Source organism: Rhipicephalus sanguineus, unplaced genomic scaffold, assembly GCF_013339695.2.
Source record: "Rhipicephalus sanguineus isolate Rsan-2018 unplaced genomic scaffold, BIME_Rsan_1.4 Seq4763, whole genome shotgun sequence".
Taxonomy (NCBI): Eukaryota; Metazoa; Arthropoda; class Arachnida; order Ixodida; family Ixodidae; genus Rhipicephalus; species Rhipicephalus sanguineus.
Genome location: NW_023615336.1, coordinates 1 through 59081, shown reverse-complemented (window position 1 = coordinate 59081; position 59081 = coordinate 1). Strand labels below are relative to the sequence as shown.

The following is a 59081-nucleotide window of genomic DNA, read 5'->3' as shown; positions in this document are numbered from 1 at the left end:
TCTAAGCCACATTTGTGCTTTTAATAAACTGCTCTGTAACTTGCAGTGTAATGGCATCAACTAGATAATGCTCTAAATCCACTAGGATGTAAAAAGTGTATGCAGTAATCATGATATAACAGCTGTTTGTTATTTAAAAAGTATTCAATATTTGACTTGCTTCTGGTTCTGTTTAGTTACATTTGATTTGGTCTCTGAACTTACTGCTTGAACCCTCCTAGACTCAAATTACAATAATCTACTCAGATAATTTGAAATGATAGCTAGTTCAAACAAATATCAACTCTCCAGTTTGCCCGCTACATTCTAAAAAAATATAAAAGGTGTTGAATATATATTCAAGCTTCTTGGCTTCCCAAGGCAAAGCAATCTGACCAACAGCAGCTGATAAGAAGATAAGTAAAAATATGCCTATGTCAGACACTTTACTCCAGCATGTATTATATTTTCTTAGATGAAGCAAATAATCATCGACCGTAGTAAGGTCACATGATACTTCTTGTGACCTTACTGCTCTAGTAAGGTCACAAGGTAGCTCTCAGAATACTTTGGCACCCTTGACCAACGGACAAGCATTTAAATTTTTTGGGCAAAATGAACTACCTGAAAGTCTCATTATACTAAATCTAAGTAATTATAACATACTAATTACAACAAAACCACACTAACAGCTAACAGACTATGAGCATTGATCCACAGGCTACAGTGCATTTTTTTAAAACAAAGAACCTTGAATGCGTTTAGCTATTGCATACTGTATCATAAACCACAAAAAAAAAAGGTAGTAACCTGCCGCGTTCACAAACTGACTGTTAAGTCATGATTTTTAAGGGGAGACGTGGGTCTTGAAAAAAATTTTTTTATTAGTTGGGCTAATTGAATGAAATTTAATACACTTATTCAGTTTTTTCTGCAGATTCCACATCTTCAAGTAGAATTTTATTATCTGCATTAGAACAAAAGATATGCAATTTCTGAGAGCATATTTCTTACGGCACTTTTTGACAACTTTGCTTTGTCAAACACAAGAACAAAATATGTGGCAAGCTCGTCTAGCCGATGATGCTAATTTGATTGTTTTCATTAAACTTCGAATGCAAAATAAACGGATGCAAATATGAGTGAAAAATTTTTTGCTTCATACACTTTACGATTATCGAGAATTATCATTTGGTAAACAACATTATAAGAAAATAAATAGCATCATCGGCTAGACCAGCTTTCTGGCAATCTTGCCACATACTTTGCTTTTGTGTTAGACGAAAAGAAGTTGCCGAAAATCCCCGTAAGAATTGTGCTAGAAAACGTTGTAGAACTAGCATATCTTTTGTTCTGATGCAGCTATTAAAAATCTACTCAGAGATTTCGTATCTGCAGAAAAAGCTGAATAAGTGTACTAAATTTCATTGCGTTCACCCAACTATTAAAAACACGCTTTTCAAGACCCACGTCTCCCCTTAAGAAAATAAAGAAGGAACAGTAGGGGTACTTTCAAGTGGACTACACTTAGGCTACAGAATATTATACTGTCGATCAATAGTACGGTCTTAAAAAGCTTAGCTTAGCTTTAAGTGACAACACCATCCCCAAGGAACCAACTTTCAAGAGACATCACAACACAAGTGCAACTGCCGCCTGCTCAGATTTATATGAATACTAAATAAGCACAGCTGGCTGGAATCGCCCTGCTCAACCCTGCCCAGTCCAGTGTAATCAATGAGGAAACCATCCTTAATGCTACTTTGATTAGGAGTTATGTCACTGTATGTACAGTGCTCACGGATTGAAACAGGACAATTTATGGCTAAGTAACGCACACACTTTGGTTTGCACTGTCTTCGGTTCGGGTCATATCGGCGTAATTTCAACTCGAACATGTAGATCAAAGCCAACATTATCTTTAGAGACCAGATTCGTCGCAACATGGAGTGGATATCTCGAGCAATCACGCATACCAGTCGTTATACCAAAAAATGTTATGTCGCATTTGAATCTGTGAGTACTATACACACACCAAGAACTTAACTGTCAAGCAAAAAGCAACTCACCACCATAGATATAAGCGTGCGGTTCATCTGCAGCTAGAAAGAGGGCCTCTCCAGGCTTCAGCTTTACATAGTTGAGGAAGAAGATGACAAAGCAGCCAATATCATCTGGGTAACTGTCGTGCACCTTCAGGAACACAGTGGCAAGCTCGTTAGGGATTCCCGCTGCTTCCACTGTAAGTATGATAAAAGAAGAAGAAGACAATGATAAGACATTTGTACACACCTGGCAGATAAGTAAACCAACACCTAAATGTTCAAGGAGCAGTGACACAGATCGTTGGACTTGTCAAAACTCTGCAATGTCTTCATTCCACGTAAAAGGGTGACACAAAACGAGTACAAAGAATGGGAGATGAAAGGTATATAGTAATCTGATTTTAATGTCACCCTGACAGGCCTTGTGGCAAACAGAAAAATTTGCTAACACCATGTAGCGGTAAGGTAATGTTTGATGGTGTTGAACAATAAGTAAACAAAAGTTCTGTGCATTTTTTTCCAGGCTACACTTGCAGTAGCTGGAGCTGTCTCAGAAATGAAGCGAACCAATGTATAAGGATGTCATGATGCACCAATTTCATGTGTTACCAAAGCAAAAATTGCTTCGTAGAAAGAAGTACCAACACAAATTACTTAGAACACATTCGCACTAACAAGTTCATTTTTCTAAGGTGGAGAGAGTTTGGGCCTACATTTATTGTAAAAAAGAAAGACGATTCTTTTGCTATACAAGCTTCTATCTTAAAGAACGAAATTGTTAATGCACAGTTGAAGGTGACAAAAGATAACAAAGCAGTTGGATGAATAATTTCCTTTGAGAAAAAAAGTTTGTCACAGCAAAAACACCACAATTAAATGCACTAGGTCTTTTTTAAGACCCTCTCAAGCATAATCATAAGTCGCATAAATACTTCATTTTCTTGCAATCCATGAGCCCTTAAAGGAGCACTGACACCAAATTTTAAAGTCGAGATGTGCCAATCATTCGATTGCTCGGTATGCATAGGTCTTCTTGGCCAAATTTGAATGGCGTCTGTCGCGTGGAAGTAATTTTATTTCGAGGGCAAACAGCATACAAAAGCTCAATGGAAGATTGATCACGCTGAGACATCGACACTTGTGCTACGTGTAAGGTGTGATACATTCCGCAAATACCATCCTGTGTGACGATACGCTAGTAACAGTGACGTCGCCGATCTGAGTGTATTTATTGTGGCGCCGACGCCAGGCGACGCTCTCACTCCCAGCCAGTGGCTCTCCTTGCTGTCCCGATCCGTGCTTGCAATTCATCGTGTCGCATCGACTAATTTGTCATGTGCTCCACAGCGCGAGTGTGATCAATCGGAGCGACTACGTGCCAGCATGTCGGGGAACCGCTGCGTAGTGCGGACCTGCTCGTCGAGGCGCGGAAAAAGCGGAAATTGCGTGGCGTTTCATTACACATACAATACACGCCAACACGACCACAAGCTATCAAAGTGGAGTAGCCTATAGATAAATAACATCGCTAACAAGTAACACACATGTGGCGTTAATAGTGAATGTTAGTTCGTCCGTGGACTTCCTTGCGCTGGAGTAATACCGAGTTACTGCAGCCGTAACTGTGAGAGGCCGGATAGGTGGGGCCATCTGGCGGCGCAAGGAAGAACCTGGCAAGCACAGAATTGTTATTGTAGAAACCTATCGTATTTTATTTCTCCGCTGGTGTGCATTCGCTATGCCGATATTGGGGCCATCTGGCGGCGCAAGGAAGAACCTGGCAAGCACAGAATTGTTATTGTAGAAACCTATCGTATTCTATTTCTCCGCTGGTGTGCATTCGCTATGCCGATATTCCATAGACCCCTTTGCGTATACCGGAATGCCGTGCACGCTAAAATTCTCTGATATAGCTAATTGAGACACACCAGCGAGTATGGCCCAAGCGTGCGTCCCCGGGCACCTCCTCATTGCTGCTTGGAACGGCGCCCATTTCTGAATCGCTGTTTTGCAAAGGGTCGAAGCGAAAATGATTCGATCGCAACGTCGCGTATCGCGGTGATTCTAAGTTCCAGAATGTCGTCCTCAACACAAGTCGAAACTTTTGACGGCGACGACGGCGACGCTGGTGACAAGGCATGACTGAACGTGCGCGCCTAGCAGACGAAATGTTAGCTGAGCAGCTGATCCTGACGTCACTCCTTTCTGTGGACAAGTGGTAAACTGGGGCGTGGTCTGGAGTTGACCGCGAGGGAGCGCTGCCAGCGCTAAAAAATGGCGGGCTTGCCGGCCGTTTTGAATCGTGCTAGATACCGGTGATCTAAATCAATAAAACAGATAGTTATTCGTCTCTGAGTGGCATTTTGGGTCGCGAATCGCTACTAGAGGGTCGATAACTACTCATGGATGCAAAAATCTTGACATGCGTAAATTTGATGTCAGTGCTCCTTTAAACGTCAATCAGTAATCAGTTTGTGCCTTGCATCACTTGCATTTGGCCTCCAATTGCGTGGTGCTGCATTGTGATAGAACATGGGGTCACATTTCATACCTAGCCACCTCACTTTGCATTCTTCTTATCAGACATGCTGCTGTAATCACCGATATACATTGGTAATTTGGTGACAAAAGTGATAAGAATGGAAAATGGCTTGTTACACAACACAGCACCCGGTACGTGTTTCACTAGATTTTTGCACATTCGAACAGCTGTCCCCACCGTTCTTCTCGAGTCTTTTGGCCAGTTTCTCCAGTTGAGGAAGAAACACTTTGGCCGGGGCAGTGATGACAGCCTTGAACCAGGTGTGCAACTCGGTCTTGGATGACAATGGCTGCTCTGCCAGAGGCCCGAGCACCTCCCGCAGCTCTGGCAGTCCTGCACTTCCCACACATAAAGACAGTGACTCAAAAACCATGGAACGGTGCAACTACATTTCTTCTTGAAAACTGGGCCCTGCAAAAAAACTCAAAGGGGCCCTCAACACTTTTTCAGCACGGTCACAAAATGCTGCCAATCGGTAGTTGAGGCTCCTGAGAACATGTGAGCCAAACGTTATAGCACAGTACGTGGCCTGGAACTCACAATTAATTTTCCAAGTCAGCTAGAAATCGTTCTCTCTTCTCTCAACAAATGATGCCATAAACCCAAAGTTCATGGCCATTGGCTGATTTGAGCATCGTGAGCTGCATAGTTACCATGACCGTCGCGAGATATCGCAACGTGCTCGTGCACCTGCTCGCAATCACACTGAAAGTAAGCAAACACGTTCTAAGAAAACAAAGAAAAAAAAAGTGCTCAAGGTCATGACGCGTGCTAACAAACGAACGTAGCTTCTTGCCCCTTTGTCATACCCGAAGGTCGCGGGATCGAATCCCGGCCGCGGCGGCTGCATTTTCGATGGAGGCGAAAATGTTTGAGGCTCGTGTATACTTAGATTTAGGTGCATGTGAAGAACCCCAAGTGGTTGAAATTTCCGGCGTCTCTCATAATCATATCGTGGTTTTGGGACGTTAAACCACAGATATTACTATTATGCCCATTTGTCATCCTTCAGATCACTCGCTGGTATGAAAGGAGAGAGAAAGTGCTTAAAATGTGCGACAAATCCCTGTAACTCCACTCGTACAAAATTTTTGCAGCAGTCAATACGTGAGGCAATAAACTCTTTTTATGGCTTCGATGATTACTTGGAAAAGTGTTGCAGGGCCCCTTTAAAGGGGGCCAGGACATGGTCACCCCGTATTTTATGGTTTTCGGCAAAAAATAGAAGTAGAGGATCTATTGCACACATACATATATGAAAAATGGACTGTAAACGAACACTTCAGAGCAAAATAAGCCCTAGAAGTCACCGGCTATAAACCCCGCCCACTGCCGGCAACCGCCATATTGCCATGACGTGTGTGACGTCGTGTGCTGCGTGGAGCGGAGCTGCCGTATTCTACCAAAGCTTCAGCTGCTATAAATTGTTCAATTTCAATGCCAAGCTGAAGCAAGTTGAAATAGCTCACTTGCACGTGCCGCTGAGCACAGAAGAAAATCGTTCGCCGGAATGCAGGCGCTCGCACAGCAGCTTGTTGCATCACAGCTCGCGAGTTCGCCGGTGTTGCTCATCTCTCAGGCCATTCACATTTTTATAAAAAATATTCAATTATAAATTAAGTCCACTACCAAATGTGCTAAAACTTAGCCAGCTTGTTTATAAATGCATGATGATTAACCCACATAACACAGATTATGATTGAAAATTGGGTGTCATGGGTCATGGCCCCTTCAAAGGGGCCCTGCAACACGGTCAGAAGAAAGCACTGCCGTTCTGTGGTCATGACTCCTATGGATATTCAAGCTCAATATTATTTTATTACACATCGGCTATTTTTCCAACAAGAAACTTTTTCTGCTTATTTGTGCTTGTTTTCAGACAAGTGCTCACTGGTCAGCATGGGCGTCAGCAGGAGGGTACAAAGGGGGCAGTTGCCCCCCCCCCCCTCAAGCCACACCAGCACTTGCCCCCATCCAAGCTACACCTACGCTCCCCCCACCCCCAGCAGCAATGTAACATGGGTTTGCACCCCCCAACAGGAAATCCTGCTGACGCCCACGCTGGTCAGTACAAGTTGAAGTCCTTGCTGCGCCGGTAAGTGCCGATAAATAGCACCCCAGTCCACGCATCACATGTCTTGGTTAAAGCTAATCACTGATCAGGCCTATGGTGTGTCATAGATGTCCATAAAATGTGGTGAGGAAGCAAGATAACTTGAGAAGAAATGCTTCAAGCAAGACAGCCGGTAAAGCAGTTGGGACTATCGCAATTACCTTTCAGAAGATGCGTGATTTCTTGTAGAGGGCGGAAGTTGCAGAAGGCCTCAAAGTCCGTGAGGGCAATGGCAATCTCAGGCTTGTGGTTAGAGTCTGGGTACAGGTCTGGACGTGCTTCGTGCAGCTTCTTGGCCATCACCTGCCATGGCACGACATGCATGTACAGGCCTGTAGGCGTCATTTAGCTCAAAATGTGGTGGTGCAAACATACAGTTTATTACGTATATTACCTTCTACATATGGTCTGAACCTCCAACCACAACTTTCTGGATTAACTTATAACACTGCCAAATACCCATAAACAAAAACAGCAGTAGGCTGAAAGAGAGACGAACAAATTGTACAAAATACAGCAGTAGGCGCTAGGATGGGAATTTCTTTCTGACTGCCGCTATAAACAGAGATTGATACTTTTCTAGTTGATCTACTATAATAAAACAGGAATTAATAAGGAAATTTACCTATGCAAACCTCATTACACTTCAAAGCGCCTTGATCATAGTTGCAATATCCTGGAATATTCAGCTAAGACAAACATGTATGCCAACTCATTCTTTCTTAGAAGAATTAAACAGTGGAATAGGCTAACTGAAAAGCAAGTACATTATGGGAACGAAGATGTACTTTATCCAATGTTGTAACCATTCTGCTGTAACGCCTTTGGGCGCTGCGGGGTATCTGATGATTAAAGAATAAAGGCAGAGCATGCTGCCATTACACGTATAGATGGAATGTAAACAGGAACGCATCAGAGGCCTGCCTTTACAGGAACACATGGCTGCTTGATGCCATGTTCCAAGATACACAATGTTACTGAGATGGGCCACACCTTGGTTGGATGCGCCTGTATGGACAGTGGGGCACCCACTGAGAGTACTTTGAAGAGGAATGGCAAGTGTACACCAAAGACAGCCCGAACGCTGCTGCCAAGGCATTCTGGATGCTCCGTGATGTATGAAGCTAGCGTCTTGTCAGTGCCTCGAACCTGGCTTGGACACGAAGGATGTGTTCCCATCCACAACTGCATAGCACAAGACATGCAAGTTTTTCAGACATCCGCATAAATGCACAAAGTGACAGAAAGAGAGGTTGACGGAGACAGAAAAAGTTGGCCACTACAGGCTGTCATTCACACAACTTTCGAAAAGAGGCACCATGGTACCTGACTATGGATCCGTCAGCGGGTAGCACATGGATTTGCTTAAATTTCTTCTTTCTGGTTTTAAATGGCTCTGTGACACGCATATTGATCATGAAAGTATACTATGTCGTAAATGATAATAATACGTGGCGTTCAATGGTACAAGGACAAGTAATGGCAAAACAGCACCAAGTGGTAGATGCAATGATGATGAGATGAGGTGCTTTACAGCACAAAGGCCTGAGATGGACAAATAGTACGATGAAACCGTTTGACGAGTAAAAATGGTGTGGTCAACGGGTCAACGTAACATTGCTGTAAAAGGCCTAAAACAGTAGCTGCAAAGGGTGCGAGATGTAGAGGCATTAAAATTATGACAAAGGTTACTGAGATGTGAGGCTAAGAAATACTGTAGCAAAATTATGATTTACTAAAGTGTTAATGCAGGCAGAACAACTACCTCTTCAAGACTTTGCGTTGTAAATGCATACATGCAGTATCTCACAATGATTATGCATGTTTACAGAGCTTTCATATGTTTAGAAAAGTACAGTTTCTTAGAAATATGGAAAGATAAATCATGGTAAATAACATCATGAGAATGTACGAAGTCACTAGCACATGGATTAGATAAATCCGTGTAGTATTACTCGTCATTTCCTTGATAGCTAAATGAACACAGTGTCAGGGTTCCTTCTAGTAATCCCAGCACAAAACTCGTGATGAACTGCACGAGCCTAGATTCTATAAGGAAGTTGCAGTGTACTCACCTCAGCATATGTGGTGGTTTCATCGATGGATGCCAGATGCTTACCCTCCAATGCCAGCTGTGCCACTAGGCTGGATGGGCCCCTCTTGCCCCAGTGATACTTCTGCACGTGGCAGGTCAACTCCAACACACCCGCTGCACAGATATATCAGACCCTGCCTGAAGCTATACGTTGTAAGCTGCAAATGCATCAGTGAATCAGCAAAACAGGCAGCAAACAATGTAGTGGTTGTCCAAACAAGACGGAGGTCCTTCAGGGGGAGACTTCGAATGACTGACAGCGGTCAAAGAAAGGGGGTCTCTGGTGTGAATGTTCTTAAAGGGGAGGTGTTTTTATGAAGGCATCGAAGTGACTGAAAATTAAGCTTGATTGAACACTGCGTAGAAATGAAATACTGCAGCAAACATTGGGTTACTTCATTTCAGTTTGCCAAAGCTTGCTGTCGGCAAAATTTTGCACTCAAGCTGCAAGGAAATCATGCTAGCGTGCACGACAAAAAAACAGTAAACACAATGCGTCAATGCACTCTTCCTGTTAGCGCCTTTTCCTTGTGGTCATGAACCACAAGCTGTATTTTTTCTGTTCCCACATGTACAATTAAAAAGAAAAGTAATGTCGGAAATTGCTGGTTGTTACAGGCTGCACAGTACAGTGACTACGAGGCTACATGACGCAATAATGTGATAATGAAATACACTAATCTGCAACTCTGAAATGGAGTCATTTGAAATTGCACAATAAAAAACAGAACAACACAGCACAACAATGTGTTCCTCGTGTAGACAAAGAACAGTTGGTACCCAAAAACTGGAAGAGGCTAAGCTAACGGATCATTAGAAAGGTCACTTAGTCCACTATATATACTAAGTGTATGGTTCACTGCTCTCCACGTTCGACTGTGAGATGCACATGATTATCACATTCTGCTCGTGCATGAAGTAAACCAACGAAATTATTCACGACTGCTTAATAATGTTCATCATACGACTCCTTTAGTAATAAAGCACACAATCCCTTAATGAGCGATAACATGCATGATTACAATACAAGATTACGTAAGAGTATTATCTGCATTAGTGGGAAAATGGTTTAGATATTGTGGGCGATACCATAAATGGATAATCTGGTCAGTTCTAGCTACCAGTGGAACATAAAAAAGCACCACTTGCTGCTGCAATCTCTGTTCAAGTGTGTAGCATTGTTTGTAATATTTGTGTTCATGGTTACTCCACTACAAAAATTACACCTGGCTGCATGCAGACAGTATGAATGTAAGTGACACTGAGTGCTACTTTAACGCCGCCTAGTTGTAAACACAACTCCTGTTGCATGGTGTCGTCTACCTCACGACCTCCTCTATAAACTGTCTACCTATACTGCACGGGGAGAGTATCTTTTATCGCATGATTATTTCACACGATTAAATGTTGGAGTATGATACACAACACGTACATAATTGCGGTCGGGCAATATTGTAGGACACGGAACAGTCCTGCGATTGATCGAGAAAAAATGCTGATCCCGGAAAACAGCTATTCAGGAAACGCAGACACGTTCTATCTGCATCTGAATATTTTGTGGGAATGTTGTGGATAGACTACAATTCATGAATGCTTTGGAGCCATCATGTCGTAAGCAACAGTAGGCGACGTACCTTCACTCATGCTTCCGAGAAGGTTTCGGCGTTTATTTGGTTCAGTCGACTCGCGCTACTCTTCAAACACCACGTAGCATGATTTTCGCATCGCTGAGGCAGCTGTACCACGGTGCAACCAATGTTGCAACCGCCAAGGGCGCCGCTAGCTCAAGTCAGCTGTCACGTTTACAAAACAAGTGGATCTATGCTATGGCCTGCTATGACATCTAGGCCTTCGCGCAGAGAAGTTGGCAGTGTTTCCGTAGGCTTTCCCTTTACTATTCGCAGCGCCTTCTCTGGCGAACAGCCAGTTCATTTAAAGTATAAATTCAGTCAATCGTAGCTATGGATCGTAGCCACGCGAAATAATAAAAAAATTAATAAACAGGATACAGTGGAGTAGTGGAGACTTCGGGAATTTTCGAAGGGGGGTATTGAGAGACATCTATCGGGTAGAAAGAGCAGCCACGTGATTTGAAGGACGCTTTCTTTTTTTGTTAACGCGCTTCTGTAGCTATTTTTCTCATTTCTGCCAGTCGTGGCTCTCACTGAGATTCAAGGAGTTTCCTCCGAAGGTCCTCTAAAAACGGTAAGCTCGAATTTTTCCCATTTATTCGGAGGCCGCTATCAGCTGTCAAGCACGGTGCGTGAATTTTAACAACAGGTGTACTGCATGTAGCTCGGATCACTTGGGTTCGTGGAAATCGCGGCAACTCTTTAGATTGTTACTGTGCCAAAGGGACCCGCAGTTACCGCTGCTGCTGCTAGAAACTCGAGAATTTCAGTCGTCTTTGCGGTGAGATAGTTTGTGGGAACCCGCATCTCGTCTAAATGGACTTCGGTGATAATGTTGTTACAGCGGTGATCATTGGTCCTGAGCAGCGCTGGAGACGGTCGTAGCCAATGAGCACATTTGTTATATGTCCGGTTGCTGCCATTCTTTGTTTTATTTTTGTGCGTGTGTGGTGCGGTGAGAAAAAAAAAAGTAAAATAGGACTTGGTACGGGGGCCGGTGGCTGTGAGTACGAGCGGAATTGCTACATATTTCTCGACTTTGTTCACCTTTTGGGCACGTTTTTTTGGCGACACCTTTCTTGGTGTGAGCTACCGCGCTTGTGTTTCGAAGCATTCCTTTTCCCGAACTCGAAGCTGAAACTCGATACATCATCTCAACTCGTCTCGTTCTTTGCACCGAGACGGAAAGCTTAACGCTAACTCGTGCTCTTCGTTTTCTTGGTTTCGTGGGCTCCCGCGAATTGTTAGGTAATCATGAGATACCGACCGACGAGGAAAGAGCAGCAGATGGAGGTGGGGGGCATGTCTACTTCGCTGCTTTCCACTCGCGCAGCCGTTCTCCTGCGGAGCGCCTTGGAGGCGCGCGGCTGACAGAACAGTTACCAGGCGTACTACATTACTGCTGTTAGCAGCACGCCGCTTCTATTGTGCCTTTCTGTTCGGCTTAACCACGTCCCACAAATTGTGCAAGCGCCCAATCTGTGGTCCTTGAAAAGGTGGTGCGCTCAGCACAGTTAAAAAGTCGGTTCTCTCTTTTCATCGCGCCACTTGTCGGCTTTCGATCGTTCACTTGTGTGTGTGTGTGTGTGTGTGTGTGTGTGTGTGTGTGTGTGTGTGTGTGTGTGTGTGTGTGTGTGTGTGTGTGTGTGTGTGTGTGGTATGCTAGATGCTCACGGTGTCCACGTACACTTAAATGACAGCATGTAACTGCCCACTCGGTTGTGCGAAGAGGCGTACTTTAATTATGCGTTTGGCTTCGCGCATTCCGATTATGCCCGAATCACTGTTACTGGGAGTTTTTCTCTCCCAAGGTTATGCGCGCAAACAATACGTGAGCTTAACCTGCTTCTCGGTAGCAGCGGTCAGCCTGGTAAACTATCGGGGATAAACCGCGCACCGCACTTCAGTGACACCGGGCTGTTCTCGGTCATGCACAGACCGATTTTCCGTGCCTTGAGTACTCTGACGCAGGCTAGACAGTCCACATTCGTCCTTCGACAAACCAGTAACGTCCACATCTGCTGATTGCTTCAAGCTTGCCGACAGCATGGTGTTGCCAGAGTCGCTTCACAAATCCTCGGGAAAGGACTCCCGAACAAAAATTTCTATGTTGTCTTGCTCTTGTTTCTAGCAATAAGCACTTTAATGCTCTGTAAAAGGAAGACATAATTTAGCTGTTTTGATGTAATTTAATTACCAATTGGATTGAATGGTGTACTACCTACCAATTTCTGTTATTTGACATGTGCAGTTCTGCAATCTTCCCTCGGTTATTAGTATATTCTAAATGGTAGTGTCGGCGTGTTGCCCTAGGATGCACGCAGAACTTGCAGTATGGCCATTAAAAAAAGTTTGATGGCAAGACTAGGAAGACCGTCTCCGTAGCTTTTCGAAGTTATGATTAGAATTGTTGTGTGGTGGAAAAGTAGTACCACTACCTTAACCAACTACTGCCGAATTCTGTTCTTCAAAATACAAGTAACACCATTTAAAATCTGTAGCAAACACGTAAATGCTGGCACAGCACGTATGTAGTTATTAACATAAGCAGGCACACAAGTTTGCGTTTGTCACAGACTGGAATCTCAATCCTTTCCAAATGAGAATAGAAAAAATAGAGGGGGAGGGGGTAACTGATGTATCAGGACCTAGTGCTGCCCTCTATGCTCGACATCTTTATTTTTGTCCTTCTGTATTAGATTGCAGATTTTACTACCAACATGTACTACATACACTAGCTCTTCAGAACAAAGTAAGTGCTATTGCAAAATGTCACTGTATCAGGACTGTCAAGGAGCAAATAATGTGTTTGATCTAAAGTAAGAACCATAAACACTGCACTTAAAAAGCAATCGGTCGTTGTCAAACTGTGGGCATAAGACCCCTTGCAATGGCAGTGAGACTGTTTTCTCCATTTTCATATTGGGCCTGTTGAGGTGAATCCATTATTCTTTTTTTAAAAAATGCAATAAGAAGAAACTGAGCTGAAAAACAAGCTGTTGGAAGTATTTGTATCGCTCTTTGCTCAGTAGGGCAGCATCTTGTGAAATGCAAATATTTTCCAGCAGAATAGGGTATGCAATATGATTTTTCAACCAAGGTTGAATCGCATGAAATATTGTCTTTTCTTTACTGCAGGCGACTGCAAGACATGCAGATGACGAACGTAGCGTGAATCAGTGCTCCTAGCAGAATGGACGTGGACCCACCGCCGCCCCTTGGCACGGGCTCTAACCTGAAACGTTCGTCGAGTGCGCCCATGATCAATGTCTTGGGAAACACGCCCACATTCAGGTGAGCTCTATAAACACTTCTGTCGCTACATTCCTGAGCCAATCGCTCTCGGAAGCATCCTTGCTTTTGTGCAAACTAATGTCCAGCATGAGGCCTTACTGAAGTGATGAGCTTCCTGTCAGTGCGACGAAAAACATGTGCCCTAAAGTAACAGTGAAAAAGCTGCATTTTGTTCATTTCACCCCGTTTTCTTGCATCTTTTTGGGGCCTAAATAATTTCTTGAAAGAATTTCAGAATATGGCTCCTGTAGGTTCAGAGGTTTAGCCAAAATTTGTGTACTTTGTTGCCTTCCCTTGCAAAGGAAGTTCCTTAGGGGGGGGGGGGGGCATTCGAGCCACACATAGCATGTGTGTCCCAAACTTTCCGTGCTACCAATTAGGTTTGCAGAAGTTGTGCCTTTTCCTTTCCTCAACCTCTCCTCCTCCAAACTTTCATTGTACTCATTCATCACGTACAAGTCCTGGCAAATGAAAGGGGTAATCGACAACCACTTGTTTGTAACACAAAGCCACAAGGAAATCCATACAGATTTCTCGGAAAGGAAAGCTTCTAGTTGAAGAAATAGGTTACGAAACAGGTGATTGTCACTTACCCCTTTAATAGCCCTTCCGCCAACCTTGCGGGATTCCACAGGACTCATTTGCAAGTCCCGGCAAAAGATTCTGCTTAAACGGCCAGTGTCACAATAGTGATATTATTTGTCTAATAATAATAATAATATCTGGGGTTTAACGTCCCAAAACCTGGATATGATTATGAGAGACGCCGTAGTGGAGGGCTCCGGAAATTTCGACCACCTGGGGTTCTTTAACGTGCACCTAAATCTAAGTACACAGGCCTCAAACATTTTCGCCTCCGTAGAAAATGCAGCCGCCGCGGCTGGGATTCGATCCTACGACCTTATTATTTGGCTAGTTTTGTTATCGGTAGCACAGACGAGATAAGTAATCGTACGCAAGATCAACATCGAAACTGCATTCTTTTCCGGCCTGTATCAATTTCAGCAAGCCAGCGGAGATAAGTATTTCCTTGGCTCCTGCGCGAACTTCTCTATTCCAAATTTCTTTTGCTATTATTACGTTGGAGACAGCCTTTTCTCACTGCTTAAGTGAAGTGCAATAGCCTTGTCGAGTAATTACAGCAATGTAACTTTGCTAAATGCATAAATTGCTCTACAATGGAGGCCGTCGTTCTGGACACTCAGGAGATAAATGTCTCCACACCACTATAAATTGCCAAATCTGGTGAAAAATAGCAAAAGAGAAAGAGCTACTTTGTGTGGCTAAAGGCCTGCATGTTCTAGTCTTATCACAGTTACGGGATCAAGTGTTTTTTTTTTTTTTCTTCACATGTAATACATCTGATTGGTACTTATGCAGCAGTACATTTTGCGTGAGGTATATTTTTTTTCTAGAAAACCAGTGACCACACCAAATAGCAAGCTTGGCATTCATTGTGCCTTGCACTTAGCTTTATGTCTTAGTCTAGTATTTAAAATTTTGTTTTTCGAAGTTCATTCATGTCAACTAACTTAAACAAAAGCTTGAGACAACTTGTGCGTGAATTCGCAGCAAGTGGCCTGTTTTTAGACCTACTAAATGTTTTTGTGGCTCCTATTTAGTGGTCATTGTGATGTTACCGGAAGTAGGAATCGTGCAGCTTGTCAGGTTTTCCTGTCATGAGCGGCACAACTGTTAGGGATACCATCAATCTAGGCGCAGTGCTGGCGACCCAGCAGGAAAATGCACATTTCTGACGTCACTAAAAGGAAGGTCCAGTGTGTGTCATACTGCCTGACCGTGCACACTGAGTGCGTGTGGTCACTTGGGCTTGTTGGCCTACGTTTACGGTTGTGGTGTCGATTCTGTGCAGTGTAGTTTTGGTAATGAGAGGTGTTTACATGAAGTAAGTTTTTCTTGGTGTCTCATTTGGTTACACATTTTGACAAAAAAAAGGCAGTGGGACAAATTATCACTGCCAGGCTTCAGCCGCCTTTACTGCTCAGTTCTAGTTCGTGTGTGATGCTTGTTTTTTGTAATGTTTTTGAGCACTGAAATTTAAGAAACTTTAATAGGGGGGGGCGGGTTACCCCAGAAAGACTATGTGTCGGTGATTTGCTAGGTTGTTTTTCTTTTCCTTTGTTTGTGCACCTTAAGTCCGAAGAGCGGCTTTTTATTCACGCTTTTTTTCATGACGCCTGGTTTGCTAAAGCTTTAGGAAACTACTGTACATTATATGTAGCTGTGTGATGAGGGCAAAAAAAGGTCAAACTTTCCACCTGTCGGGCATCATGTATGGACAGATGTTATGATCCTTTTAGCATAGGTGTAACTGATGTTGTTCTCTCTGTTTTCTTTGTATGTATACAACAGGGAGGCTCTCTCTCCACTGGTGCTAAGCATCCCACGAACAAGACGCTTCAGCGCAAGCTTCAGTCCCAACCACTCCCCTTCGGTAAGTCTTGACAGGACCTTGCAAGTCGCTTGTATCTGCAGCATTGGACCATTGGTCCGCTGATAAAAGAAAGCAAGTGCCTTATTTTCACAAACCTGAACAATTCACATATTACGTACCTGCATATTGGGGACCTCGAAATTCAAGAGATTTGTGAAGTACTAGCTGGGTGATTCCACGAGAGATCGAACATGCCTGTCCGGTCGCATTTTTTGTTTTGCCTGGGTTTTTTATATGTTGTGCGGGCACATTCAAAGTACACGGAACTGAAAATTTTATTTCCAAGAAACGCTCCCAGCGCGTCAAAAAAATATTTGAAGGTGGCGGCGCGTGCCTCCTGTTTTTGCTCACTGCAGATGTTTTCGGATTTCACTGGCCGAATTTAGCGCGAACTATAAATGATGAGTCGAAAATTTCTTTTGCTGGATTTAATACGCATTACTGTGAATTACATCCATGCTTTTTTTATGCCGTCCTCAAAAGAAGAAAATGTGAAAAAATGGCAAACACGGCCGAAATCAAGAAAGGGTCCTAAGTTTGAGGCGCCTTGGCGCCTTTACTATTTCAAACAGAAACTTGAAAACAGTGTCAACTATAGAAAAGAGCCTTTGCAACATTATACGGAAGATCATTTTCCTACGGGCAGCGCAAAAAAAAGAAAAAAAGTAGTTAAAGAAGCGAGTTTTTTCAAAAAAGTACATTTTCAAAAAATAAAATAAAAAATACTCCGGTCTCAATTTTGACGGCAATTTTTTATCGAAGAGCGCTTATGTCAATGAACACACGGTTTTAATATCATATGTCCTCATTTGCTTTGTTTACGAGATATAACTGGCCAAAGTGACCCTTGCTGTGAGTGCTCACTTCAGTGTGACTGATGGTTGTTAATAGCTTGCATTGTGCGTAAATCACAGTTTTCATTATTCTGCTGCAGCAAAACCTTGCTCTGGTGGCTTATCGTCACGAAAAATGTGTTCTCAGATTTTATTTGGTTCTACCGTGTGCGAAAGTGGGCTGCTGCCGCCCTCTAAAGGGTGATTCCACGACAGATCGAACATGCCTGTGCGGTCGATATTTTTGTTTTGCCTGGGTTTTTATATGTTATGTGGGCACATTCAAAGTGCACGGAACCCAAAATTTTATTTCCAAGAAATGCTCCCAGCGTGCCAAAAAAGTATTTGAAGGTGGCGGCGCAGATATCCTGTTTTTGTTCACTGCAATGTTTTGGGATTTCACGGCTGAATTTAACGCGAACTATAAACGATGTGTCGAAAATTTTCTTGTTGGTTTTAATACGCATTACAGTGAATTACATCCATGATTTTTTCCAAGTATTTCAACGAGCCTTTGCAACATTTATGCGGAAGATCGTTTTCCTACAGGCAGCGCGATATAAGAAGAAAATAGTTAAAGAAGCGAGTTTTTTTCAAAAAAGTACATTTTCAAAAAATAAAACTCAGGCCTCAATTTTGACATTTTTTTGTCGAAGAGCGCTTATGTCAGTGAAAACACCGTGTTAATATGTATGTCCTCATTTGCTTTGTTCACGAGATTTAACGGGCCAAAATTACCCTTGCTGTGTGTGCTCACTTCAGTGCGATTGATAGTTGTCATCAGCTTGCATTGCACTTAAATCTAGTTTTAATTATTTTCCTGCAGTAAAACCTTGCTCTGGTGTCTTGTCGTCAAGAAAAATGCATTCTCAAACTTTAATTGTGTCTAGCGTGTGTGGGGGTGGGCTGCTGCCGCTCTCTAAAGGCCGAACGCGTACGCAGTTTGCAGCTTACAACCTCAACTTACCCGCCAGTATTCGTTAATCAAAAGCACACGAGACACGACGAACACATGGTTTAGGTCACTTTGTCAAAACTCTCCTTGCACACAGAATCATCTGTATGCAGCGAAGGCCAACACTGTAACAGCCACAATAGGCGCGCTGTTATGCAGTTGTTTTCTCACTGCCTGCTTGCTTCCCTTAATCTGTAACTAAATACCACAATCAGCAGGCGCGCCACAATCAGCAGGCGCACAGCAAAGGTCATTGGTGGCACCAGACGGACATTACCCTTAGTTTTGACAATGAGTGCGGCCTACAAATTAAATATTACAGCCCAAAGCGCTTAGACAACCTTAGTCATAAAATGTTAAACCGTAAGCAGTTCTGGAAAGGCATTCATGACAGCTGCGCAGCTGTGAGATAATTTGTGCGGCGCCGTTCAGTATAAACGTTTCGACTTGCTATAGGTCTAGCTGTTAACTACACGCGATGCGCGCGGCCCATGGCTACGTCCGATTGTTCTGTGCCGGTTATTTACGCGTTCACAAAAAGAAGATTGCTGAGGAAAACGTTTTCGTTGCGCAAATTTTTTTTCTTTGCTCTTTTTGTTGTTGCCTACCTCCAGAAGCTACTGTCATAGGCTGAGGATCTTCGCGACACCTGCGAGGTCTGCTTGCATTGCTTTAGGCTACTCAAGGAAAACCTGTCTACATCTAACCGCGATGAGGTAGACCAGGCATTCCTTCGGGAAGAAGAAGCGATTGATATCTTGAACAGGCGCGCCCATCTTTCCTCTGATGATTGTAGGTGAGGTTGTAGGTTGCAAACTGTTTACACGTGAGCCATTTAGAGGGCGGCAGCAGCCCACTTTTGCACACGCTAGACACAAATAAAATCTGAGAACACATTTTTCTTGACGAAAAGCCACCAGAGCAAGGTTTTTCTGCAGCAGAACAAATAAAACTGCGATTTACGCACAATGCAAGCTATTAACATCCATCAGTCACACTGAAGTGAGCACTCACAGCAAGGGTCACTTTGGCCAGTTATATCTCGTAAACAAAGCAAATGAGGACATATGATATTAAAACCGTGTGTTCATTGACATAAGCGCTCTTCGATAAAAAATTGCCGTCAAAATTTAGACCGGAGTTTTTTTTATTTTATTTTTTGAAAATGTACTTTTTTGAAAAAACTCGCTTCTTTAACAATTTTTTTCTTTTTTTGCGCTGCCCGTAGGAAAATAATCTTCCGTATAAATGTTGCAAAGGCTCTTTTCTATAGTTGACACTGTTTTCAAGTTTCTGTTTGAAGTAGTAAAGGCGCCAAGGCGCCTCAAACTTAGGACCCTTTCTTGATTTCGGCTGTGTTTGCCATTTTTTCACATTTTCTTCTTTTTGAGGACGGCATAAAAAAAGCATGGATGTAATTCACAGTAATGCGTGTTAAAACCAGCAAAAGAAATTTTCGACACATCACTCATAGTTCGCGCTAAATTCGGCCGCGAAATCCGAAAACACTGCAGTAAGCAAAAACAGGAGGCACGCGCCGCCACCTTCAAATATTTTTTTGGCGCGCTGGGAGCGTTTCTTGGAAATAAAATTTTCAGTTCCGTGCACTTTGAATGTGCCCACACAACATATAAAAAACCCAGGCAAAACAAAAAATGCGACCGGACAGGCATGTTCGATCTCTCGTGGAATCACCCAGCAGTAATCAAAGCGGCGTATCGCTTTGATTACTGCTGGGCGAAACCACTGAACATTTCACGGTGTAACCATGATTGCTTCAGGAGCTTCGCCCAAGCTCTTCATCATTCACCCGTGGATATGCTGTAATTTTTTTAATGCGAAGCATTTCTTAACGAACTTCTGCGAGTTTGAGCGTATCTATCTATCTAGCCGCCTACGACTTTGTGCTCTCCTGGCCGTTTCGTTTTTTTATTCGTATTTATTGAATTTTAACGCAAGCACATGGAGGAGACAGTAAAATAAAAAAAAAGGCCGATGGCTTGATGGGTCCCAATCCCACAAAGTAAAGGAGAAAGCAATTAAGAGCAACAATTCTGAAAATGACCTATACGAAATAAAATATAGATTATGGAATGAAAATAGTAACTGTTGCAAACAGCGCATCTCAGGGCCGTAGCCAGAAATTTTTTTCGGGGGGGGTTCAACCACACTTTGTGTATGTTCGTGCGTGCGTTTGTATGTGCGCGTGTATATATACGCAAGCAAAACTGAAAAATTTCGGGGGGGGTTTGAACCCCCAAACCCCCCCCCCCCTGGCTACGTCCCTGGCGCATCTCCAATTCGGTGTCTCCCCACCATTCCATTCTGTCGATCGCTCAAGCCGTTTCTGGTCCCTTTTCTCTCTTTGTTTGGCCTGCGCTCCCGAATAAACTGTTCATTTCCCGCCAGCCGTGTCTGCTTGCAAGCGGCTGAGTAGCAATTACCAGGGGCGCCGAGGATGGGATTTACCCACGCCACCAAGACGGATCCAAAGGTCCTGCCGTCAGGCGACCCCGGACGACAGCGGCCGTCCCGCTGAAACTAAATGCAATTGCAAGCCTTACCTTCTTAAAACTGAAGCTTATTAGCGAATGCGAACAGCGTTAAGAATAAGAGCACTGCTGGTTTCGGCGTTGTCTTGCAAGGCGGTCGTGCTAACTGGAACGAGTAGCCGGCCCTCACGCGCACGAAATGGATTGACTTACAGGGAAGTCGTCCATAGCATCGATGGTAATCCAAGGAACCACGAGATAACAGAGAGCTACAAGTTCTTAAACCTCCCACAACTTTCGGCGAAACTATCAGGACGTTTCTTCTCGTTATTCGCTGAATAGCAGACAACTGCAATTGATCGACACGTCACTTGAACGTACACGTGCTTTTGCATAGCAGTTTACTGCGGCGCATGCTCCATTGCCCTGCGAAAGCAAATGTCTGCAAAAAAAAAAAAAAAAAAAACACGGTTGATCCCTCCGTCATAGGAATCGGAATAACAAGAAAGTAAAGCGTGTCCTTACAGAAGTAACTGAATGCTTATTGTACATTGATATAAGAGAGTTTGCAGAGTGTATATTGATGTCTGGCAGCTATAGTGGCGCCGTTTAACGTGTGATAGAAAGAAGAGCGTCGCGTATTGGACGCAGAACTTGGTCGCCATCCCGCGGCATGTTAAAATGTGATTGAACACCACGGCCGGACTAGAGGGAAACGCAAAGCGCGTCGTGCCGCCCCGGTAGCCCGGCCGCGAGTTTTCTTGGGGCGAGCGCGTGAGCATGGAACGCGGTGTTACAGCCAGGGCCCGTATTCTCAAAAGGCGACAATCGCAAAAGTATCGCCTTTGGTGCGCGCTGATTGGCTATTGAGCAAACCGGAAAAGATAGGGCGCCATCTGGTAATTCCGCCGACGTCAATATTGCGTCATGCTGCTCGACGGTGCTCTCGACATATTTGCAATAAACGAAGGCACCGTAACCGCCGGTTCGTGGTGAAGTCTAGCATTTCAGTGACGGAGGCGGTAGCTTCTAGTATTCAATCCTCGGTGGATGTACGCAGCATTTTTTACGCTGAAGCTTTCATCGAGCATTACCTTGGGGTGTTATATCAGCACTGCCAGCGCGTGTTTTTTCGTGATTTGAACGTCCCAGGAACATGAACCGTGCGTTGCTCGCGTGGCTTATCGTGAGCCGGCAACATGTTGAGATCTTGAGACGATGTCGCTGCGGCGGCTCGCTACAGCTGAAATCTCCGAGTACGCCGTGTTAAACTCTCAACGAAATTACGTTTCACGCAAAGTTGCATTCTTTAAATATTATACTGTGCATTAAATAATCGAACAAAAAAAACGTTGAAAGCACTTTCAACACGTCTTATACTTCATGTTGCCACAGCCAAGCCGGCCAAGCCTGGCCACTGCGTAGAAGCAGCAGCACACGCTCGAAAACGCCGCACTCGGGTTGTTCTGCTCTCGCACGGTGCGCTCACTCCTGTGTTTTGAGACATTCGTACTACCAACGGCCAGTTGCAACAATGACGTCACAGGCAAGTGCTTTTTTTTTACTTATTGAACGCATCAAATTCTACGTCACCAAACGCGATACTATCGCCTTTTGCGATCGTTTGAGAATACGGGCCCTGGGCCCGTATTCTCAAAAGGCGACAATCGCAAAAGTATCGCCTTTGGTGCGCGCTGATTGGCTATTGAGCAAACCGGAAAAGTTACGGTGCCATCTAGTAATTCCTCCGACGTCAATTTTGCGTCATGGTGCTCGACGGTGCTCTCGACGTATTTGCAATAAACGAAGGCACCGTTAACCGTCGGTTCGTGGTGAAGTCTAGCATTTCAGTGATGTAGGCGGTAGCTTCTAGTATTCAATCCTCGGTGGATATACGCAGCATTTTTTACGCTGAAGCTTTCATCGAGCATTACCGTGGGGTGTTATCAGCACTCGTTCTTTGCCAGCGCGTGTTTTTTCGTGGTTTGAACGTCCCAGCAGGAACATGAACCGTGCGTTGCTCGCGTTGCTTATCGCGAGCCGGCAACATGTTGAGATCTTGAGACGATGTCGCTGCGGCGGCACGCTACAGCTGAACTCTCCGCGTACGCCGTGTTAAATTCTCAACGAAAATACCTTTCACGCAGAGTTGCATCTTTTAAATATCATACTGTGCATTAAATAATCGAACAAAAAAACGATGAAAGCACTTTCAACACGTCTTATACTTCAAGTAGCTAGAGCCAAGCCGGCCAAGCCTGGCCACTGCGTAGAAGCAGCAACACACGCTCGAAAACGCCGCACTCGGGTTGCTCTGCGCTCGTACGGTGCGCTCACTCCTGTGTTGTGAGACATTCGTGCTACCAACGGCCAGTTGCAACAATGACGTCACAGGCAAGTGTTTTTTTTTTTACTTATTGAACGCATCAAATTCTACGTCACCAAACGCGATACTATCGCCTTTTGCGATCGTTTGAGAATACGGGCCCTGAGCGAGGCCGACGCTTTTACGACGCTTGGGCAAAGGTCGCCACCTCGCGGTGTGTTAAGGCATTGACAAAATTGAACTTCTATTGAAAACGCGCCGAATGGGACGGACGCGTAAATGCGTTGCAGGTGCTAGTCGCGGAGGCCACAGCAATGACGAATTACTTTACCTTACCACTCCCAGAGGTCAACACCACCCAGCCGACCAGGAGAGTGATAGGTATAAAAGGCGCGTTCGTAAACTCTCCAGAGTCTGTGACCGTGGCGCAGTGGATAGCGTGCCCGGCATCTGTTGTTGCGGACCGAACAATCGTGGGTTCGATGCCCGTTGAAGGTACCCTTTTTTTCTTTGCCATCTGATTGTGTATATTTTTTCGACGTCATTTCCGTGACGGAAATACGTCTCGGAAGTCTTGGTGGACCCCGTCATAAAACACTTTCGTGTTAAAAAAACATTTAGCGCTAGAAAGGCCGAAGCATTGGCATTTTCTGCCGAAGTCGCTGAAAACGAGACATAAAGGATGGCATCACATGGTGATTGAATGGATGGATTCTATGAGCGTCCCCTTATAGCGGGGCGGTAACCTCTGAGCCACCAAGCTCGAAAGAGGTATTATTGTTATTATTATTATTATTATTATTAGTAGTAGTAGTAGTAGTAGTAGTATAGTAGTAGTAGTAGTAGTAGTACTACTACTACTACTGCTACTACTACTACTACTACTACTACTACTACTACTACTACTACTACTACTACTACTACTACTATTTCACTTTGGCCTAATTCCTTGTATACCTTAATTAAATTTTTCTAACCTCTTCCCTTACAACATGATAGGTTTCAGACCACACCTATTCACTCAGGACGTTATGAAAATGCTGAAACATCACATTATAGATCAGGAGACGAAGGACATTAGGGCCATTCTCGGCCTCGATCTTGAGAAGGCCTTTGACAATGTTTCGCGCTCCCACATACTTGACTCCATCTCTCGCCTCAACCTAGGAGCCAACTTTCACAAGATCACCAGCTCGTTCCTCACGGGTAGAAGAGCCACTATCAAGCTAGGGGATCTCAAGTCTGAGTCCTACGATCTTGGTCCCTTCGGCACACCACAGGGCTTAGTCTTCTCCCCACTGCTGTTTAACATTGCCATCTGCGACCTTGCTGCCGAGCTCTCATGCCAGGAAGGCATCAAGTTCGCCATCTACGCGGATGATGGAGCGTCGGTGGCTCGGAGGGCTGCGTGGAGAGCTCCCTTCAGGCGGCCGTCGACTGTGTTGAAGCTTATATAAAGGAAATGGGTCTCAAGCTCTCGCCGTCAAAGTCCGAACTTCTTTTATATTGACCCACGAGAAGGAGACCCAAACAACAAAACTGGAAACCACTGGCTGACATCGACATTAGCCTACATACAGCTGCGGGCCAGCGGATTCCGAGGGTGGACTTCATACGTGTTCTGGGAATGATCATCGAAGCGAATGGACAGAACGGCCGCACGATCGACCGTCTGACTTCCAAGACGGAAGGTGTCATCCAAGTAATCGCTAGAATTTCCAACAGTCGGGGTGGTCTTCGAGAGGACAACCTCCTAATACTGTTCCATGCCTTTTTGATGAGCCACATAAACTATGTCGCATCCATGCACAAGTGGCAACTCCATGAGAGGACTAAATTAAACACTCTCATAAAGAAAAGCATCCAGAGAGTCCTAGGCCTTCTAATGCGCACGAGCACAGATAACCTGATGGATCTTGGAGTCCATAATACCCTTGAAGAAGTCATCGAGGCTCAGCAAACGACACAGGTCGCCAGGCTTCAGTTACATCAGCAGGGAGAAAGATTCTGATTGACACGAGACACAATCTCCTCACGCTCGAAGTACAAAATACGCATCTCACTGATACCATGATATCATGCATCAAGGTGTCTCCTCTTCCACGAAATATCCACCCACAGTACAACGTGAGCAGGCGTGTCGCTCGAGCATCCTCTATTTTAGCTCACGCTCACGCCAACTCTTCGCTTGCATGCTTTGTAGATACCGCCCAGTATGGCACTTCCGCTCACTTTGCTGTAGTATCCATAGATACTAAGGGTCAGATTCTATCCTTAGCGTCGGTTCGAACCCCTTCTTCTTACAAAGCAGAGCAGATGGCCATCGCACTCGCTCTCCTTGATCCGCAACGAACTGATATTTACACTTACTCCAGATCCGCTGCTAGGGCCTTCGCTTCTGGGTCCGTCTGCAAGGAAGCTTTTAGAATTCGCGCTCACAAGGAACTTACACACCACACAATTACTTGGTTCCCTGCTCATCTTGGCTCGAAGGTCGGGAGCCTTTCCAATGTCAACGAGCTAGCCCACTCCAAGGCGCGAGGTCTCACTTACCGCACTGGGATTTGCGCGGCTCCGACGGAGAAATCAGCCCGCAGCCTCCATTTTAGGGACATTTTGACTACTTTCAATGAGGTCACAAAACACTATCAAATGGGCCGTATAGGTCCTTCCCACACCCGCACGAAAAGTTTTCTAGGCCACAGGCAATCTCTCTTCGCCTGCTTCAGACGGGGACATACCCTAGCCTTTCCATTAACAGTCATTAATAGTCATTACTGCGACATTTCAGCACTTTGTCCGGACTGTCAAGATCGCAGTGATTTTAGACATATGCTCTGGAGGTGCCCCTCTTCACAGGGAAGGCATCAAGAATTCTCCGAAGATCAATTTTATTCTATGATAAAGAGCCCGGTTCTAGTCCTACTACAAGAACTCCAGGTTGTCCAGAAGGCCCACGACGCGGCGGTGAGGCTCGGCCTCCCCGTCCGTACGTGGGAGCGGCCCGCGATCCTCCCCCTATAAAACAGGTGTGGATTCCTTCGGGACCTAAATAAAGTTTTTATCTATCTATCTATCCAATAGAAATAACTCTCATAAATTCACAGCCCAACTTGTTAATGTTAGCCCAACAAACTAATGTTATTCTGCTCCTTACAGCAGAATAACATTAGTTTTCCCACTATTTACCTGTGTACGTTCTCCCTACTTTTACGTCACCAATCCTTCAACCGTCTTTTACTTATTTCTATTGCGGACCTTTTTTTACCTTTCCGTTGTTGTCTCTAAAACCCTAGGCTTTATGTAGGCTAGGGGCCAAACATACACCTGGGTTTATTAACATTGAATGAAAACATGCTCCGTCGTTTCCTTAGCTTTCCCACAGCAAGTACATTCTCCTTTTTTACTGAATCTCGCTTTACAACTAAGCGTTCTAAGGCAACCCGGCCTCGTTTCAGACAGTAGAGTGCTTCCCTTTAAGTTAAAGAATTTTTCCCTCCTGATTTCATATTTACCCTTTGGGTGACAGTTGACTACTGAGAGCCGGTTTTTTAAAGCGATAGCTCAACTTCTCCAGGGGAAAACCTAGAAAACGCCTCGTTGCGTGAATCTGACCTTCCAGCTCCACCAAGGTCACGCCAGCGTCTCTTAGCTACGTCAGTGCCGCGTAAAATTGTTTACACATTGTGCGCGAGATGTCGCAAAGTTCTCGCCGATGAGTTTCTCCGGATATCAGCGCGTTGGTCACGAGCTTCGTTCCACGCTCTTCGCGTGTCGGTGCAACGCCGGCCAAAGAGCTTCAGCGAAACCCTAGTCTCGCTGATAATAAGGGCGTTCACATGCGTGTGCGCAAGCAGGAACAACGTGCTGCTGCGCGTGAGACACGCTGCAGCTTAACGCCGCAGGCTTGTCGACAGGATCGCGCAGTTCGGGAGCACGAAGTTTCGTCCTTGACTGAACCAAGTCATGCAGTGAAGTTAAATCGCAGCAAACCAACGGTCTCGTCCTTGGTTTCGACAACGGTCTCGACAATCTTGGTTTAAAGAGCGTTCAACCACGGCATTTTTTCCTATTGCTGCTATCGAATAAATCTTCGCCCCTCTGGATTGCCAGCCGTATATTTGCTGGTGAGACTCCCAATTCCTTTTCTCCAATGTGGAGTCAACGCTCTACGTATACAAATACCGGAACACTTTCTTTGCCCATCTACTCTCTCGCATATTCATTAGTCTCTTTTCGAACCTAATTTTGCTCTGACCTTCTCTCGCCTCAACATCTACTCATCTCATATCGCCATTTACAGCCTTATTTGTCGTCTACCCGTGAGCGCCCAATGAAAGGCGTACAGTCCTTGCTTCGCGCGACGAGTCCTGAGTGCACATTTGACTTCATGCCCATTTAAGCCCTGGAACCACTACACTTAGCGCTATGGGATACGATATGGGATATTGCATTATTGCTCCTTCCCTTTTGCTGATCGTTGATTGGGCACGTCGTGGCTTTTTCCTGTGCCCCCATGCATCTATATTATCCTCATTTACCTGTACTCCGAGGTACTTGTATTCTCTTACCATCGGTATTTTCCGGCCCTGTATTGATACCGCGCGATCATTATGATCGCTGAATACCATCAACCCAAATCTTGTTACACTAGAAAGAGCGTATGCTTGGGCGTGTTGGTAATTCATGTTTGTTACACTAAATCCTAGTCCTAGAGTTTCACCTTCCATTCCGCATACGACATACGCTGCACACCACCTCAGCTGTCCGCAAATAAGACGATGTCGTCAGCATAAAACGAACCGGGGGCTGCTGCTCTATCAGGCCGGCCTGTTCGTGTGACAGATTAAAACCAATGTTGCTATCTTGTTGCAACCTTGTTACAGCATGTATAAGAGCGACAAAAAGAGACATCCCTGCCCTAGCTCCCTGCCTATATAAACATTCTCTTGGCTACTCATTCCTTCCCATTCTGCGCAGACTGTACGTTCTCGGCAAACCTTCCTCAAAAGCTTTATACACGCTTCGCCTATGTCAGCTTCTTCCAATATATCAAACAACATTAGGGGGTGTGGGGGTGTATATATATATATATACCCCCACACCCCCTAATGTTGTTTGATATATTGGAAGAAGCTGACATAGGCGAAACGTGTATAAAGCTTTTGAGGAAGGTTTGCCGAGAACGTACAGTCTGCGCAGAATGGGAAGGAATGAGTAGCCAAGAGAATGTTTATATAGGCAGGGAGCTAGGGCAGGGATGTCTCTTTTTGTCGCTCTTATACATGCTGTAACAAGGTTGCAACAAGATAGCAACATTGGTTTTAATCTGTCACACGAACAGGCCGGCCTGATAGAGCAGCAGCCCCCGGTTCGTTTTATGCTGACGACATCGTCTTATTTGCGGACAGCTGAGGTGGTGTGCAGCGTATGTCGTATGCGGAATGGAAGGTGAAACTCTAGGACTAGGATTTAGTGTAACAAACATGAATTACCAACACGCCCAAGCATACGCTCTTTCTAGTGTAACAAGATTTGGGTTGATGGTATTCAGGTTGATGGTGGTATGTGGGGGTGTGTATATATATATATATATAATATATATATATATATATATATATATATATATATATATATATATATATATATATATATATATATATATATATATATATATATATATATATACAGGCGCAGCGCCATCTGCTTTAACCTTGCCTGTATAGACTCTGAGATGCGCAACTGGCCAAGCAGGCTACCCACGCGCTGGTCCTCGGCTGGCTTTCCCCGTTAAAGGGACACTAAAGAGAAGCGATGAATCGGTTTAGATCGAAACATTGTGCTCTGAGAACTCTAATGTCGTTAATTTCACCATCATAGGTTTATTAATAGAGGAGAAAATCAAGTTCAAAGTTTTATTTTTAAATTTCGCGCCTAATCTACCCGCGTGGCGTCACGGATTTCAAAGTGCATGGTATTTTGGCGCCATTGGCTCAACAAAATTACGCCAAACTTGATATGTCAAGTCTATGGCCCCCTCAGAGGACAATGTGCTTCATTTTTACCAATTAGGAACTACGTAGTCCCTAGTTGGCGCCGTCAAAATATGTGACGTCACGGCGAATGGTGCGGAACAACAATGTGGCGTCGCCACCCACATTTTGTTTTTGCGCGTCTGCCCGCAGCAAGCGTGGTGTTTTTGGTATCGTGAAAGAGTAATTTACTAATATGAGAAAAATCGCTTTGCTCTTTAGTGTCCCTTTAATAGAAGTGCAGCGCCCAGCCCTGTGGCTCCACTTGGTCTGCAAACAAGCGACTGAGGCCATATGTGACCCTTGCATAGTGTCCGCAACTGGAAGGCAGGTCACAGGTCGTGCCACAGGTCTGGTCGTTTCGGGGACTGCTACGTACACTTTTCGCGCCTTCGCTGTCGAGCCTGTCGCTGTCGTGTCGCCTGACGACAGGTCCTCCGGGATCCGTCTTGGTGGCGGGGGTGAATCCTGCAATTTTGTGTCCCCTTCATGTCTTTATGTGGAAATTCATTAAATACCAATAAAAACAATTCAGCACTGATGTCGTTTATGTGTAGCGTTTGGTGTATAGTTTCTAAATCCTGCGCTAAATACAACTCCTCTACTGTGAAACCTGAAGAAGTGCATAGCGCGGGCACCCAGTGATTCCGGTTCTTGAGTTCTCACGGCTCCGTCTACCATACCGTCGACGACATCAATGTTTGAGGTAAGTATGCAGGGCTTCCCCTGTGCGAGTTCAATCTTGTTAGGAAGATTTGCAAACTCGGTGTGCGACATGCGTGCTACTTTTTGCTGTGCTTTACCAACTTCCTGCATGTTACGGCAGTTGAGATACGTGTCGTCTGCAGCGAGTTCCGTCAGGTTGTTTCCCCTTCAGATGTAGCGACGAAGGCGCCGGAGGAGAGCCGGTGGGAGGAGCAATCATTCGCTTTGCGAGGCGGTGGCGCCCTCTCTTGTGCGGCGCGGGTGTCAGGCGAATCTTTCCAAGGCGTTTTTACAGATTTTAAGTCAATTATTGCGATTAGCTCTTCGTTATTTCTGTTAATTGTATTGTAGCGAATTGTTATTGTATTGTCGTCCTGTCGAACGCCTTCCAGTGGGTCGTTCTCTTCTCTGAGAGCACGCCCCTCGTGCAGAGAGTCGGCCCCGCTTTGACTGTCGCTGCCGTGCGCCGTCGCTGAGTGCCCGTTAATAAACGTCTTGACAATTTGGTGGAGAGTGCTGTGCCCTTTAAACAACTGCGGTCCGCATTCGATGCCCTTGGAGCTTCGATCCCGTACCGTGCCTGCTACCATGACTCAAGACGCCGCCCAGCAAACGCCTCCTCTTGCACCGACGCCATGTCCGGGTGTCCCCCGCATCCGCGACCCTCCTATCTTCACCGGCGCGGATGGCACCGACGTCGAGGACTGGCTCGCGATCTACGAGCGTGTGAGCGTCCCTAATAAATGGGACGAGGCAGGCAAACTGAGCAACCTCGTTTTCTACCTCGCGGGTGTGGCAGGTCTATGGTATAACAACCACGCATCCGATTTCGCTACGTGGTCCGCTTTCAAGACCGCCATCATCGACGTCTTTGGCCGCCCTGCCGTTCGCAAGCTGCAAGCCGAACAGCGGTTACGTGAACGAGCCCAGCAGTCCGGCGAGTCTTTCACGAGCTACATTGAAGACGTGTTCGACTTGTGCAAGAAAGCCAACGCAACCATGTCTGAAGCCGACAAGATCCGGAACATCATGAAAGGCATCGACGACGATGCCTTCACCATGCTACTCGCCAAAAACCCTCGCACTGTGGCAGAGGTCATCACGCTGTGCCAAAGTTACGAGGAGCTACGCCGGCAGCGGCTGATGACGCGTCGACCTCCATCACGCGACGCCGATCTCGCTGGCTTGTCGGCCGTGTCGGACCACTCCGTCTTACTCGCCGAAATCAAGTCATTCGTCCGGGAGAAGGCCTTACTGGCCTTCTCTCACCCGCAGGATGTTGTACAGTCGTCGACCACACTGCTGCCTCCCCTACGCCGGGCTATTGAGCAGGAAATCGCGGAGGTTATGCCGGAATACCACCAGCCCCCTCCTGCGTCTGCGCCGCTCAGTTACGCCCAAGTTGCAGCCAGGCCGCCCCCAGCGCTCCCTGTGGTGCCCCCGCTAACATACGCTGGAGCCGTCACCAGGCCTCAGGCCTTCAAAGCGAGTGTGCCGGCTGCGTACGCCGACATCATCCCTACGCCCCGACTGCAGCCCACCATGCAGTCGTCATATCAGCAGCCGCCCCGTCCCTCGCGTCCTGCCACGTGGATGGGACCTAGCTCGGCAAACCGATGGCGCACTGCCGACAACCGCCCGATCTGCTTTGCGTGCGGTTGCGCCGGCCACGTAGCCCGCTATTGCAACCGCGTGCAGCCGCCTCGAGTCGGATCATCCGTCACCAACCAGTCCAGCCGCCCGTATTATGACCCGCTGCCGCCTATGTCACCGACGTCACGCCCAGGTCCATCTACCCGTCGTTCACCGTCCCCACGACGCCGCTCACTGTCACCGATGCGGCCTCGTCCGGTCGCACGAGACCAGGAAAACTAGTCGTCGCAGTCCAAGAGGCAAGGGCTGCGACGCTATCGAACAGCCAAAGCCCTCAGCAAAGCCCATCAAACGTAGTAGACGTGTTTGTAGATGGTGTGCGCACATCGGCCCTTGTAGATACTGGAGCTGCCGTTTCCGTTATGGACGCTAAATTTAGCCGACTACTACGAAAGGTGACGACGCCACTTTCCGGGCTCTCCCTCCGTACAGCCAGCGCTCACAGTATTCACCCGACAGCGGTGTGCACAGCCCGTGTCGTGATTCAGGACGCTCTGTACGCCGTCGAATTCATCATAATTTCCTCATGCTCTCACGACGTCATCCTGGGATGGGATTTTCTCGCCCGTCACGCCGCCGTAATTCGTTGCGCACCAGCCGAAATAGAGCTCTCACCATTCGCAGATTTGGCGCCGGCGGACAGTACACCGGCTGCGACCAAGGTACTCGTCAAAGACGACACCACACTTCCTGCAAACTCGTCAACGGCTGTGTCAGTCTGCTGCACTGGACTCACCGACGCCGTTGCACTCCTCTCTCCATCTGACCGCGTCTTCACTAGAAAAGGCTTGTTGGTGCCATTTGCGACCGTGCAAGTCATTCAGGGCGACACCGACATTTTTGTTACGAACCCATCCCCGTACATTGTTAGGTTGGTGCGAGGGGAATGTCTCGGCGGAGCTGAAGCCCTCGAAGACGCACAAGTTATGGACGCACCGGGTGACACGCACTGCGCCAACTCCCATTCGCTCAGTGCTGTTTCCACATCTGATTCGTCACCCGCTGATTTATTTGGTTCCTCGATTGCTGAACACCTTACGTCGGTCGAGCGTTCCCATCTTCTATGCCTGTTGGAAGAATTTCGTTCTTCGTTCGATGTAGCGCAAACTTCTCTCGGCCGCACGTCTGCTGTCACGCATCGCATCAACACTGACGCCCAACCACCACTGCGGCAACGTCCATATCGCGTGTCGCCAACAGAGCGTCGTGTAATTACCGAGCAAGTCGAAGACATGCTTCGCCGCGATGTTATTCGACCCTCAAACAGCCCGTGGGCGTCTCCTGTCGTTCTCGTTGCGAAGAAGGACGGCTCTGTGCGGTTCTGTGTGGACTACCGACGACTCAATAAGATCACCCGTAAGGACGTCTATCCCCTACCACGAATAGACGATGCCATTGACAGCCTGCAAGGAGCAGAGTTCTTTTCATCGCTCGATTTGCGCTCAGGGTACTGGCAAGTCCCCATGGCTGATGACGCTCGACCGAAGACAGCGTTTGTCACACCCGACGGCTTGTACGAATTCAACGTCATGCCGTTTGGGCTGTGCAATGCGCCTGCGACCTTTGAGCGCATGATGGATACCGTTCTGCGCAACTTGAAATGGCACACGTGCCTATGCTACCTCGACGACGTCGTCGTTTTCGCCCCGGACTTCTCAACACACCTTCAACGCCTCCGGCAGGTTTTGACGCGCTTGAGCGACGCCGGGCTACAACTGAATCTCAAGAAGTGCCGATTTGCAGCACGGCAGCTGACGATACTAGGATACGTGGTGTCCAAGGACGGCATCCTCCCAGATCCAGCCAAGCTTCGGGCCGTGACAGAGTTCCCCAAACCTACGTCCGTCAAAGAACTGCGCAGTTTCGTAGGACTATGCTCCTACTTTCGGCGCTTCATCCGAAACTTCGCGACTATCATATCACCGCTGACGAAGCTCCTTGGAAGTAACGGGCCCCTCAATTCGTGGTCGTCAGAGTGCGACGACGCTTTCGCAAAGCTCCGTCGTTTGTTGACGTCTCCTCCCATTCTACGCCACTACGACCCTACGGCCCCTACAGAGGTACACACGGACGCCAGCGGTGTTGGCCTCGGTGCTGTCCTTGCGCAGCGCAAACCTGGGTTCCCGGAATATGTTGTCGCATATGCAAGTCGTACGCTTACTAAAGCCGAGACCAACTACACCGTCACGGAGAAAGAATGCCTGGCAATCATTTGGGCCCTTACAAAGTTCCGACCTTATTTGTATGGTCGCCCGTTTGATGTCGTGACCGACCATCATGCACTGTGCTGGTTGTCGTCAATGAAGGATCCCTCAGGCCGTCTTGCCCGTTGGGCACTTCGCCTGCAAGACTACGACATCCGCGTGCTGTACCGCAACGGACGTCAGCATGCTGACGCCGACGCCCTGTCGCGCTCTCCCTTGCCTGACGACAATGCCCACAACTCAGCGTCTCACTTTGTCGTTTCTTCCATCGATATTCACACCATCGCTACCGAGCAGCGCAAGGATCAATGGATTGCCTCACTGATAGACTTGCTGACTGATCCATCGGCCGCACCATCCACTCGCTTGTTGCGTCGTCAAGCCCACCATTTCGCCGTTCGCGACGACCTGCTCCACCGACGCAATTACAACGGCGACGGCCGCCAGTGGCTACTAGTAATACCCCGCAGTCTGCGTTATGACATATGCGAGTCGTTCCACTCTGATCCGCAGTGTGCACACCCTGGGGTATCGAAAACCTACCACCGCATTCGCCAACGTTACTTTCGGCGAGGGATGTACCGCTACGTGGAAAAGTTCGTTCGCTCCTGCATCGATTGTCAGCGCCGCAAAACTTCAACGCACCTGTCGCCAGCAGGTCTGCAACCTCTACCTTGCCCTGACCGACCGTTTGGGCGCGTTGGCATCGATTTATATGGGCCACTTCCCCTGACGTCCGCTGGTAACCGCTGGGCCATCGTCGCTGTAGACCACCTCACGCGATACGCTGAAACTGCTGCCCTCCCTGCGGCTACAGCGAGCGATGTGGCCTCCTTCCTGCTCCACCGATTCATGCTGCGTCACGGTCCACCCTAGGAGCTGCTCAGTGATCGAGGCCGTGTCTTCTTGTCGGAAGTCGTCGAAGCCATTCTCAAAGAGTGCAACGTTGTTCACCGCAAAACTACTGCTTACCACCCGCAGACGAATGGCCTCACCGAACGCTTCAACCGCACGCTAGGCGACATGCTCTCGATGTACGTCGCCGCCGACCACACGAATTGGGATGTCATTCTGCCCTTCGTCACGTACGCCTACAATACCGCTCCTCAGAGCACTACTGGTTTCTCACCATTTTTCTTATTGTATGGCAGGCACCCGTCGCACACCATTGACACAATCCTTCCCTACAAGCCGGATCGATCTGAATGTGCGCCTATTTCTGCCACAGCCAGACTTGCTGAGGAGTGTCGCGAGCTCTCCAAGACCTTTACTACGAATAGCCAAGAGCGGCAGAAAAGTATTCGCGGTGACACCACCAGTTCTGCGTCCACGTTCCTTCCTGGAGCGCTCGTATGGCTCTCGGTCCCTACCACTGCACCTGGCCTTTCTTCCAAACTACTGCCCAAATACGAAGGCCCCTACCGTGTCGTCGAACGCACATCCCCGGTGAACTACCTCATCGAACCCACCGACCCATCTTTGGACATGCGCCGTCGAGGGCGCGACATTGTCAACGTGGCGCGCCTGAAGCCCTACCATGACCCGCTCATAGTGACAAGTTGCTAGGTCGCCAGGCGGCTCCCTTTTCGTAGCCGGGGAAATTGTAGCGAAGCATTCCTACTCAGTAATGGGTCGTCCTGTCGAGCGCCTTCCAGTGGGTCGTTCTCTTCTCTGAGAGCACGCCCCTCGTGCAGAGAGTCGGCCCCGCTTTGACTGTCGCTGCCGTGCGCCGTCGCTGAGTGCCCGTTAATAAACGTCTTGACAGTATTATTTTATAACCTTGTTCGTTTATTTTAACCCAGTTTCGAGCATTGCTAGCCTTGTTTTAGGCCTGTATTGACCACTTTATTTTGAGCGTGATCACGACACATGAGATATACGGATGGATGACAAGCCGGGACCATAAAGTGCTACGGCCTTAAAACATTTACTAATGCTGACCTCGCCGCCTACCGAGCGACTCCGCGTAGTGCACAGAGGTGTGCGTTTTGTGAAGTCCAGAGTCTGATGAAATCTCGTCTGGTCGGGATGAAACATAAGTGAAGACATCGATGGACGTTGACCAAGGTGAAAAAGAAGGTTGATCGGTATAACATAGGAATCAGTATAACACGAAAGTGAAACGTGTCGTCACAGAAGTAGTTGATTACTTTAGTGCATTGGTATATCAGAGCTTGTATAATGTCTATTGTTGTTTGGCAGATGTAGCGCAGCGTGCTGTGGACGCACTCACGTTGACGCCTAGTGGCACATCTCCGTACCGACGACTAACGCCCATGATCATGATTTAACCCTTGCGGTAGCTGAAGTTCTTAACATATACGTGGACACCGCATATGGTGAATCCCGCGCAAATATGGCATCAACAAGCACATAATAAACACTGATACTCGATATGCACTCCTCCAAAGCGTCGTGAAACGCGAAGAGAAACGCTACGCGTGTTGTGTCTTCCCTCTAGCCTGGCAGTTAATTCTCACAGGTCGAGCGGAGAACGCGGTGCGACAGCCAGGCGAGCGCCGGAGAGCTATTTTTCGATATGGATGGATGCTATGAGCGAGGCTTGGGCTAAAGCCACCACCTCGCGGTGTGTTAAATGAAATTACACTTCTACTGGAGACGCGCCGAGTGGGACGGTCGCAGCAACGGCGTGTTTTTTTGTTTTGTTTTTCGAGCCTGGTGGCACACATGTCACCACCCCGTTATAAAGGGCACGCTCATAGCATCCATCCATCCATTCATGCAAGAGCACTGTGAGAGGAAAGTGTGAACGCTAAAGGGCGCGTTCAAGTAGCCTCAAGTCTGCCCTTAGGCATAATAATTATTCTGAATCAATAATTATTATGCCTAAGGGCAGACTTTGAAAAAAAAAAGTAGCCCCCGTTATGTGTTTGGCGGTAGCTCAGTGGGCTAAACGCCCGCCAGCCATCGTCGCCGACCGAGAGGTCGTGGGTTCGACTCCTGTCAACGGAACTTTTTCCTAGTTTTTTTTCTTTGCCATTTTATGGCGTTCATTTTGCTGACGTATTTCCGTCACGGAAATACGTCATGAAAATCTTGGTGAACGCCGGCATAAACACTTTCGTGTTAAAAAAATTAATGTTTGAAAGCTAGTTTCGGATTCTACAGCACCCTGACATCACAACACGGTATGAGCCTCTCGTCACGTGCTCGAGCAAGATATCGTGACGATTCCACGGCCGCTCCGTTCCATGGCTCCGTCGGTGACGCACAAGCGGTCATTTTTAATGTTTTAGTACCTGATGTTATCGCAACCTGCCATACTGGTGCGTGATGTCACCGGAATTGACACTGCAGCCTGACGTTACGATAGTGTCGGTGTCAGTAGCTGCGCCATGCGAAAATCGACTTTAATGTCAACTTAAAATATCAGAATTTACTGAATTTCACACTTTCTCAGCGCTTTCTCTGTATACAAGAGATTTGTATGCATGGCAGAGTAAAGTCACTTTCGAAAATTGGTCTCAGTACCCCTTTAGCACAGCACGTAGTGGAAGAACGGTGGGGAAGGAGGGGGGGGGGAATTCAATTTAGCGGGGAAAACGCGCCCTCGTATGGAGCATGAACCAGCGTATGTGAGGTAAGGCAGGAAGGGAGTTAAATAACATGAAGAGAGTACAGTGAGAAGGAGAGCGGAGATGGATGGACCAGCTAAAGTGCATGAAACAATATATCTTTTTACACTGACAAATTATTTTTCATAACAGTGGTCTTAACTTCGCCATCCTAAGTTCATTAACAGAAGAGGAAATGAGGGCCTAAATCTCTAATTTTATATTTCGCGCCCGAACTTCGGGGCATGAATATACGCGTGACAACGGATTTCAAAGTCCGAAGTATTTAGGCTACATTGTCTGAATAAAATTTCCTGGAACTTACCATATAAAGTCTCTGTCTTCCTTAAACACAACGCAGTTCGTTTTCATGGATAAAGAATTATGAAGGCCGTATCAGAGGCCATGAAAATCTATGACGTCACGGTGTGCTAGTGCGGGAAGTTCAAGGAGGCGTCGCCTGCTGTATTTCTTTTTATTTGTATATGAAAAAGCAAAAAAACGCCAGGCCTGCGCGGAAAACACAGCACAGTCACCGCGAAAGCTGGAAGAGCGGCATTTCTAAAGCCCGTTGTAAGCTCTCTTGGGGCTACTAATACAAGTGCATTTGCAAGGTACCCACTACGCCATAAATCATAACTGTTGTGAAGTTGGGAAGCACCGACTACGCCACTATTCGTCATTTTGCGGAAAAGCAAGCGCCCGCTACACATCTGTAAGGCGTTATACGTGCACTTTGTTGATGCGGCGGCTGATGACGATGAAAATTTATGGCTGAGCCCTTTGTAAAGGGTTGGAAGTATTCACCAGCCCACTCGTTGCGCAATTGGCATTGTGTGACGCCTGGTTACAGAATTCGCGTTGTGTGACGCCTGGTTGTTATTTCGCTCTTCTACCACGCTGTATTGCATGTGTTAATTTGGTTCCTTCCCGACATGAAGCCTGCATCTTTTGGCAACGGACTTTCAAGCACCGGCACGGCTCTGTAGTAGAATACTGGGCTCCCAGGCAGAGGGCCCATGTTCGAACCCTGTTCCATCCAGGATATTTTTACTTATTTCGTTTTTTTTTTCTTCTTTCGTGCGATAATGGTTACGGACACCGGCGGCGGACATGTACGGCACCAAAAACGGCTGTTGCTGTGATCTCATAACAGCTTTCGCTGTAAAACAAAAGCATGTGTAAGTAGACTACGTTAGAAACGGCCATCCCATCAACGTGACAGTAGTATTAAAGAAACACACAAAAACAAGAAAAATTAGAACGAATAAGAGAATAATAAATTGCTTATTTATTTATTTATTTATTTATTTATTTATTTATTTATTTATTTATTTATTTATTTATTTATTTATTGTAGAGCGATGCTGTATATGGCTAAGGGATTTGTCCATTTGTCCATTCGTGTGCACGTGTATGCCACGGAAATTGGCCAAACCCCACTACTCACCACAGGTCCACTGAAAATGAAGAAGCCGTCCGCGAAAAAAAAAAAAAAACGTATTTTCCGCAGAAAATGGCCAAATCCCACTACTTACCACTGGTCTATATACTAAATACGAAGAAGGGAACACACGGTCGGCAAACACCAATTAGGATCGCGAACGCAACGCCAAGCGCATGCGGCTATAGTTAGACACGACGACGCATGTCGCCGCAAAAAGACGAATGCCGCCGGAATGGAAAATTTCATAAAGGAGCATACGCGAAATCAAAAAGGGACTTCCTGGACGGACATTTCGAATTTAGTTGCAAGGTGTACGTGTGATCGCTTATGCATGGTTCGAAATTCGGTGTCACCTCTGCATGTGCGTCGGCAGGTGGGGTGCAAAAAGGGCAATTGCTCCCTTGAAGCTACACCAGTACTTGCCCCCACCTAAGCTACACCGGCCCTCTCCCCCTTGCCAGCCGCGGTGCAACACGGGTTTGCACCCCCAAGGCAAAATCCTGCCGACACTCATGCACCTCTGTATCTTGTGTTAAAGTGTGTCGTTGGTCATACAAATTCACAGGGTGGAATAACTTCCCAGATTTCTTTTTTTCGTTTTCTGGCTTACCAAGCGTCTTCTCGCAACAAGAGTGGTGCTTTTCGTAAGGGTAGAACTAACTAACTAACTAACTAACTAACTAACTAACTAACTAACTAACTAACTAACTAACTAACTAACTAACTAACTAACTAACTAACTAACTAACTAACTAACTAACTAACTAACTAACTAACTAACTAACTAACTAACTAACTAACTAACTAACTAACATGAAAAAAAGAGGAACAACTTTATTTGGAGCAAGCAGAAAATTTGTTTTTCCCTTCGAGTTGGGGCATCTCTAAAGCGGGAACCGCCCCTCCACGCCGCGTCTGATAATCTTATTGTTTTGCCTCAAAAAGCGCTTCTACAGTGGCATAGTCAGGGGAACGGTTTGGGGGATTCCATCCCCGAATTTTTTTTTATATATTTCGTTTGTTCATATGTATGCGCACTCGCACAAACTCACCACTGCACACACGAAAGGATTCTAAACCGCGCGATATTAGTAAAACGATAACACGAAAGAAGGCACACAAAAAACAGATATATCTGTCTTTTGTGCGTTTTCTTTCGTGCTGTTCATTTCCCAATTTCGCGCAGTTTACAGTTGTTTATACAAGAATGCCCCAACTATCCCCTCAAGATGTTCTAATTAATACAAAAGAGGGAAGAACCGCACCCCTTCCCCCCGCGAAAAAAAAAAAAAGAAAATGCTGGCAACGCCCCTGCAATCAATCGACTTATTTTTGTTCGACGCTGGCGAATATGACTCATAATTGTTGGTGCAGTTTATTTTTTGCCCGGTTCACCCCCGGTGGCCATGCTTTCCTTGCCTACAGCACGTACTGCAATGAGCGTACGGAGAAGGAGACCCGCGCAACCGATGCAACGGCGCATTGCACGGCACGCGCATGGCCTGCCGTGTGTCCCACTTATCGGACGCGATCTCGCACGAGTGGTCAGGGACGCCCTTGGCGCTCGTCCTGGCGCCGCCGCCGTGCCGTCGCCGCCGCTCCACCACGGCTGCCGTGGCCACGCCGCCACTCGTCTTCGCCCCCACTTCCTTCGCATGATCGGTGATATCAGGCAGGCGTGGGGTGACGAGGATCGCTGTTGCGCGTATAGGGTTCACTGTAGCACATGCCTGCCGCGGCAAGGGCAGCGCTTCTCCTGCCCGCATGCCCACGCTATCTCCGAAGCGACACACTACTGCACGTTGTACTATACATACGTTGGGCGGTGGCCAAAGCATCCCGCATGGGTCGGTGGCTGCCTATGTGGGCGGGCGACGCCCGCTCGCGAAGTAGCGAGAGGTGGTGTGCGCTGAACCACGCGCACGGGTCTCGGCGGGTCTGTCCTATCCGCTCCCGGAGACGTAAACGGAAGAATGCGTGGCACCAGCGAGGGGAGAGGAAACGATAAAACGGCCGAACATTACCGTTTAGGACACCTTAGGGAATAGTTTACGGAAGGTATCCTGAAGACGCGTTTGTCAAGAAGCATTAATCACACACGAGAAAACTTACTTAAGTCACAAGACTGGCAATTGTAAGTAAATAAATGAATAACTTATTAGCGTGGAGCTTTGGACTAGTTGGTATTAATTTTTCAGTTGGAAGTCAGCGCTTGTCTGTGTCCCCTCGCTTGTCCTTCGTTCATTTTTCGCGCTGCCTATATCATGTGAAATGAATAAATAAATGTATACATATTACACGCAACCTTTTTCTACTGATAGCTGCAATGGTTTGCATAGGGTGCATTACTGAAAAATGCTTTTGAATAGTAAATGTGCAGAGCACAGCGGCCTGTCAACGCAAGAAATATACGATATATCAACGAGACAACGTTGAAAGCCTTGTTGTTTTTAGCAATCAGCCAAATATCAAGGTTACCTCGAAAGTGAGAGTTCATAATGCGGTTCCATTTTACTCATACACTGAGTTAACCAGGTTGCGCAAAATTACGAACCGGTTCATTTAATATTGTTCCCAAGCAGTATACTGTTCAGCTGTTCCTTGTACACATTTCACAAACATGCATTAGTACAACGAACCGGATTTTTGTGTGTAGTGTTTGGATGTGTAAATGCACATGCAAGCCAAATTTCGTGCACTTTAATCCAGTGGTGCCGCCAGGGACGGGAACGGCACATCAGTGTAATTGTATTCACCGATGTGGCGCTCTCACCCTTGGCTACACCATTGGATTTAAGTGCATGAAATTTGGCTCGCATGTGCATTTACATGTCTAAATGCTACACACAAAAAGCTGCTTCATCATTCTAAAGAGGAGCGGATAAATTAACAAGAAACCTTATTGAGAGGTCCCTGGAAAAAAAAATTTAATTGCCTGTAACGTTATGGGGACGTTTTTTGGAGCAGTGGAGTTGTTAGGGAGGTCGAACATGTCAACTATAAGACTTCTGGGACATTTCCAGGAGGTTTGTGGTTTGTTGGGTTACTTGAATAAAAACCTCAATGCGTATGCGGTAACTGACAAACTGAAGCCGAGTAGTAATGAAGACATCATTGGCGTAGCCAAGGGGAGGTTGGGGGTTCGAACCCCTCCCACTTCTCGAATTTTTAAGTTTTGCACGTGTGTATATACACGCCCATATACAAACTCACGCACGAACACACACAAGGTTTGGTTGAACCCCCCCCCCCCCCCTCCACCAAAAAAAAATTCTGTTTACGTTACTGAACTGGTCCAAAGACAAATAACAGGAAGGATAACAAGAGCAGATGCCAGCTGGCTACGTTATGCGTAGAAAGATGAAAGAAACGACGAGAAAAGAAGTGAAAAAATAAACACCTGTGTACATGATTTAGGTGCATACTACTTACAGGGTCAAAGTTAATCCCGAGTCCCATAATAGGGCATGCGTTGTAATCATATGGCTGTTCTGGCACGTAAAAGCCCAGATTTTTTTTTCTCTAACAGCCGAGGCAACGATATCCTTTCGCAACACGTGCGACATATACAGGCTAACAAGAACGTAAAAAGAACCAAGGGTTTAGATAAAAGCGGTTAACTTGCGCAACTTAATGAAACCGACGACATATGGATTGCCATCATGGCACTCGTTGAAGTATTTTTTATGTTGCGCTTGCTTGTTAATTAACAAAGGTTAGTTATGCAAAATTTTTAATATTCACTTCAGGGCCAAATGCGTTTCGTTACGTTGTAGAGGGCATTCCAAAACAACCGATCCAATTTTTTGTGGCAACGTACGACATGCTGCGTGGTGATTTTTTCCGGCTTTTAAAGAAAGCCCGCGAAATGTGAAATAAAACCCCGAGACCGCGCTCATGCGCTATCGCAGCGCTCTCAACCATGCTTCGAGCGAGACAACCGAAAGAATCGTCATCCAATCGCTTATCAGGGAGTACGGCGCTTCCTTCTAGCGCAGCACCGTCAAAAATGCTGACGCATTGTGAAGCCGATGCCTAGAGCCATAGCCGTTCAATTTGCCATGGCGCCACGACCCGCCGAAGGTTTTCTTGGGTGGGCAACGAAAACGACTGTAATAGAACACCGCGTGAAACCTCGTTCCCATGGATGGACGGATGGATGGATGCAAAACTTTATTGAAAGTCTTGAGGTGCCCCTGCGTCGTGCTTTTTTGCAAGGAAGTGTACAGCTTTCCGTCCATGGGACTTGCAAGCTTCGGCCTTGATTTTGCATTGCCGATTCTTCCTATGTCTCGAAGCTCAACTGCAGCAGTTACGGCTATGACAGCGAGCCGCCATCTCGCACGAATCGGCGCAGGGAACGGAATGCCAACGCGGTGAGTTGTGTCCCCTTATGACCCTTTCACTGCTGGAAATTTAGTATATCGCTTTCATTTGCTTACTTTCTCTCGATTACAAGTTAAGAGCAAAAGAAAAAAAAAACAAACATCAAGGAGTGTTTTAAGCTGGTAAAGAAAAGAACTCGGTCTAATCTGTGGTGTCGTATTCTTCGTGATGGAAACGATCACGAACCATTTCTTTTACGACGATAAGTTAACGTTTTTGTGCCGCTTTCCCGCTGAATAAGCAATTGCATGCATGGGGTTCAGTGCGCACAGTTTACTACGTTCCATATTTGCTCGAAAAACGCACGTTCTCGCTTACTTATTCATTGGCGTTCTTGAGATTGATATAAAGTTCATGACGATGATGGGATGCGCTTTGAAGACGCGGTTACAAAATGGTGACACTTTGGTAGCGTTTGACTATGATATAATATACCACGAGACGTCTGCTTGCAGATTTGCTGAAATACGGTGTCTTTTACGCTAAATTCTAAACCACGCTCGCGTTATTACCTGAGAGCAGATCTTGTGCACGCTATGTTTGCTTATCGAAAAATAAATAATCTAAAAGTTGATAAGTTGCACTCGTGGTGTGGATGCGGATCTGAAGGTGCCGTTGTGGCACTCGCGCAACCATGTGGTAGAATTCATAGTGCATACCTTTTCCCGAGAATGATCACTATTATCGCCATTTCTCGAGCAAACATCACGGAAATCTCACGGTGGGGAGAGGGCCGCCCTCCCTAATCATCTAAGGAGGCGCCAAGTCTGTCACATACCTTTACTCAGACCTGTCCCGCCATTGATTTGAAGTGCACGGCCATGGCCATGTAGCTTTTTACAATAATGGCGGCCGACGTTCCCTGATGTTGCAATCAAAGAACTGTTTACTTTCCCGCCTTTACCTTCGGAAATTTGGAGGCCAGAGGCAGGCCGTTGGCTTCATTTTCATTGTTCGTTTCATCGCAAAGCTTGTTTTCTATATCAGACTCACCTTCCTGCGCTTTATTTTTTTAATTTCAAAGCGGCATTTTGTGCACCGAAGGCTAGAGAGGTTAAGGCACTTTCCGTGTTGCAGTGCAGTGAAGTCTATCCTCTGCACTTGCAAAAAAATAAATAAAAAAGAAGCGTGTATCTTGCGAATAAAATGCCTTTGAATAATTTCTTTAGATGTTTCAAAACACGTAGAATCAAATAGGGCAATAAAAAAATTGGTATTTAGGTGTAGTTTTTGGCCAAAAAAAACTCGGTAGCGAAAGGGTTAAATTCAAGTTTTGTATGAAATTCAAGTTTTGTATGGTAATGGAAAAGGGAGTTCCTCCATCATCGACACTATTGGCTGAAGGGAGGTTTTAGTGGAAGCGCGTAGTATAATTGGCATAAATTATATGCTTGAACAAAATTAAATTGTTCATGCAAACGGATTTCCATAGGGTGTAGTGGCTAAACACACGATCCACGTGAGAGTTGTTAGTGAGCCTGAATATTCGGTGCTACAAGCTAGTTAGCTTGTAGCGTGTAAGATTCGAATTCACGAACAGTGAATAATCTTTGCTTAAAACGAATTCGGCGTTTCCTGTCCTATGACTGTATACAGCTGTAAAGGCGTTCGTAGTTTCAGTGAGTGGTTGGCTGAACCGTCGAATACTTCGTGCCACTGCCTCACTGTCTGGAAGTATACATACGATAGCCATGTCACGAGACAAGATTGAGCAGGCTCATAATGAATGATCTGATGTTCTACAAGCGGTAAACCCAAGCACGTGGTTTAAAAAAAAAACGACAACAAACTGGTGCACTTTTATTTTTCAACAAGAAGGAAACTACCGTTTTAATCCCGAAGTGGGTCGTCGCCTGCGATGATGGGTATGGTATGCGGACGCTAATTAAGCACTGAAGTGCCGTGCAAGATCATTCAACGGGCGCGTCGGGAGTGCTTCTTTATGGAAATCGTCACGAGCCGGTAGCAGTACGAAACGTTAGGTGACCTAAAGGCACATCAGTATAGACGTATGCCAAATTTTAATAACAAAGCAGTTTGATCAAAGGGGAATCAGGTTCAAATAGACTATTAATTAGGCGATTCGCTGATGCGCGTACATGCTTGAGAAAGTGTCCGTACACTGGAGGCGACACAGACAGTTCTGGGGCGGTATTATTGTGATTAGCGCACCGGTTTGTCAACAGAGATGCTAATTAATCGCGTGGCTAAGCGATTAACGTTGAAACGCAGCTACGTGTATACTGATTTGTATGCGTTCTCTCAGACGTACGGACACAGCGCAAGCACCGGTTCGTGGCATACAGATGTGGCAATTATGCAAATTGAGAACGATTCCGTTTTACCGAGGGCATGTACCCGAACTAACAAATGATTTGTGTTCAGAAGCGGTACAGATGAGCATGTAGGAAATTGCGCGCGGCGCGGACGGAAGTGCAAGAAGAAGCATTGTGCAGTCGGGGCTGAACTGGGTTTTGAATGGTTCGATATGTATGCCATGTTTGGGACGGTATCGCGCTGATCGACAATAAACGCTGTAGAGATATTTTCCCACAGAGCAAGCCCTTCACCAAACGGTACAATGAATGGCACAGCTATAGGAACCCCAATTGGTATCACAAAATTATTTTAGCGTATAATAATTTCGATAATGGTCCCATTATCATTCGTTTAACGGAATAACATTGACTACTAATACGAAAAATTAAGGCCAGCCCTTACCGCGTGGTAAAAAGGAAATGGTCGTGTTAATGTTGCGGAAGAGGGATTTAGCAATAGAGGTTAACTTGGCGAGCATTTTCATTGTCTCATTAAATAAAGTGTGCATAAATAACCAGTTGCGTAGCCAGGGGGGGGGGGAGGCACACCGGTCCCGTGCCCCCCCCCCCCCCCCCGGATTTTTTTTCTGCCATGGGATACACAGTACAAAATGACACTCGACCCCACTTACCTGCCCGGACCCTACGTCGGATCAAGGGCGTGCCCCCTCCCCCCCATCCCCGAAAAAAATTTCTGCCTACGCCACTGTAAACCATCGACAACGATCATCACTTAGGAGTTCGCGAATAGTGATTTCTGAGGCTGAATCATATACGAATCGAATATTCGCAGAAGCAAAACGAATATCCAATAGTTTTCGAATTGTTAAGAAGGAGGGGGGGGAGTTCGCTGCGCCACCTTGCGAGTAGTTCTATTTTAGCCACCAGAAGACGCCGCTCAGTCAAGACCACGAGAACAACGTTTCGGAGGTGATACCGACCAGTCTCAGTTTCGGTTTGGGAGAGCTACGAGAACGACAAGCCACCGTGGGCAACTAACGCCATCTAGTGTGTGAAACAGCACACAGAAATGTGACGCACTTCATCGCTGCCTGCATGGTCTTTCGCATGCGGCATGTGCAGCGCGATGTCACTGCCGTCATCATCATCTCCTCACCTGGTGACCGCGGGCACGGACTCGCGAGCAGCCGCCGAATAGTAGCATGCTGGCGCAAGCGCGACAAAAGGGTAATGGCGACTATGACGTCATGATTTAGCTGGGCATCTCGGAGCTTGGCCGCTGTGGTGACGTCGCGGAAGCTTTCGGGCCCCTTCAGGTCACTTTCTATGATGTCAATGTCGCGAGGTGCGCCGTATAACGCAGGATCGGGCACGCGAACTTCAAAAATCATATAAATTACCTTCCAAGCTGTATCCGCTGTTCAGATTTGGTAGATGATATACGCATGTTCACGAGAATCGATCCCGCAGGCTATCTGAGCCGCGAAATTTGTCAGTGCCCCTTTAAGGACTACTGACACGAATTCCCGTGTCATTACTATATTGTTGCTCTAAATAAAAACAGTGGTGCCGAAAACCCTGAAGAGAGTATTGTGGTGCCTGGGAATGCATTGAATATGCTTTTAATAACGCCACTTTAAAAAGACACTTTTAGTTTCGATATCGAAGGGGCGGTTTCGCAGTGACGTGTAAACACAGCATGACGTCACGGCGAGACAGCAACTCGCGACGTACTAGCAGCAGTTGTCATCTGCTGTAAGTCCCACATGATGCACGTAAACAACGATGAGTGAAAACTTCATAGTCGTCCAGCGACTCCAATAGCGATTTCTCTGACAGCGACAGTGATTTGAAAAAATGACAAAAAAGGAAAGAAATATAAAGAAAGGTTATTTTGAATGATCAACCTCAATTTTTTAGACGAGGCAGGCCCACAGAAAAGCCGCTTCGCATCCGAGCTTGAAGTCTTGAATAACGTTGCTTGAATAACTTTGTTAACGTAATTTCAAGCTAATTTCTCTACTTTTCAAAAGTAATAGTAATGTAATGTCCTTACTTTCGGCCAGCTGTACTTTGTAACGCAATTTAATGGCATTTTAGGAAATCACGGGAAGTAATTAGTAATGTAACGTAATTACTTTTTAGGAGTACTTCTGCCATCTCTGGTGTAAGTGACAACGTACTTGACGGGCACCTAAAAATCATCACTAAAGTGATTTCTTTAGTGGAAGTACTCAGGTGGCCCGACTCATAAAGTGCTCTTGATCTGCAATAAAAATCTCATAAACAGTTTAGCAGTACGTTATGCTGGGCTAGTTGGTGCAACGTTACTTGGCGTTCTTTCTGTCTCTTCTTGTTTCTTCTCAGTTGCAACCTTGCGCCACGTCTTTCAAGTACTCATAAGCAGTGAATTGTTCGTAATCGGCTTTCATATTAAGCATGTAGTTTTATCAGGGGAGACCCAATTTACAAGCACGGGAATGAGTAAATTGTCTTTCTCTGCATCCACGTGCAGAACCAGTCTCAATTACGCTTGCTGCATTTGCAAAAAAAAAAGTTATAATAAAATATATGCTCTAGGCCCGTGAGCGAACTCTTTTACGATGTTATGAAATGATTGTTACTTTTTTTTAATGCGAAGCATTTCTTAGCGAATCTTTGGCACTTTGTGCGTTTCTATCTATCTATCTATCTATCTATCTATCTATCTATCTATCTATCTATCTATCTATCTATCTATCTATCTATCTATCTATCTATCTATCTATCTATCTATCTATCTATCTATCTATCTATCTATCTATCTATCTATCTATCTATCTATCTATCTATCTATCTATCTATCTATCTATCTATCCGCCTACGTCTGGGTGCTCTCGTGATCGCCTCCTTATTTTGGTGTAGACCAAAATTAGCGTGGGAGAGTAAGAGGACTTGACGAATATGACTGTCTGGTCATGACATGAATAACGTGAAAATCCTGTGGCGTATACGTCGTCAAACCCTTTCCTCCAAACACGTGTGGCACATACCCGTTTACCACGGGCCGTGTTATACGGGTATGCGCCAGAGGTGATTGAAAGTTTATATCTACTCAAGAACGGCGAATACAGATATTGGTAAAAACCGAAGCCTGCAGCCATGCCCCGATGAATGCAAATAATAGAAATCAGGATCTCAGCAGGAATCGAAACCAAGAATTCTGCGTGGCAGTCAGGTATTCTACCACAGAGCCATGTCAGGTCTGGAAACTGCTTTGGAAAAACACCCTATGCAAGCGTGATGTCGGTGCAACATCAATTGTGGTTGGGGTGCTGGCCATCTAATTTTATAATAAAGCAATAAGCGCTACATATGTACTCCTATGATGCAGGCGTCATGTCAGGTTAACGTCTTTTCCAGTGCTGGCACCGCTTTTATAGCTAATAAACACTACATTTGTATTCCTATGATTCAGTAAGCTATATATTGAAACATTGTTCGACCCCGGAGGAATACATTAACGAAAGTTACGTACAATATTTACATGATTGCACCATAACGTGCACATATATATGAAAGTTTTAGGAGAAATCGCACCGGTGCTTGACAGGGTGGTCTGGAAGATAGCAAAGAGTGTCACATCGGTACACGTGCCACTTAAAAGCTAGAGCGGTGACTTATCATCATGGTCTAAACAGGCTTGTTCTTGGTGGACACTCTTAACAATCAGTGCTAGATATGGCACCTGGTTTTGTTTCACTACATAGAGACAAAATTCGAAACAGAGCCTCTTGAACATTTGTTTGTCTCACGGTTGAGATGGTCGCGGTCTTTTTTTTCCTTTTTTTTTTCGGGCGGGGTGGCTGATAAGCCACAATCAGCCGCAACGCGTCGGCATACGGCGCCGCCGCTCGCTGACCATGACCCCCATATAGGATTCGAAGAAACCGGTGCATTCATCTCTCTGTCATGGTGCCAGCGAAGTTTCGGTGAGCAAGCGGCAATCGCTGCGCGTGGTTACATAGGAAGCTTAGCCGTCAAAGAGAAAGCTCACACCTCTCCACATTTATTGTCATTCTAAAGTCACACACACACACACACACACACACACACACACACACACACACACACACACACACACACACACACACACACACACACACACACACACACCACACACGCGCGCATATATATATATATACATACATATATATATATATATATATATATATATATATATATATATATATATATATATATATATATATATATATATATATATATATATATATATATATATTATATATATGGAGGCTTCTAACGTGCGTTTATTATATATATATATATATATAATAAACGCACGTTAGAAGCCTCCATCAATTGGATGGAGTACTGAGTTACATATGATGTGCGCGTTAGTGAAAACTAGTCGCATATAACCACTGCAATTGAGACTTCAGATCCCGCTAAAAAACACGACAGACGGCAGACAGTAACTATCGGCAACAGACGTTAATCAGTCCTACCATTCTCTATACTGCTGCTTTGACGGTATCCAAGTTAAAAACCTTAATCCTTAACGTCCGCTGCATTAGTTCCATTTGCCTTAGCACAGGTTTTTATGCAGGTTTAATAGATAAAAGGCCACCGCTAATTTGTGTATGTTCCAACACTGATTTGTCGTTGCTCGTGAGCATGAAAACTACCAGAAGGGTGGTGACAGACAATGGAGAATTGGTTTTCACGTGCCAGAACCATGATACGATTATGAGGCACGCCATGTAGTGGTGAGCTCCGGAAGAATTCGGATCAACTGCGGTTCTATAGCGTGTACAGAAATCTGGATATACGGGTGTTTCTAAATTTCGCCCCTATGTGCCGTCGCCGCGTTCGGGAATCGAACCCGCGCCCTCGCGCTTAGCAAGACAAGGCCATAGTGCTGGCCCTCATTCGAGGCGAGGAAGAAAAGCGGGTGATTGTTTCCTTGCACTAACACTGCTTGCACCATGACGGAAACACGCACTGAAGGCGTGCTTGCAACGAGAAGAGAAACGCGATCCCTGTCGAGTGGCTCGAGCGGGCGAAGTATATAGGATTCCACCGGTGCGCCCCGGGCGCTGGGGCGCTATCAGCGCCGCGAGGGTCATTGGCGCGGGCGTTCGAGGCGCGAGTCCACATCGCGCCGCACCTTATCTTACGTACGAAGTGGTCGTGACGACAAACCTCGCGATGGGAACATGCCTATATGCATACACCATGGTCAGCACGGCGCTGAAGCCCGATAAAGGTGTTCGCCGTTCGAGTCGGTGGGTGCGAGGAACCCCGATAACGAGCCGCTGCTCGTATCGAGGTGGACCTCCTGTTTTGTTTTTTCTTCTTTCTGCGCGAATCGATCACACGTTTAATGACGGCGATAATGCTAGCGGCTCAAGAGTTGGTGTAGAGATATAGGCTCCACGAGGAAGGCATGGGACCACGGGCGGCGCCAGGATTTTACGTGGTTTACTAGCTTGACTTGGTTGGACGTGGTTTTGACGGGAGAATATCGCGTGACTATTTTACGTGATCTGAAGATGTTTTGGCGTGAACACGTCGTGTGACTAGTCGTTACCTGATTTTCTCTTTCTATTTATTTCTATGCTATGCTTTACTCTCGTGCCTCGCCACGGTGGTCTAGCGGTTATGGCGCTCGACTGCTGACCCGAAGGTCGCGGGATCGAATCCCGGCCGCGGCGGCTGCATTTTCGTTGGAGGCGAAAATGTTTGAGGCCCGTGTACTTAGATTTAAGTGCACGTTAAAGAATCCCAGGTGGTCGAAATTTCCGGAGCCCTCCACTACGGTGTCCCTCATAATCATATCGGGGTTTTGGGACGTTAAACACCAGATATTAATATTTACTGTCGTTCCTGAGCCTTCGTACTCTTCACCTTAACATCTCTCCTCCTATCCCTCACTCTCGTTTCCCACCCCCTTGCTATAATATACTATAGAAGACTATGTTATGCTCTCCTAGCGTACGTGGATCGCCGAGTGGTTACGATCGTCGCCTGCGGATCGTGGGTACAAGGGTTTAAATCCCACCTCATCAAGAAATTTTTTTACAGCGAAAGCTGTTATGAGATCACACAAACGGCCGTTTTTGCCGTTGTCGTAGTTGTCCACCGCCGCTGCCGCCACCGGTGTCCGTAACCCCTATCGCACGAAATAAGAAAAACAAAAACAAAATAGGAAAAATTATTCAGGATGGAATGGGGTTCCCTCAGAAAAAAAGATTTAAAAGCTAGAAAAGAGAATAATTTCTCGTTTTTTATAACAAAAAGGCTTTTTTGTCAGAATTATTATTTTGAAAATAAAAAAGGGGGTCGAATCTATTCTTACCGACTAAGAATTAAATGAATAATACATAAGCTTTGGAACCGCGGTTATTGTGTAAATCTCACTGTCTGTGTTATGAAATCTTGAACGGCCTCGCATACTTTCCCGTTGCTGTGCCCAAGGGTAAGTGCACCTAGCGATAGTAAATCTGAAGGTGTTAAGTTTAATCCAATGATCCAATGATCTAATCCAGTGAACCTGCATTAGTAGCCCCAAGAGAGTTACAACGGGCTCTCTAAATGCAGCTCTTCCAGCTTTCGCTGTGACTGCGCTGCGCTTTCCGCGCAGGCCTGGCGTTTTTTCTCCAAGGAATTTCTCTCTTTCTCTTTCTTTCTATCTCTTTCTGTCTCTTTCTCTCTTTATTTTTCTCTATCGAGCTTAAACATGGGTGAGCGAGCCTATAATTACGTCAGGAACTTCCTAACCAACAGGAAAACGAGAATCAGCTTAGGAGGCCTTACATCTGATCTCCAAGAACTGGGCTGCATAGGCACACCACAGGGCTCCGTAATATCCTCAATGCTCTTTAATCTAATCATGATTGGGACTACCGAAGGAGCTAGATACAATGCCAGGAATTAATCACTCTATATACGCGGACGACATTACAATATGGGTCAGTGATGGCAGCGACGGCTACATAGAACAGAGACTCCGGGAAGCAATAGGAACAGTTGAGCGATACCTGGAAGGTACAGGACCCAGATGCTCACCGGAGGAATCTGTCTTCTCTACAGGCCAGCAATTAGAGGCAGACCACCCAAGTCACAGGAAAACAAGCTGCAATACGAGGAAATTAGGATTCATACACAGGGAGGCACAACCATACCGATAGTTCCCAAAATACGTGTACTCGGATTAGTCATCAAGGCGAACGGCACCAACAGGGAGGTCATACGCAGGCTAAATGCCAAGGCCATGAATGCAATGAGACTCGTTCTCAGGGTCACAAATAACACCAAGGCATGAAAGAAGCCCACGTCGTCCGTCTAATACAGGCCTTCGTAATAAAGCACATAACGTATACGTAGCAGCATACCACAACTGGCAAAAAGCAGAAACCAACAAAATAAATGCGCTCATCCGGAAGGTCTACAAACAAGCGATGGGAATGCCAGAGTATGCGAGCACAGACCTACTTCTTCAGCTAGGAATACATAATACACTTGAAGAGATAGCGGAAGCTCAACGCTTATCCCAGCTTGAACGGCTCACTACAACCGAAACGGGAATAAATATAACGGCCAAATTAGTAATCATGTACCATGCACAACATGGGACCAAACATGACATCCCCAATACAACCAGAGCTAAGATGGTCACTAACCCGATACCGAAAAACATGGCCCCCATCACCAACGCGGACCGCAGAAGACAAGGCGCAAACAGTGAGTCTGTTTTCGTAGATGCTTGCCCATACCCTGAACACAAGGCCCACACTGCTGTCGCGATTGACACGTTGGAAATGTGTATTAACGTGTGTACTGTCACAACCAGCAAGATAGAGGAGGCTGAGGTGGTAGCCATAGCCATGGCTGTCACCTCCAAAAAACACAAATTCATACTGACTCGCAAGTAGCTATCAGAAATTTCACGCAAGGACGGATTTCACAACAAGTTTTCAGGATCCTCGTTAATAGCCAAGAACTAAACGAAGTGGATGAACCCAAATACCTAATATGGTTCCCGACGCACACAGAGACTAGTAGCTCCAATCCGAAAGAGATGGCCCACGAGTTGTCGCGAGAATTAAACCGCCGCGCCACCCGAACGGACCGCCTCGGTGAACATCCCTGGCGCCGCCAACGTACCACACAGACAGATTTACATGCTACACAGAATACACACAACACTATACATAGAGGCAAGGCGCGTCTTCACCGCACTTCACCCGAGTCTGGACATGAAACAAGCGTCTGAATACCGACAGCTACAAGCAAACTCCTACCCGAACCCTGTGCACCTCCACAGGAGCCACCCGGACAACAAATGCAGACTATGCACTACAGAAAGGGTTTCGTATAAACATATACTGTGGGAATATCCCAACCTATCAATGAGTTCTCCTGAGGCCCTCCGGTAGCGATGGCGGCTAGCGCTGCTCAGCTCGGAGGTCGAAGACCAAAAATGGGCTATCCAGCAGGCAGGGAGGCTATAGGGAGACAAGGTCTCCTTGCGTCTACCTGTGCGGTCTTGCCCGGACCACAAGCATGCCAGATCTTGTAATAAAGCTTATTCACTCACTCTGTGTACTCGTTCTCTCATCCATCAGAGTTATCAGAATCGCGCGCCGGACAAATAGGCGCACGTGTTCTGTGAGCGAAGCAGGAGATGAAGAAAATGACCAGGAAGAACAGGACGTACATAGCGCGTGCCGGTTCATGATGATAATTTTCTGGGGGTGGATTACAACCAACGGCTGGCATAAACAGCTCCGTTGTTAAATATCGCTTCGCTCGCTGGAGCGGCAGTATTCCCTTACGCTAGCGTTTTGTAGAGTTACGCCAGGTCGGATGCTACAGGGTGCTAGCCTTACTTCGTATAACATTCCAATTTGTTGCTGTCGTATTCATTGCTTCGCTCATGCGGCAAAACTGCGAATTTAATTTTTATTTCTCTGTGACACTGTGCTCGGTGACCCATTCTCGTGCCCTCCGGAGCAAGAGATCATGCATCGACGAGTCTATCCCAGATACACAAAATCAAAGTGTTTTATAGCGAAAGCCTTAGATACTTCGTCAAACACAAAAAGTAACCGTCGGCGTCGGCGTCAACACGAGTGATAAAAAAAAAAAAACATGGTTGATCCCTCCGTCATAGGAATCGGAATAACACGAAAGTAAAGCGTGCCCTTACAGAAGTAACTGAATGTTTACTGTACATTGATATAAGAGAGTTTGTACAATGTATATTGATGATTGGCAGCTAATGGCGCCGTTTAACGTGTATGAACCCACTTTGATGATTGGTAGTACATCTCCATCCCGCCGACTAACGTCCATGTTAAATGATTAAACAAACCCTTGTGGTAGCTGTAGTAGTTAACGCTGAAAGCGTAATCAGAGAACGAGTAGTGAAAGCCAGAACAGAGTCGCATATTGGACGCAGAACTTGGTCGCCATCACGCGGCCTGTTAAAATGTGATTGAACACCACGGCCGGACTAAAGGGAAACGCAAAGCGCGTTGTGCCGCCCCGGTAGCCCGGCCGCGATTTTTCTCGGAGCGAGCGCGTGAGCGTGGAACGCGGTGTTACAGCCAGATGAGGCAGGCGCGCGTCGCAGAGCTATTTTTGGTTTGGATTAGCGGGATGCTATGAGCGAGGCCGACGCTTTTACGACGCTTGCGCTAAGGTTGTCACCTCGCGGTGTGTTAAGGCATTGATAAAATTGAACTTTATTGAAAACGCGCCGAATGGGACGGATGTGTAACGCGTTGCAGGTGCTAATCGCGGAGGCCACAGTAATGACGAGTTACTTTACCTTACCGTTCCCAGAGGGCAACACCACTCCGCCGACCGGGAGAGTGGTAGATATAAAAGGTTCGTTTGTAAAGCCTCTAGAGTCTGTGACTGTGGCGCAGTGGAATGCGTGCCCGGCATCTCTTGTTGCGGACCGAGCGGTCGTGGGTTCGATGCCCGTTGACGGAACCTTTTTTTCTTTGCCATCTGATAGTGTAAATTTTTTCGACATCATTTCCGTGACGGAAATACGTCACTGAAGTCTTGGTGGACCCCGACATAAAACACTTTCGTGTTAAAAATCACCATGTGATGACATCACCCTATGACGTCGTCATGATGTCACAGGTCACCAAAATTTGTGATGTCATAGTGACGTCGCCATGTGCAATTTGCAGCACGGGCTTACATTAATCACTTCCGCCTGCTTTGCCGCACTGCGAGAACCTTGAACGTTCAATGAAATAATATTAAGTGCAGAAGCCATAATGAAAAGTAAAGACTAACCTAGACGCCTAGTTCTAGACGGTGTCCCGGAAAGTGTCAAGGGGACACTTTCTTAACCACGTCACGACGCACAGTTCGACCCTCCTGAAGAAGGTCGAGGTTTTTTGGGCCATTGGGATTCGGCACGGCCGTCGCTGACTTCATCTGAGCAAGAGGTGGAAGTATGCCCTCGCTTGATTTCACGTGCAGCTTCCATTTTGACGTCGAATTCGCCAACGCTAGACAGTCCGATGCTACTATCCAGTCCCAGGCTGAAGCTTTCTTCTGAAGACGTGTCCTGTGGAGGTAGAGGCTGAGCCGCCGGTAAGCTTGGACCCACGCCCCCAATGGTAGCAGCACTGCCCACGTCTCGGCGGGCCGGTGTAAAGCACCTTTCGTGCGGGCGATTTTTTACGTGTACGACGCGGCGTCGAAGTGGTCGGAGTTGCAGCAAGGGAGGAGGTTGCGATATTCTCCTAAGCATTCGATGAACACGCACTATCGTTCTGTAAAACAGGTGTCGTAGGGGTAACGCCAACAGCAGCAGCCCGAGAACTGGGCTCATTTGTACACCTAGCATCAGAAGGCGTAGGAGAAGGAACGCCGACGTCGTTATCAGGACGGCGCGCTGCGTCTTTCGAAGCGCATGCTTCCTGCATGCGCTTCGTAGTCATGCACCTGGATACTACGTATACCCACCAAACGTAAATTACCTCACTTAGGGTGAACCAATCTGTCCGTTTCTGTAGCTTCGACGCGCACCTAACACTATTAATTTGCATGCGGGAAGATGTCGACGCACGTGGCGTCGCATCGGCAATCGAGTCTTCATCTTGCGCTTCGTTCGAGGCGCTGTTCGAGGGAACTTGAAGAGGTGATGCCAGCACAGCGTCCGTGACCTCCTCCACGTCCCTCGAGCCGGTACTGACGCCGGTTTCAGTGGTGGGAATTTACCAGCGGCAGCATCTGAGTAAGAGCGGCGGACAGGGCAAACGACAGTGGGGTGGCCGTCCCCGCAGCTCCGGCACGGGTGGTCACATCCATCGCCGACGTGACAATGCACACAGCAGCGACCACAATACGGCGCTGTGCACTGGGCTGCACTAGGCTCGTAGATGGTCCCTTGAGCCGCATCTTCGACATACACGCTGGAGGCCTCGGTAGTCGAACGTGGCACAATGACCGGAGATGCGCAGGTAGTTCAGCACAGCATTAGCGGCGTTCGTTCATCTCCATTCGAATAAAGCGCTTTCCAGTGAGTACGCCTCGCCGCGCACTCATCAAACCGCTGGTGACAGTGAGCAACTTACCATATGGAGACAACGCCTGGACAACAGCTTCGTTTTAGATGAACGGTGGCAGGAAGAGGCAGGCGACGTTGGTCACTTGTGGGCCAACTGGGGTGACTTGAACACGCTCGCCGCCGATCCATGCTCATGGATACATGGATGCCATGCTCTTAACGGTGACCTGAATGTTTTGAGCTCCCTGATGCTACTGAGGCCGTCGCATCAACGACGGTCTCGGGACTAGTGCCCGTAGGGACAACAACGTCGAAGACAAGTGCCTTCAAAGGCGACACGCGACGGACGGGCGCCATGTCTCTGACTGATGGACGCCCTTAACGTGCAACACGCAGGGACGTCACAGAGCGATCTTTTGAGCAGTGATGTTCCGTCCCGCACCGAAGAATAACCTTTCCGAGGCACGAAAATTCCCTATTTCAAGCATTTTCCCCCGCATGCATCGCCAAAAATCCCCGCATATTTCCCTGCACAAAGACAGTAGTATAATGTTATATATATGATGTTATAACAGCACATTAGCGCCGAGATCTACGCTCATGTGCTGTAAATGCATTGTGAACATGTGGGTTTTCAGTCTAACGCCCGGAGTGAACAAAAAGACGCTCCGTGTAAATAAATAGAACGAATATCAAAGGCTAAGATTTTGCGTGCTGAATTGGCTGAATGCGCCGGAAACGATTTGAGAATCCGAAGGCGCCTCGTAACCGAAGTGTTTTGAACAATACAAAGAATTTTTTCCGTCCCTGAAATTCCCTGCAAAATCGCGAAGATTCCCTTTTCCCCTTTCGTCTAAAATGAGGGTCGAAAATTCCCTGTAAAAGGGAAAATTCTCTGCACGGAACATCACTGCTTCTGAGAGTCTGTTCACAGTCACATGTCGCATTCTTGCAGGAGTGCCAGTGCCACGTCACCTTACAGAGCCTCCGTGATCGCTCAAGCTAATACTTTGATTTCGCCAATATATCTGCTTAGCTTCGTGATAAATTTAAACATAAATTCGTCACGAAAAAATTCCTCAATCTTACTCCATATACTTTTACATAATATCTCTCTAAATTTTGATTTCGATACATTTGTTGATCATTGATGACAAAATATCGACAAACGGCCGTGTGATGTCGTGAACAGTCCACGCAGACCATTAACCTCCTTGACGCAGACCACGGAGCTCCGTGAGGCAGACGTACTGCAAACTTTCCTGCATCTTTCTTTAGCTGATCATCGGCTGAAAGGAACGGCCTGCCCCGCCACGTCGCCGAAATCACCTACTCATCAAACTTGCCGCGTAGCCATAAACTAGTACTTTTCATGGATATATGTGGCAACCATTTTTACCAATTAGAAAAATTCTTTAGAAATAATTAGAAATTCAATTAGAAAAAAGACCTCTCATGAGTGGTCGTTGCGAGAGGGAGGCGCGGCGCACACTACGCAGTGGCGTCAACCTTTCTCCCATATTCTGCTGAAATGATGCACTAGTGTGTAGCAAAGAGTCAGTTGATGAGTGAACTGTTGGTGATGTGCCAACACCGAAAATACCGTTCTCCTCATTTTATTGGGAGCCATGCCTTGGGCTTTTGACAGTGTAATTAGGCTTTTAATCGTTGTTCATTAACTATTACCCGTCTGCTACGTAGTCATGCACCTGGGTACTACGTATACCCACCAAACGTAAATTACCTCACTTAGGGTGAACCAATCTGTCCGTTTCTGTACTTTCGACGCGCACCGGTAACATTATTAATTTTAATTAATTATACTGACAGCTATTTGGTCCTTTTCATTGATAAACTCTTATGCTCCTATATCACACACACACACACACACACACACCACACACACACACACACACACACACACACACACACACATACATATATATATATATATATATATATATATATATATATATATATATATACTCACCCCTAGCACCCCTTTTATGGTGTTTTTATTTTTGTCGTGGGTTTTTTAGTATCTATGGACGACGTCACCCAAGTGATGAATCTGGGGTGCTCCGCAAGGAACATAAGGTCGCTAGGTGCCAGCGCCATAAATAGTAAAGCGGAGTAATGCAATTGCAAGGGAGATACTATAGAGACACCGGAGTTTTGTGGTTGCTTCGGCATTGAGCTCCTTTACAGCGGAAGCAACATTCTCGCACAGCGAAGGCGGCCATCATGATTTCGACTTCTGTCTAGTATTTTCAAGTAATTGCGCTTGCCTACCAAAGAGCTATGACCAATAATCCCGCGGGTATATCATGGCAGGACAGAGTCTGAGGAAGGGTATACTTAAAGTGAGAATACAAACAGTTAAATATGCACACCATTTCTCAAGTTCAGCAAAGAAATGTACAGCATATCTACCCAGCATTCTTCCAGAATCGAAACACTATCTGCAGCGAAACTGTTGCTTTCGATGGTGTTTC

The 59081-nt window shown here is 46.4% G+C and overlaps 2 protein-coding genes and 1 long non-coding RNA gene across 3 annotated transcripts; 2 read left to right on the top strand and 1 right to left on the bottom strand.

The window, feature by feature from the left end:
- Window positions 1–2048: 2048 nt before the first annotated feature.
- Window positions 2049–10565, bottom strand: LOC119377479 (mannose-6-phosphate isomerase-like; the record flags this gene model as incomplete). Its single annotated transcript, XM_037646922.2, has 6 exons — window positions 10409–10565; window positions 8755–8888; window positions 7673–7864; window positions 6841–6982; window positions 4744–4899; window positions 2049–2219 (listed from the first exon to the last, which is right to left on the bottom strand). Coding segments are annotated over exons 1-6 (805 nt in total), but the record flags the coding sequence as incomplete, so codon positions are not given.
- A 323-nt stretch (window positions 10566–10888) lies between these two features.
- On the top strand, window positions 10889–16154 carry LOC125756690 (uncharacterized). The gene is made up of 3 exons (XR_007414686.1): window positions 10889–10979; window positions 13544–13699; window positions 16073–16154. It is a non-coding gene; the product is annotated as an uncharacterized LOC125756690 (long non-coding RNA).
- Window positions 16155–23752: 7598 nt separating this feature from the next.
- LOC119377480 (uncharacterized) lies at window positions 23753–24217 on the top strand. The gene has a single exon (XM_037646923.1). The coding sequence runs from the start codon at window positions 23753–23755 to the stop codon at window positions 24215–24217; it is 465 nt and encodes a 154-aa protein (XP_037502851.1).
- The last annotated feature ends 34864 nt before the right edge of the window (window positions 24218–59081 follow it).

Coding starts and splice junctions, on each gene's coding strand:
- LOC119377480 (XM_037646923.1), top strand. CDS start 23,753: ATGATAGGTTTCAGACCACACCTATTCACTCAGGACGTTATGAAAATG.